Source organism: Corylus avellana, chromosome 2, assembly GCF_965113065.1.
Source record: "Corylus avellana chromosome 2, dhCorAvel1.hap1.2, whole genome shotgun sequence".
Classification (NCBI taxonomy): Eukaryota; Viridiplantae; Streptophyta; class Magnoliopsida; order Fagales; family Betulaceae; genus Corylus; species Corylus avellana.
The window spans coordinates 36,307,944-36,378,754 of record NC_142491.1 but is presented as its reverse complement, the minus strand read 5'-3'; the positions used below and the strand labels follow the sequence as shown (position 1 = coordinate 36,378,754).

The window sequence follows — 70,811 nt, the reverse complement described above, 5'->3', positions numbered from 1 at the left end:
TTGACTCTTCTTCTCCGAAAAAAATGAAAGAAATTATATTTTTCTTTCTCTTGAATGCTCAAATCCCAAAAGTGTTCTTCATCAAACAACACATCTCTACTAATTACAACTTTGCCAGAATTTAGATTGTAAAGCTTGTAGCCTTTAGAACTTGAGTCATAGCCAATGAAAATGTATCTTTTGCTTTTATCATTAAGCTTGGACCTCTCTTAATCCGGTACATGTGCATAGCCAATGCTTCCAAAAACTCGCAAATGAGAACACTTGGCTTTCTTCCGCTCCATGCTTCTTGTGGTGTTTTGTTCCATAGGCTTCTTGTAGGACAACGATTTGATAAATATACGGCACAATCAACAGCTTTCGCCCAAAACTCTTTAGGCATTCTTTTTGTCTTCAACATGCTTTGAGCCATATTGAGAATTGTCCTATTCTTTCTTTCAACAACACCATTTTGTTGTGGCGATCTCGGAACCGTTAAAGGGCAACGAATTCCATTTTCTTCACAAAATTCTTTAAATTCATTAGATGTGAATTCACCTCCTCTATCGGATCTCAAGGATTTAATACAATAGCTACTTTGTTTTTCCACAAAGGCTTTGAATTTTTTGAAAACCTCAAACACTTGAGATTTTTCCTTTAAAAAATAGACTCAAGTCTTTCGACTAAAATCATCAATGAAAAGAATTAAGGAAGTAACGATTTTTACCGAATGAAGATGGCTTAATTGAACCGCAAACATCCGCATGAACAAGTTGAAGTGGCTCATTTCCTCTTGTAGTAGATTCTTTTGGAAAGCTTTTCCAAAATTGTTTACCGACAAGACATCCTTCGCAAAGTTCGTTCGGTTGATTGATAGAAGGCAAGCCATTCACCATTCTCTTTTGTGCCAACAATTTTAATCCGCCAAAATTTTCATGCCCAAATCTCAAATGCCAAAGCCAAGATGAATCTTTCAAGCAAGTCTTGAGACATTTAGCCACATCCATTTGAATATTTAATAAAAACATTCTATTGCTTGTCATGGGAACTTTGGCTATCAAATTCTTCTTGTCATCTCTTAGTAAAAGACTACGATTTTTTATATGAATTTCATAGTCTTTTTCCAAGAGTTGACTCAAAATATTACTTTCATACGTGGAACAAAATAAACATTTGTAATAAATTGCAGTCCTCCATTTTTCAAGTGAATTGAGATTGTACATTTTCCTTTTATTGGAACTTTTGACAAGTCTCCAAAAGTAACATTCCCGCTCACCGATTTATCAAGCTCGACAAACTTGTTTTTGTATCCACATATATGGTTGCTTGCCGCGTTGTCAAGATACCATGAGTTCTTCTCTCCTCTTTCTTCTCCTTTATAAGCAAGCAACAAAGTAGACCCCACTTCCTTGTTTTCAACATAATTGGCTTCCTCTTCAACATTGTTAGCATCACTTCTACATTCCCAAGCATAATGACCATATTTTTGGCAATTATAACATTTAACTTGAGATTTATCATACCTTCTTCCATATTGCTTCCAATTATTTTCTCGTCCTCGTCCTCTTGATGCTTGACATCTTTCTTCATAATTGTTCCAATTACGTGGGCCTCTTCCTCTTCTTCTGCCACGGCCACGACCGTGTCCTTGTCGTTGTCCTCTTTGACTCCTTTCTTGCTCTTCTTCCTTCTCTTTGACAAAGAGTTTTGTAGCTAGAACTTGCTTCATTGGCTCTTGCTTCTTCTTGTTGAGCCTTTCTTCATGGGCTTGAAGAGATCCCATAAGTTGATCAATACTCATGGTTCCTAAATCTTTTGACTCTTTAATAGCTACAACAATATAGTCTTTTGTTGCAAGGAACGGAGGATCTTCTCAATGACTCGAACATCTTCCAATTTTTCTCCATATCTCTTCATTTGATTTACTATGGCCAACACCCTTGAAAAATAATCCGCAATTGACTCGGATTCTTTCATTCGCAAAACTTCAAATTCGCCTCTTAATGTTTGAAGGCAAACTTTCTTCACTTTATCAACTCCTTGATAGGAGTTTAGGAGAATCTCCCATGCTTGCTTGGAGGTGGTTGCATTCGCCACCTTCTCGAACATATATAGCTTCATCCAAACATTGATGAATAAGAGTGAGAGCTTGTTGATCCTTCTTTCGAAGTCTTTGAACAGACTCTCTTTGATTAGGACTCAAAGAAGCTTCATCACTAGGCTCATCGTAGCCTTTTTCTACAATCTCCCAAGCATCTTGCGATCCAAGCAACGCCTTCATGCGAATGCACCAATTATCAAAATTGTCTTTGGAAATGTGAGGGAATTGAAATGGGAAGGTTGAATTGAAATGCACCAATTATCATTACGACTTTAAAATGCGTTGTTGTCAAGAATAGTACGAGTATACATATAAGCGCATCTTCATCACCGTTCCTATACCCCGGCGATGTGGGACGCCACAAGCACACTCTCTTGGGACCCTCATGGAATTGTGCACGCTAGCTCCCCTAATCTCAGGTTGGGCAATACTCTGATACCATTTGTAACGACCCAAGGAAAAGTGCTAGTCACATATGCGCTATCACAATGACAGCGCAGATGTGGCTAGCCTTTTTTCCTAAGTCGTTACAGTTATAATGATCATGAAATAAATCGCCATTCAAAAATGGGTCTAATTCTTCAAAAACCAACCTAGCAAGGTTGTCCAACGACCTCTTCCTTTTTTGGTCCCCAATTTTCATCGTTGTGCGGAAAGTTCACTCTAAAACAAGAATATCTCATAAGTAAAAAAGATAAAGCATAAGTCCACGACTTAATAAGTTAATTAGCACACATCAAGAAACATGTCATCAGATAGTGAACTCAACATATTATAATTGTACACAATTTTAGAATAACGTTTGTTTGTAAACGACATTAATAAAGCCATTAATTGAAGCTTTTTTTTTTTTTTTTTTGAAATTCTACCTAAACCAAAATAAAGCTCATGACAATTCATGTGAATTGTAGGCCACGACCTTCGGCCTTCTCTTTGCCAAGCGTAACACAAACCCAACACATTCATAAATGGTGTTACGCGCGAACCCCATGCATTCTTTAAAAGCGTAACCCTCACCAAGAAAAAAATTATAGTGTGAAGCGAGATGGATGATTTTTTGAAGCGCAATTAACTAATTACTTCAAAATTTCTTCATACTTAAAAAAATAAATGAGATTTTTTTTTTTTTTTTTCTTTCAAACTATTGGAACTGAAGGCATGTATAGCCCCACCGGTCTAGATGTGGCTCGGCCCCTGATCAGACATCCATGCTTTTTTGTCCTTGTCCTAATCAGCTCTACATATATAGCATTCAAGTCTAGAGAGAGAAAGAGAGAGAGAGAGAGAGAGACGATGTAATTATTAATTAAGCTAATAAAGGAGATTAACTTATATATAACCAGGTTACAAAGTACTACACCCAATCTTCTACTCAGATGCTTAAATACTTAAGCATCTTAAATACAACAAGAAGACACACAGTGACACAAAGTGCTATTAAAAAGGTAAAAACACACACACATATATATATAACGGCCACCTCACATACAGTTGGGTTGGGGTGGCTCGTTGCGATAGTAATAGCCCTCTTCTTCATTCGTAGTACTTGGCTTCTCTGCCGATCATCCCATGGAAATTTTGGCCACTTGACCATTCCTCTTGAACCGCGCAACGTGTTTGTCTATAAGAGCAAACCCTTCCGCTGCAATCTTGGCAAGCTCCGCCTGGCTCTCCCAAAAAACCCTACCATGACCGTTCCTCATGGGCCGAGGAAAGCGTTGGTCTATAAGAGCAAACCCTTCCCTCCCAATCTTGGCAAGCTCCGCCTGGTTATACGCCATGCTCTCTTGAATTAATGAATAGCAGAAGACAACAATTGATCTCTTGCTTTCCTTCCTAGCTAGTACAATTAAACTTACGGGCCAATCCCGAATATATATATATATAACACATGCAGCAGGGATCGCATGCAAAAGGATCTTTAATGCTTGCCACGGCTTAGCTTACGTAACACTCCTGCCGTCATGCTTGCTTAGCTCATCATATGCTTCTGATGCTGAGCTTAATTACGAAGAAAATATATTCCAGTGTAGGGGTAGGCAGAGCTTTGATGCCTATTGAGGTGAAGAAACAAAAAGATGTTTATAATTGCGCTGGTCCAAGGCAAAATGGAAGCATATTGACCCCAATTATCGAAGGTGTACCCCACATGGTAATCAAATCTATGTTCAATAAAGGTTGTTAGATAACAATATTCCTCCTTTCATTTGCTTTTCTTAACACGTCGGCTAAATATTGTCCGATCCTGATCATCTATATATCCAATATAATAGAATATATATATTTTTTTTCTTCTAGAAAGTCTTAAATCCTTGTACTCTTAAATGATTTTTTATATAAAGATCGATCGATCGGAAAGTTTAAATCCTTGTACTCTTAAATGATATTATAATCAAGATCGGAAAGTTTTGTGCACAAAATTAATCGTATTTAATTAGAATATAGTTTTTGTGCATGCATGTAGCTCTTTTTCCTTTTTGTTTCTTTAGTTACTTTTCATTTTCTTTCTCAAACTTAAAATTTGTCTCAAATCTCAAATCTTCTGTATAAGGCAAAAAGGTCATGGGGGTCACACCAACAACATAGAATTTTTTATTAGAACAATTTTATGAAAGTCCTTATTTTTTTTCTAATTAAAAAGGACTTATATATTATTTATACAATTGTGTTTCTCAAAGTTCTTTTTTTTTTTCTTTGTTAATATGAATGTTCCACGCTTGCTTTTGTTTTTCTAATTTTGTTGCTAACTTAGCCAATTAATAGTTAAACATTTAAAAAAAAAAAAAAAAAAAAGTAATATTACTCTTCACACTCATTTTATATATGTCAATATGGTGTGTTTTAATTAGTTTTTCTTTTTGGTTTTTTAAGTTGATAACATAAAGAATTACTTAAAACATGTCAAGTCAGTCAATATAAAACGAGTGTGATAAATTAGTGTAAAGAATAGCATTGCTCTTTAAAATAAAATTCTCACACATATATAGTAGCTTATGAACAGTACATACTTCCAAGCTTTTGTCAGTAGCAAATATTCTGATGGAAATTAACATTATGATCCATATAATATTGTCCTTTATCTTTTAAATTTAAACATCCCTTCTAGTCACTCTCGAAAAAAAAAAAAAAAGCTTGCGTTATATAGTCATTTACGCCTCCAAGTTCATGTGAGAGGCGACTCTGAGTTGTTATGGCGACCTACCGGCCTAATAATTGCAGTTCAAGAGCCTTCTACCAATTTGAAAGTTGTCACATGTAATGAGTCTCATTCTCCATAGTGTGGGTTGTATAAGAGCTTCCAACCAAGCTTTGAAACAAGGGCTAAATTGACCTCTCTCATCTTCCTGATTCCTAACCCTCCTAAGTCTTTAGGGAGAGATAAGGAATCCCAAGCTTTAAGAGAGAGATTTCTAGACTTGATAGAAGGGAAACCCCACCAAAAATTTTTGAAGCTTCTATCCAGCTGAGAGCAGAAAAATGAGGGAAGCAAAAAGGTACTCATGACATAGGAGTGAATGGTAGCAGCAACTGATTTTATAAGAACCAATATGCCTGCTTGGGAAAGAGTTTTGGCTCTCCAGCCCTCCATCCTACTATACACCCTATCAAGGACAAAATTGAAAGCACCTCTCTTAGAATTACCCATCAGAATAGGGAGGCTAAGATAAAGATATTTAGTGGGATTGGAAGTATATGGAAGGATGGCTGAGATGGATGAGATGGTTGAGGGGTTTGTGTTTTTGCTAAACCGGATGGAGGATTTGGTGGTGTTAATGGATTGACCAGACGATTTACAATACTTCTCAAGGCAAGAGTTTATGCAGTTGGCTTCAGAAAGATTAGCTCTACCAAAAATAAGCAGGTCATCAGCAAAAAGCAAATGGTGAATAGCAACATTGTTCCTGGAAATCTTTAAGCCTCTAATAGAACCAACTCTTTCCTCTCTGAACATTAGTCTTAAAAAAACCTCATAGCCAAGGATAAAGAGGAAAGGAGAAAGGGGATCTTCTTGTCTCAACCCTCTCTCAGGGGAGAAGAAACCAAATGGGCTGCCATTCAAAAGAATGGAGAAGGAAGCATAGGAGATGCAAGCTCTTATCCAAGTAATCCAAGTAAAGTAGAAACCAAGTTTTTCCATGATAGCAAGAAGAAACATTCATTCCATTCTATCAAAGGCCTTCTCCATGTCCATTTTAAGAAACAAATAACCCCATCTTCCTTTCTTGTTCTTAAAGGTATGAAGGAGTTCATGAGCCAGAATTGTGTTATCCTGAATATTCCTATTAGGGATAAAAGCAGACTGAGTTGGAGAGATAATTTTATGGAGAAAAGGTTTCAATCTGTTGGCCAGGATCTTAAATATAATTTTGTAGACAATGTTACAAAGACTAATGGGTATAAATTGATGAGAAAAATGAGACCCACTAACCTTTGGAATGAGGGCTATGAAAGTGTGATTTTGCTCCCTTGGAAGATGATTATTCTTGAAGAAGTTCCAAATAAAATTCAGCATATCTTCCTTGACATAGCCCACATAGCCCCAGTATTTTTTGTAGAAGAGAGCAGTGAATTCATCAGGACCCGAAGCTTTGGAGGATCCAAGGCTGGCCAGAGCTTGAATAACTTCCAATTCAGAAGGAATGGAGCAGAGGGAAGAATTGTCCTTGTCAATGACAACATGAGAAAAGAGGTCCAGCATTTCTACCTCAATGTTGGGACTAGAGGTGGAAAACAGAATGGTGAAATGATTAGTGAAATTCTTCCTAATATCTGCCCTTGAGGACACCCAGGCACTAGAATCTAACTTGAGAAAGTTAACAACATTAGATCTCCTTCTGATGAGAGTAGAAGTGTAGAAGTATTTGGTGTTAAGATCCTTACAAGTCAACCAAGATGCCCTGGATTTTGAACGCCATAGAGTGTCTTCATGCTTGAGAAGCTGCTCTAACTCAAGCTTCATTTGAGTTTCCTATCATAAGCAAAATTACAAGGAGGAGATTGCTGAATTAGATCCAGCTGAAGAAGAGTGGCCTTGATGTTTTTCTGAATGTTACCAAAATGAGTAGCATTCCATTTCAGTAGAGCAATTTTGGTTTGTTTGAGCTTTTTAGGAAGATAGATGGCAGGATTACCATAAACAGGAGATTTTCAAGCAGTGTCAATCACTTTTCCACAAGAGGGGTCTTTGGACCAAAAATCCTCAAACCTAAAAGGTCTAAGGAAGAAAAATGAGTGGTTATTTGTGTTCAGGGAAATGGGGTTGTGGTCAGAGTTGAAGGCAAGGATATAAAGGAGGGAGTATACGGGGTGTAAGTGAATCCAATTTGGAGAGGCCAAGCCTCTGTCAAGTCTTTCTTTAACGATAGCAGGACCTTGTCTATGGTTACACCAGGTGTAGGGGTTACCAGCAAACCCAAGATCAATCAAACCAAACTGATCAATAAAACTTCTAAGATAGCAATTACCAGAATTGACAACAGGTCTACCACCAAGTTTTTCTGACTAAGACAAAATAGAGTTGAAGTCTCCTATACACAGCCAGGGGGCCTCAAAATTTTCACCAACAAAGGCGAACGAATCCTAAAAGGCCTATTTGTCATTTCTGTTTGGGGGGCCGTAAACATAAGAAAGAATCCATGGAGACTGTGGAGGATCTGAGTAACACCAAGCCGAGATGTTATTCTTGTTTGTGATGAAGCAATCAAGATCCACACTTGGCCGCTAGGTAACAACTAGACCACCACTAGCACCACAAGCAGCAACTTGAGACATAAGAAAGAAGCTGAGGCTATTCAAAGTAGCAAAGACTTGGGGAGGAGAAGATTTGGTTTCAGAAAGAAAGAGAACATCAGGGGAGTGATCACGGATCAGCACCCTCAAGCTACGAACTGCAACAGGCCTAGAGAGCCCTCTGCAGTTCCAAGATAAGATCTTCATTGGTGCTGGGGAGGCTTGACACAGCCTCCCTTCAACTTGGAATCAACTTCAGCAGCCACCACTGTTGAAACCATTTTATTTTTACCTTTCCAAGCAGCCTTGAACATTGCTCTAGCTGGGGACTTTCCAGAAAGACCTGGAGCAAAGGGCAAAGAGTAGTCTTTTGTTTAAGGTGTGAGAGTTTCTTGCTCAGAGGGAAGCCCAGGACCTTTTTTTGAGGGGGTGAGCAGGTCAAAGGTTCTAGGTCTTTTCTTGTTCTTTGGAGAGGAAGACGGAGAGCTTGAGGAGGAAGGGGGAGAGCTGGGGGTAAAGGGATGAGTTTCATCAGCGAGGGATAGAGAGGATTTTTTAGGGGGATGGGGAGATTTTTTGGAGGAAGAAAGGAGTTTTTTGGCGGGAGAGACCAAAGGAGCTGCAGCAGTTACAACCGTTGGGATAGAAGAGGAGTTTTGAGCAGGCTTGGGCTAAAGATTTTGGGCTGAGAAATCTAAGTGGGCTATGATGGGCCTAATAGGAGTTAGATCCATTGTGGAGAGGTCAAGTGGTTGGTTGGATTCCAACGAGCTATTGGCAAAGAGGGGTATGGGTTTTTGAAAAAATGAAAAAGCATTTAATGGATGTGAAGGGGGGTGTCATTTTTTTCGGCGGTAGGGGAGATGGGATTATTGACATGTTGGGTAGAATAAGCAGTTTGTGAGAGGTGGTGAGCTGACTTTGGAGTGTTAGGGGAGGGCTTGGGGTATTGGGATGTCAGGTTAATGATAGGTTTGAGGGAATGTTCGAGTTGGCTAGCATTGGGAGGGGAGGTAGATATTTGGAGCTGAGTTGACTCGAGGCCTCATTCAAACTCATGAGATGAACAAGGTTAGGGTGAGTTTATTGTATGATGATCAATGGATTGAGTTGGAAGAAGATTAGAGAATATATTGTCTTTGAGGGAAGATTTGTACCTGGCGGGAAATCTATCAGCTTGAGGTGTTTGGCAAAAAAACTGTTTGTGCCCAATCAAACCACAATCAGTGCGATAAACATCTAGCCTTTTATACTTAAGGCTCACCCATGTAACTTCACTATCTAGTCTTGCAAAAGGGAAGCCAAATTTCAGGGGCTTCGAAGAATCAATCTCCACCAAGATTCTGAGGTAGCTACGAAAGGTGGAGGAAGCACCATTGACATCATCTACTTTCAAGAGATGACCCAAGCCTTTCCCAATGGCTATAGCATTTCTGGTAGTCATGTTGCACAGAGGAAGACCAAGCACTTGTATTCAGAAGGGAACATCTTTCAGGGAAAGTTCTCCTATAGTAGCAGTAAGAGACCATTTTTGAAGAGCAAGAAGAGAGCCATTGACATTCCAGGTTGTCTGGTTGAGAATCCTGGTGATATGCTCCTGTTTTGAAAATTTGAAAAGGAATAGGTTTGGTCCTAGCACAGCAAAGGAGAAGGGAATGGCAAAGGGCCAAGCTTTGATGAGAGAAGCATAAACTGATTGATTATTGTGAGTTTTCTGAGAAATGAGATGCCCTACAAAAGGGAGATATTCATCGGTAACTTGCTCAAGGGGAAGAGTTTCTAACTGGTAAGGAGGGTCCTCCCAGGATAAAGCTTTTGTTTGGGCAATGAGAGAGTCCATATCTATTTGTGAAGGATCCATGAAGGAGAAAGCAGGACTGGAAGCAAGCTGAAAAGATTAAGGCAATCGTATTTGGGATAAAGTGTGCTAAAGTTTAGAAGACAATTGGAGAGGCAACTATTGATTTTATTTTATTTTTTTTTTTTTTTGAAAAATAGTTTTTGTATCATTTCATTCAAAATCTAGAGCAAAAACTCTAAACAATAAGAGCCAAAAGCTCTAAGGAGACAATGTCAGCAATACAATTGGGAACCTCCTCTATCCAAATCTGCTCTGAAGTGGTCATAAGTACATGCTTTGCTAGGTGATGGGTAGCTGAATTCTCTTCTCTTGACATGAGAGGCCATCCAACTTCGTAGCTTGTTCAGAATCCCCCTAGCAATATCCACCAGCTGCCCATATATGGGCTCTAGTTTGGACCCGCATCCCTTAAAGCTTGGACAAGCTGCAATGAATCCCCTTCAAGAATGATGTCTAGCAATCCCAGGTCTCTATTGAATTTTGCAGCCATCAAAGCACCCATGGCTTCTGAGATCACTGGTTCTTGAAAGACGTTAACTCTCTTACTTTGGGCAGCTGTTACCAAACCTTTGTGATCTTTGACGATAATTCCAAAGCCCAAACATTTGTGTTGATTGTCCAGAGTCACGTCCTAGTTCACTTTGTAGCGCCCAAAGGGAGGAGTTGCCCATTTTACAGGAGTTTTCCTTGCCTGTTGCACGTCACTGTCCCTTCCGAAGCTAACAAGGAATTGCGTATACATTTCCCCCCGCCTCGTGAGCAATCCGGTTTGGGTGAATAAATTCAGCCCCGTGCACACTTGAATTGTGATGTGCCTATATCTTTTTTTTCTATGAGCCCATATCTTTTTTTTCTATGAGGGCAAAAAGATTCAAGTCTTTTCTGCTACATCGTGCTATCATGCCCTCAACAACATCCAGAAAAGTCCCATAATGTCCCTTGCTTTTGTGGATTCTTCTACCACAGGCTCCTCATACAACCATTGAAGATGGACATTCCCATAAGATGTGTAGCATTGTTTCTTTTTCCCTGGTGCAGAAAATACAGAGGTCCCCCTTGACTATTCCCCGCTTCAATAAGTTATCTTTTGTTGTAAGAATATTGATGCAAGCTCTCCACATAAAGAACTTAGCCGAGTTAGGAACCTTTAAATTCCATACCACTTTTCACATAGAAGTATACCCTGACCGGAGGGATCCTTCCCCGGTATGCCGAGCTTTCATCTCTTTTTCCAAGTGATAAGCACTCCTCACAGTAAAAAAAACCAGAGGTGGTTGCTCTCCATATCAACTTATCTAGTTGTTGGTACCGACTAAAGGAAGGTTGCATATGAGATAAGATTCTTCTTCCATGAAGATCTCTCAGATCAAGGACGTGTTCCAACCCCTTGTGCCTATTTCGATGAGTTCGCCTACCTTAGCATCCACGGCCAGATGTGTTCAAGGTGACTGGACATCATAAGATGTAGGCCTCGGCAACCATTTATCACCCCAACTTTGAGCAATACTATCATCCTCAATATGCCAGATTAAGCCCTTTCTAAGTAGTCCCCTCACCAACAATAAACTTCGCCAAGCAAAGAAGGGTCTACTTCCGAGGTTTGCCCCCCAACAGGGATAATACTTTGCTTTGATGATTCTCCCAGCCAAGCTCTCCGGATTTTGCAGTAATCACCAACATTGCTTAGCTAAAAGTGCTTTTTTAAAACAAATGAGGTCGCGAAACCCCATTCCACCTTGAGATTTTGCATACACCATTTTCTCCCAATAAATCTTCTTACTATTTTCTTTGTGACCCCACCAAAGTTTCTGCATAATGCAATTTAGGTCACTACATAGTGCTTTGGGAAATAAGAAGAGACTCATACTGTAAGTCGGGATTGCTTGGACCACCGCTTTTATCAATATTTCCTTGCATGCCTGAGACAAGAATTTTGTCTTCCAATCAGTCCCACTCCTCCTGACCTTGTCAGTTATATTCTGGAATTCGCTTATGCGAGACTTACCCACTAACTAGTGCGGGTAATCCTAGGTATGTATCAAACTGTTGCGAAACGGGAACTCCTATCACTCGAAGAAGACAATCTCAAGCCTCCTGACTAGTATTTCTGTTAAAGAAAATCGAGGTCTTATCCTTGTTGAGCCGTTGCCCCAAGGCGCTCTCATAGACTTCAAGGATATCCAACAAATACTTCTATTCTAACTACCAGGTTAGCCTTGCAAAAAAACAAACTATCATCAACAAAGAATAAATGATTTAACCTAGGTCCACCAACAGAGGTGGACACTCCCTTTACCTATCCAATTCATTCAACTTGTTGGAGTTGGGAGCTCAGGGCCTCAGCACAAAGAAGAAAAAGATAGGGGGATAGATGATCCCCTTGTTGTATCCCTCTAGTTGGATATATATGGCCCACAGGTTGCCTGTTAACAATAACTGCATATTGGACAACAGTAATACACTTCATAATAAAGTCAATCCATTTGGAAGCGAACCCCAGCTGTTTCATGACTTCGGCCAAAAAGACCCACTCGACATGGTCATAAGCCTTGCTCATATTGATGTTTTAAGCCATATAAGTGATATAACCCTCCTTTTCACTACAAAAAATAATAATAATAAATAAATAAATAAATAGTGACGTTTTGAATAGTGATGTTTCTTTGGAAAATGTCATTAAACTGCAGTGTTTTACTATTCAAATGCACTATTCATAAAATAGTGACGTTTGAATAATGTTAGTACTATTCACGCGTGAACAGTATGTTACTATTCAAACGTCTCAAATTTTGAAAAATATTGGCCCAAAAACTTCAAAATTTCTCATCTTTCACCTATACACATAAAACTATTTTTTTAAAAAAAAAAAAAGATGAGGGCCACCCCCCAACCCCAACAAGAACCAGCAGTCACCCCTCTAATTTTTTTTTTAAAAAAAAATATTTGAATTTGTTTAATTTTTAAAAAGAAAATTAATTTGAATTTTTTTGTTTTATATATATATAAAGAGTACCGACATTTGAATATTGCAAAGTGTCACCTTTCACAAAGGTGACGCGTACTGTTCACACGTCGCCTTCTAAAATGTGATGTGCGGTGGATACAAGTAGAGGCGGGTCTGAAAACAAAATTTTACCGGCAATTTTCTAGGTTTTTAAGCCATAGCCCCTGCTCTTCATCCTTTCTTCTTTATTTGCTTGAAGAAAATAAAATGAGAAGAAGAAGAAAGGTTTCAGAGAGAAGAAGAATGGGGCTGGACAATGTGCGAAGAAGAAAGGTTGCTGGTTGTAGAAGAATTTTGCGAGAGCATTCCTATCAGCCTCACCAAATTTTATTCACCAACATAACCAAAAGTACGCTTTTAGTTATTTTAACATAACTCACATTTTTAGAGCACTCACAACAGTCTCACTATTTTAACAATCAACTTTCACTATTTTATTTAAATATTATTTTTCAAATATTTGTTTATTCTTTCTCAAACTTTTATATTTTTTTGAATGTTTGTTAATGGTCTATTTTAAGAATATTTGTCTTATTCTAACGGTACTATTTTAAAAATTTTGTCATATTTTCTTCATTTTCTTAGTTTTAATTTCTATTGGAAGCTAGAAGATAATGTTTTTCATGATTAATTTTGGATTGTTAGTAACGTCGGCTTATTTCCACTCCCATATCAATTTTGGAAAGTTTATATATATATATTAAAAAAAAAAAAAAGGATTTTTTGTCTTTACTATCATTCAGCAGTAATAATATTTAATGTAATTATATGGCATAATATATACGTTGATTTCATTGAAGAGGGAGAGAGAAGAAAAGAGAAGGGAGAGAGGCTACAGAGAAAAGGGAAAGAACAAGAAAAAAATGAGAGAAAAATGAGAAGTAAAAAGGATGAGAGAAAAAATATATTTGTTAAATGAATAGATAAGTGAATAGTAAATTTTAAGTTTGGTGAGTATTGTTCACCTCAATAATTTTTTTTTTTTTTTTTTTTTTTTTTTTGTTAAAGTGGTGAAACTGAAAAAGTGTATATTTAAGCAATTTTAGTTGAATTGTCTTACCAATATAACCAAAAAATAATAATTTTGGTAAAGGTGTAAGGAGTGCTACGAGTAAAAGTGTAAATGGGAAAGCTATGCGTGAATCTGAAAGGAGACTGCTGCATCTGACGAGTGCACATGACGAGGAAGACGTGGCAGCAGCTGATCGGAATTGGGAAAAAAATAAAGTTGACTCGCGTATTTAGCTAGACCACAGTAGAGGGTTCCAAATTTCCCCTTTCAAGTTTTATGCGTTTGTTTTAAATATTTTGCACTTGCGTTTTGCTTAGATGCGATTTATAATGCATGTCATTTGGCCTTTCAGCTTAGGGGAGTAATAAATAACCGAATGGGGCTAGAGTTGTTAGTTGGACTGTTGGAGTAGGCCGTTTAAAAGGGGTTCAGATTGTAATAAAGATCTCAAGAAAAGAGTTAAAAACTTTTGTAATTCATTAGATTCAAGTTCCTCCAATTACTTAATTCAATATCAATACATATTTCGTTCATAAACTACCATTCTATACATCTCAATCATCCACATATACAACCATCATATACAGAGCTATCAATAAATACACATACTTATTTCACTGCACAACCACATATCAAATATGCATTCAAATACATTCTAGAAATATAAAAAAAAAAACTTTACAAAATGTTGGATATGGGTCTGAACTATAGAAATTCTTCCCATGTCGTGTCTTTTGTTATTAGATACTATTATAAAGAAAAATATATCCCAAAATATAATTGCATTCATTGATAGATAATTAAATATTAAACCGTGTTTAGGATAAAGAAAGTATTTATGTTGACTTTAAGGTATTTTATTAAAATATAATATTATTTTATATTAATTTATTATTAATACCGCCACTACAAGAAGAACATCCTAGATTCGCCACTAGATTGCCAACATCACATTCTGGAAGGTGATGTGCATTATTCACACGTCGTCTTTCAAAAGGTGACATTTGGGCTTAAAATGTTACTGTTCAAACATCTTCAATTTTGAATTTAGTCACTATGTTTAAGGGCATTTAGAAAATGTCGTTATGCAAATGTCACTACATCAATAGTGACATTTTTTGGGCTAAAAAGTCAACTTACACGTGTCACTATTTTAGCCTTTTTTTTTTTTTTTTTTTTTTTTGTAGTGTTCCCCACATGCGAGAACGTATTATATGTAAAATTTCATAGGCTGCTAAAATGTTATCCGGAGTCAAGCGACCCGAAATGAAAGCACTTTAATTGCTAAATATAATGTGGGGGTAAAATAACTTTCCATCTATTAGCAAGTACCTTGGACAAAATTTTGTATAAGATGTTGTAAAGGCTCATAGGGTGAAAATATGTGACCTTTTTGGGATTGCTTGTTTTTAGGAAGCATAGCAATGTGTGTCAGGTTGACTGCCTCATCAAAATTTCTAGACCCAAAAAATGTTTGGATTGGGTCACATACCTTTGGACCCACCTCCTCCCATTGGTCTTGTTAGAAACAGGCCAGGAAACCATCCGGACCCACCTCCAAGCCATTGATGTTAGCTTGGAGTTTTTAGCACAAAAGTCCGCTCAACTCCAATTCCAAAACCAAATCAATAATGTGTCCCGATTGCAAGTCACATCAATAACATCCTCCAAGGAACATATTTATTTTCCAAATCATTGGGTGTCAAAAATATGAAATAGTTAAAGATGTATCATCTTCTCCGGTTAGAAAACCTTTTTCTTTTTCTTGTAATCTTTCGCGTTTTAACAATTTTTTATTGATTTTTTTTTTCCTTAGTAACTTTTCATTAAAGTGAGGGCTTAAGGTCGGTCGTTGCGTATTAGGTAAAATAAGTATTTCGAGTAATATTAGGAGTTATTTTTTTATTATTTTAAAATTGATATAACTTTTAAAATTACCATTAGATTAACTTTAATAAAAAAAACTCTCTAAATATCAACTATCAAAAACGTAAAAATTATTTAGTCTTTTAAGTTTTTATATTATTATTTTTGCTCTCTCATTACCAAGAACAAATAAAAAATAGAAAAATAATATTTAAGTAAAGAAAAAAAAATGGAGTGTTTGATGTTTTGTTCTTTTTAATAATAGTATTCCTAAATTAAATTAAAAAAGTAATTTTTTAATTTAAATTTTTTTTTTCTGAGCAAATAAAAAAAAATAAATAAATAAAAAAGGGAAGCGTAAAAATTAACTTTTTTTTGAATAGAGAAAAGTAGGCATATCCGATCGGACTCCTACTCGTCATCCAAAGTACGCATATATATAATCCAAACCATCTCACTCTTCTGGAACATGTATCTACCCGCCAATTCCAAACCATCTCACTCGCGCGGCTTGCCGAAGCAGACGCGTAGACTTCACTTTCCACTGTTCGCATTGAATTTGTAACTATTTCTTCAACGCAAATCCTTTCCATTGTGCCAGGGTTTCAGACCTTGTAATCATCCAAAATCGAATAATGTCGAGCCGTACGTCCGATCTGGTAGGGAAAGTGGACGTAGCCAACGCGCTCGACCTTGGCGCGTTGTTGAGCTACTCCTCCGCCAACGTCCCTGGCTTCCCTCTCCCTCCGTCCGATTTCACCGTCTCTCGGGTCCGTTTCTCCCTTTAACTTTGTGCTTCTTTGTTTTCTTTAATCTATCTTTGTTTTAGGTTTTGACGAGAGTTTGTGTGTGTGTGTGTGTGTAGTTCGGGCACGGGCAATCGAACCCGACGTATCTCATGAAAGTGGGCTCGGGTAGTTCAGTGAAACGGTACGTTTTGAGGAAGAAACCCCCTGGGAAGCTGCTCGAGTCTGCTCATGCTGTGGAGAGAGAGTTTCAGGTAAACAAGTTTTATGCTCTGTTTGGTTGCTCAGAAAATAAAAAGGCATTAGAGTTTTTGGAATTTTGAACTTAGGCTGTTGTTACTGTTTTGTCTCGCTGTGGCAAAAACAATGAATTTTGAAAGAAAAGTAATTGGTTTGGTAGTCAAATTATGCGGAAGGGTAACAAATGTTAAAATGTTGTTTGAGTGGTTAAATCCACCAAATTCAAACAGTTTAGACTTCTTGGGACTAAGTTTTACCTCCCATTTAAAGTTGAAATTCACCCGCTTTTGAGGAACTATCTTTGAATTCGAAATCTCGATTTTTGATGGGACAGGTTCTCCGGGCATTGGGTGCTCGTACCCAAGTTCCGGTTCCGAAGGTTTTCTGCTTGTGTACCGACCCAAATGTAATTGGAACTGCGTTTTACATCATGGAGTATTTGGATGGACGCATATTCATAGACCCCAAGCTGCCGGTATGGTATTTCCGCTACAACGCCGTGATTAATCTGGACTTATTGAGTGTAATTTTTGGATTCTTAGTGTAAAATGTATCCACTTGATGGATTGAATTGTGTAAATGCTTTCTGGTCAATTAGGATGTACCACCTGGCACGAGGAGAGCGATATATCGAGCAACTGCAAAAACTTTAGCTTCTCTACATTCCACTGATGTGGATGCCATTGGTCTAGGAAAATATGGGCGTCGGGAAAACTATTGTCAGCGGCAGGTAATTGTCTGAATTTTTTTTTCTAGTTTGTTTATTTATAAGATGATAATGTACCTTGAAAGACATCATGTCATATGAAATTTTCACAAATTGAGTTGAAAGTGTGTTAAGAATGAGTTTCTGCTGCACTAGGTCTATAATGAACTTCACATGCCACAAAGCATGAATGTGTTGAGCACTGGCTACTTTGTGTCAGCCACATCCTTGACAATAATTGGAAGCTCCTGACTTGTAACTACAGAGCAAACTAAGAAAGAAAAACTCATATTCTGATATTCCTTTGTATGAATTTTATGCTTACTTTAGGTAGAGAGGTGGGCTAAACAATATATAGCGTCAACTGGTGATGGTAAACCTGACAGAAATCTGAAGATGCTCCAACTGGTTGATTGGCTACGGCAACATATTCCTCTTGAAGATTCTTCAGGAGCATCAGCAGGAATAGTTCATGGAGACTTTCGCATTGATAATCTTGTATTTCATCCCCATGAGGTCTGGTACTTCATAAACCTTTGATTGATCTAAATGCTTATATTATCTAAATATAGTCACAGTGTGTTCTCTTCTCATAAATCGTAAATTTCAAAAGTTATATTATGAAACAGAAATACTAACATTACTGTTTGTACTTCACTTGACTCATTTTGTCCACAATGATCAACACATGCACTAACATCATAGATATTCTGGGTTGCACATCTAACGGATACTCTTAATGGTGCAGGATCGAGTTGTTGGCATTCTTGATTGGGAACTTTCTACTCTTGGAAACCAAATGTGTGATGTTGCATACAGCTGTTTGGTACAAACAATTTTCAGACTTCACTTAATTGGCATGGAAAGAGATATTTTCTATACTATATTACTTATTGAGGGTTAAGTTGTTCTCTTTTAGCCTCTGGTTTTAATGATTGGGTTTTTTTTTTTGGGGGGGGGGGGGGTTGGCCATTTTATTTATGTGTCTCCAGTAAACTAGTCTGATAACATAATGACTAAGGGTTAGGTGTTCATTGAACGTCATTTTCAAAGTTATTGTAACTTTCTTTCCATGGCAGCATTACTTTGTGGACTGGGGGCTTCTTGGAAAGGCACAACTGGGTGAAGGTATGGAACTTGCTGGAATGCCAGAAGGGATTCCTTCCCAGGCAGAATATTTGGCAGAATACTGCTCTGCTGCTGTAAGTTGCATATTGATAGTATTGATTTGATTGAGTTCTGTATGCTCATTTCTCCAAACCAATTTCCTCTCTGAGCAAATTTAGGCAATCTTCAAGAAAATGATTTGATTGAGTTCTGTATGCTCATTTGTCCAAACTAACTTCCTCTGTGAGGAAATTTAGCCAGTCATCAAGAAAAATTTTCTTGAAATATACAAAAGATAGCATGTAGTAAGACATTAGGTAAGACAACAAGAATACTTGGTGCCAACGGAACTAACATGGATACATCATTTTATAAGATTTTATAGAGTAAACTGTGATGCGTAATTTATTATGTGATTGAATAGAAGTGAATCTATGATGTATTGCAGTTCCATACCATGCTAGTCATCCAATTGGTTCCACTCCCCTGTATTTGCTATGCTACTGTTTGCCTTTTATAGCAATCCTTTGTGGTCTAGTAAATGGTTGTAGTTGGTAATTCATATTCCTTTTTCCAGTAAGCTTGTTTGAAGGACTCACATTGGGCATATTCACAATGCAGAGAAAACCATGGCCTGCTGCCGAATGGAAGTTCTACATTGCCTTTTCCTTGTTCCGTGGGGCATCAATTCATGCAGGAATATACAGTAGATGGATTATGGTATCTTCTCAAATGTTAAATAAGTAAAAAAGGTTTTGGCATGGGAAGTGAACACAGCAATATAATTTCTACTTTACCATGACAATGCAGGGTAATGCTTCAGGAGGTAAGCGTGCCCAACATTCAGGAAGATTAGCTAATGATCTTATTGACTATGCATGGGAATTTATTCAACGGCAGTCTGTGCTTCCCTTGCATCCTCCATCTGGTAGCCAATTAATATATTTTGTGGGCCTTGAACTTTCACAAATTTTAGCATGCAGATAAATTGGTTTTCTCGGATTAAATGATAGTATCCTAGCGTATTTATAAACCCAAGGCTACTGCCTAATTTTATTTTATTCCTTTTAATGAATTAGATCCAATTGCACAAGACTATCTTAAACTATCTGGAAATGAGAATAAAGATCAAGGCCTTTCAAATGGAGAGGGGAGGTTTGTTCCCTGTAAAAGGGTGCTGGAATTGAGAAACAGATTGATCAAGTTCATGGAAGATCGCATATACCCCATGGAAAATGAATTTTACAAACTTGCTCAGTCTACCTCACGTTGGACTCCTCATCCAGAAGAGGAGAAATTAAAGGAGCTAGCAAAGAAGGAAGGCTTATGGAACTTATGGATACCTGTATGGATCTTAATTTTTCTTTCCTTCTATCATTCTATATTTATTTTTTCTTTTGGAAGTGTAGGCATCCTACCTCATAAATTAGTTATTTTGTTTTTAGAAGATAACTTCTTTTGATTGAACATACTTTGCTTATATCCTTTTGCTTATGTGCAGTTTGATAGTGCTGTTAGGGCAAGAGAACTGGTTTTTGATGGGAGCAATACTCTCTCTAATTGTGCATATGATCAGTTACTGGGTGCGGGCCTCTCAAACCTTGAATATGGATATCTTTGTGAGATTATGGGCCGTTCCACTTGGGCTCCACAGGTGTTTAATTGTGGGGCACCTGACACTGGAAATATGGAGGTAAAATGAAAGTTTCGGATTCTTTAAGGTTCACAAATGATAATCAGTCCTGTTGTCACATGGTTTCCCCTTTTGTGTATAGAGTGATCTTGAGATACTATCAGAACTTGGAAAGTAAAGAGAGTGATTGTTGCTTTGCAACCTTTTAGGAATAACTCTTTGTAGTTGTAGCTCAAGATACCTAGTGCTACTTATTTTCTTGAATGGTCAGTTTATCAGGTTGGTGATATTTGGAGACTTCCCTGTTATATAATTTTGGATTCTGTGAAATTAATAATATGATTTAGCTTTCTTACAAAACGCCTTTAGTATCTATTTGTGTGTTTTGCTGGGTTGTCGTAATTCATTTTTCATGTTAGGTATTGCTGCCATCTGGTTGTCATAATTCATTTTTCATGTTAGGTATTGCTGCGTTATGGAAATAAAGAGCAACTAAATGAATGGCTTATTCCCTTGCTTGAGGGTAAGATCCGGTCTGGATTTGCGATGACAGAACCACAAGTCGCATCTTCTGATGCTACCAATATCGAATCATCTATTAAAAGGTATATGCATCATCTTTCAATAAACTAGGTCAATAATAAAATACCTCATTGAAGTATAGGGAAGGTATCTTGATGTTTTCATCCAAAATATTCCATGAAATGTGGGATATTACTATATCTAACCCATGCCATTTTGTCGGAGCTTTTGCTTGATATATGTATGACCGCTGTTGGCTCCATCTGCAGAGAAGGAGATACTTATGTCATTAATGGGACGAAGTGGTGGACAAGTGGGGCAATGGATCCAAGGTGCAGACTTCTCATAGTCATGGTTAGTTCTTGGTTGGCACAGCTGTAGAAGTCCAAATTGTTCTTCATGTGGTTAAGGGAGTTTGATCTGAACAATATGCAGGGAAAAACTGACTTCACTGCTGCAAAGCATAAGCAGCAATCTATGATCTTAGTGGATATCCGGACTCCCGGTATACGCATAAAGAGACCACTAATGGTGTTTGGCTTTGATGATGCGCCTCATGGGCATGCAGAAGTATCATTTGAGAATGTACGTGTGCCAGCAAAGAATATTCTATTGGGAGAAGGACGTGGATTTGAGATTGCCCAGGTAAAGTTGTTAAATACCTTCTAGAGTAACCTAGTGCATTATGACAAAAAGGGGAGAGCCTTCCCTGCCCAAATCACTCTTCCAGTAGGTCGAACCCAAGGTGTCCTCGTTTGAGGTATTACTTGGCTATAGGGAACAGTGGTTTTCCAATCCATGAATGTCACAATAAATGAAATTCCTAGGCGACCAAATTGTACAACTACTTGGAATTTTGAACTGCTTTACATTTCCTAAACATCAACAAATTGACTTTTCTTCACATGATTTAAGATTTTGACGAGCTTTAATGTCCTGTTACTGGTTTTATATGCATGTCAACATATTTGCAGCAATGATGTTGGTCTTAAACCAAGAAGCAAAAGGTTATGAGTCTGATATTCATCTGCTGAAAGTAGAAAATAGAAATGATTGTTAATGTTGACAGCTTAGATGTGATTTCAGAAATATGATTCCTGGCTGTGTTTTGTGAATGGAAATTTGTAGAGTTTTAACATGTGGTTACTGAGCTGCTTGTTGATGGACCAACCTGATATATTACTTGCAGGGTAGGCTAGGCCCAGGAAGGCTGCACCACTGCATGAGACTGATTGGTGCTGCCGAGCGTGGCATGGAGATGATGGCACGAAGGGCTCTTAGTAGAAGAGTGTTTGGAAAGTTGATAGCAGAGCAAGGTTCATTCCTTTCTGATATTGCCAAGGTATCTTGATTTAAGTCTCTATTATAGAATAATCGAAACATTTTATGTTGTTATACATCACAAGAGAAACGGATCTGACAGCGCAACCTAAATCAGTGAGAGGACCAATTATTCCAATGGATTAATGATCCAAAAACCGGTTGTGAGATTTTTATGTTGAACTTGTACCAGCCCACCGTGATGTTATCAGATATTATTAAACTCACCTCCTAGGGCAGTATTTGCTGCAGTCTTCTTAAATTGGCTCTTTGATTCAGTGTCGGATAGAGCTAGAGAAAACTAGATTGTTGGTTCTGGAAGCAGCTGACCAGCTTGATAGGCTTGGAAATAAAAAAGCCCGTGGGATCCTAGCAATGGCCAAGGTAATGGTTGTTTCTAATATGAATTGCCAGAACCAGAATCATTTGGTTCATTTTATATTGATAATGGTCAGGTATTATGTTATAATGTTAATGAATTTTTCTTTTAAAATGCCCTGGCGGTATGTGGAGCAGGTGGCTGCTCCGAACATGGCATTGAAGGTGCTTGACATGGCAATTCAAGTGCATGGTGGAGCTGGTGTATCTTCTGACACCGTTCTGGCACATCTCTGGGCAACAGCAAGGACACTGCGAATTGCAGACGGCCCAGATGAAGTTCACTTGGGTACTATTGCCAAGTTGGAACTGCAGAGAGCTAAGCTTTAAAAGATTTGAAGTGAAATTCTCTGAGCAGGATCCTTTGTCTTTAGTAATTTAAAAGAAGAAAGGAGAGACTAATCCGGGGAACTAAAGGGCACTGTAGTTGACCCCCTCAACGGCAGTATAAGAGCCAAAAGGTGATTAATGGATGGTAGAATGTACCTGTAATATAGTGACTAATTTGGTTATATACTGAAATGGTCTATTTAATTATGCTGTTTGAATAACAAATAAAGAAAAAAAGAAGCAATTAATCTGTTGTGCGAAACAAAGCGGTTGATATCATTATTTCTTTTTCGGATTTCTGGTTATGAATACATTGTTCTTAGCAACTGTTTAATCTGAAAATGAAGGAATTTCAAAAAAGTGGCGGTTCAAGTAGGCTCAACCCACCAGGGAATGAGGCTCTGTGAAGCCAGCTAAACTAACCGTGGCCCCTCAACCTTCGGTCACACGACCCAAGCATTCATGTGTTCTAGCATTCGCCACATGACCCCAACCAAAGTGAAGGGCCAATCTTACACCCTCTCTCAATTTGGGACAACCGAATGAGTTGAACCACTTTTCCAACCCCTTGGTGCCCTCGCTCGATTTATAAGCTAGCGCAACCTAGCTAGGTGAGCAATATGCTACATGCCTTATAAATGCATGTGTTGCATTTAATCTTAGCAATGTGGGATGGTATCTAAAGAATAGTGGCCAATTGGCGCACACGCTACTCATCGGGCTCGTAAGATTTCCCTGATTTCTTCAATTTCGTGTTGTTTACTACAACTTGTGCAATACTTAAAGGGTAAAAAGACAGATTATTGCGCATGAGATTGCCATCGGATTGCGCAAGAGCAGTTGAAATCGAGCTCTTTTTTCATGGAAGATGACACCTGAAGTTGTAAAAGATTTCATACAGTAAGAGAAGAATAAGTTAGGTGGTCTACATGTAAACAAGTGAAGATTTGAAGTGTTCGGTGGCCGTTAATTGTTGCTTCTCTAACTATTGAAACTCTATGGTTATATTTAGTACACGAAAATAATTATTCTATTATAAAAACTAGCTTAGAGCCCGCGCTACGCGCCGGATTTTTTTTATATATATATAATTAAGTCAAAAGTCTTTAAAAGATTATCAACAACAAATTTTATTTTCTTCTCTTAATTAACAAATTGGCTACCAAAAATCAAAAATCTTCATAAGATCATTTTAAACTATAATTTTACTTAATAGCATAAACCCACATATCCAATAAATTTAAAAATTCATAAATTTTAGTTCTTATAAATTGAAACGTGTTAAATATTTGTTCCCATATATGTAGTTTAAAATGAAATATAAAGGGAAAAAATTCAAAATAAAAACCTAGATTAATCAATTATAGAAAATGATTGATTAATCATTATATTCCAACAATGATACCACTTCTCAAAAAAATTGTTTGTGAGGAGAAAGTTCAACTCCTGAAAATTTATTATATTCCAACAATTATACCACTGAAAAAATAAAGAAGTGTTCTTAAATAAATGAGCATGTTAATATATAATTACAATTATGTTTACTAATTTTGTAAACAAAAGAATGTTGGTAGTTTAATTTTTCTTTTAGAAAAAGAAAGAGATAAAAAAAAGTGGCAAGAATATTGGAACACCCAAAAACAAAAATGAACAACAAAAGTCAGTTAAATTTACAAAAGAAAATTTGTAACTTGTATAAAATAAAATTAATAAAATTTGAATGAAAAATAATATAGAAATTAGAATAGAAATTAAGGGCAAAACAAAAATGTAAACAAATGAAAAATACTAATATAATAAAAAATAAAATAAATAAATAAACTCTTTTTTCTATATTTTTCTCAGTTCCAATGAAATCCACAAATATTAGAAAAGGTTTTGTCAAATAGATTTTTTTTTTTTTCAACCATCCTTCACATATATAAAAGTAAATGAAACTAATTTTAAGACATAGGAAAACAAAGACAAAAAAAAATTTACGATTGAAAAATTGAGAGTAAAATATATTGAAAAAATTGAGTTTGTATGAAAAGAAACTCTCACTATTATTTTCTGAATTCAATGTAAAATTTACAAAAGAAAAGTAATCATTTGAATAAAAAATAATATATAAATTAGAAGAAAAAAAAAAGGGTAAAAAAAAAGAAAGAAGAAAATAAGCACCGGAAATAAAGATAAAAAAAAGGAAAAAATGAAAAATATTAATATAATTGAAAATAACTATTCTAGCGAAAAAAAAAAAAAAAAAAAAAAAACTGTAGTATAATTTTTCATTAAGAAACAACGATTGGAAAATTGAAAATAACTGTTATAGGAAAAAAAATATATAGAAAGAAAATAACAGTAGTATAATTTTTCATTAAGAAACAATGAATAGAAACTCTCATAGAATCTCTCTCTCTCTCTCTCTCTCTCTCTTGTCTTTTTCCGGAATTGATTAATATAAATAGAAAGTAAAAGAAGAAAAAATAGAATATATATATATATAAGGGACAAAAACAAAAATAAAAGAACATAAGCATCGGAAATAAAGATAAAAAAATATATAAAAAATAAGGAAAATATGAAAATATAAAAATATTAATATAATTGAAAATAACTATTCTAGCAAAACAAAAAAAAAAACGAAGAAAAAAAAACTGTAGTATAATTTTTAATTGAGAAACAATGATTGAAAAATTGAAAAGAACTATTATAGGAGAAAAAAAAATAAAGAAAGAAAATAACTGTAGTATAATTTTTCATTGAGAAAAAAAGAATAAAATTTCTCACACTCTCTCTCTTGTCTTTTTACGGAATTGATTGATATAAATAGAAAGTAACAGCAGAAAAAATAAAAATAGAAAAAAATATGGGGGACAAAAACAAAAATGGAAGAACATAAGCACCGAAAATAAATATATAAAATGACAATACTAATATAATGAAAAATAAATGTTCTAGCAAAAAAAAAAAAAAAGAAAAGAAAAGAAATAAAAGAGATGTAGTATAATTTTTCATTGAGAAACAACTATTGGAAACGCTCACTCTTCCTCCCTATCATCTTTTTCCTAAATTGAGTGTGAAATTTACAAATGAACATTGAGATATAAATAGAAAACAAGAGAAGAAAAGAGAAAAATAAACAGAAAGAAAGAGAGAATTTGAGAACCTTCTGTTTCCTCCATTAAGATATCAATTAAATGCATTCCAAATAAAACTCCTACGTTTTAATTGTCTCACATAGAGATATAAAGAGAAAGCAAGAGAAGATAAAAAGAAAAATAAAGAAAGAGAGAGAGAATTTGTAAACCTTTTGTTTTCTTCATTAAGACAATTAAATATATTACAAATAAAACCTAAGCAAGAGAAGAAAAGAGAAAAATAAACAAAGAGAAAGAGAGAATTTGGGAACCTTTTGTTTTTTCCATTAAGATATCAATTAAATGCATTCCAAATAAAACCCCTACGTTTTAATTGTCTCACATTGAGATATAAAGAGAAAGCAAGAGAAGATAAAAAGAAAAATAAAGAAAGAGAGGGAGAGGGAGAGAGAATTTGTAACATTTTGTTTTCTTCATTATGACAATTAAATATATTATAAATAAAACATATACTTTTTAATTGTCTCATATTGAGATATAAAGAGAAAGCAAGAGAATATAAAAAGAAAAAGAGAGAAAGAGAGAATTTGTAAACCTTTTGTTTTCTTCATTAAGACAATTAAATATATTATAAATAAAACCTATATGTTTTAATTGTCTCACATTGAGATATAAAAATAATGCAAGAGAAGATGAAAAGAGAGAAATTTTTTTTTTTTTTTTTTTAGACAAGCTTTTGTTTTCTTCATTTAGGCAATTCAATGCATTACAAATAAAACCCTTATATTTTAATTGTCTCACTAAAAGACTAACATCTAAAACGCCACATGTCGCAATTCTAGGCAAGAGAATTTGTGAACTTTTTTTTTTTCTTCATTAAGATAATTAAATATATTACAAATAAAACCTAAGTGAGAGAAGAAAAGAGAAAAATAAACAGAGAGAAAGAGAGAATTTGGGAACCTTTTGTTTTTTCCATTAAGATATCAATTAAATGTATTCCAAATAATACTCCTATGTTTTAATTGTCTCACATTGAGATATAAAGATAAAGTAAGAGAAGATAAAAAGAAAAATAAAGAAAGAGAGAGAGGGAGAGAGAATTTGTAAACCTTTTGTTTTCTTTATTAAGACAATTAAATATATTACAAATAAAACCTATACGTTAATTGTCTCACATTGAGATATAAACATAATGCAAGAGAAGATGAAAAGAGAGATTTTTTTTTTTTGACAAGCTTTTGTTTTCTTTATTTAGACAATTCAATGCATTACAAATAAAACCCTTATGTTTTAATTGTCTCACTAAAAGGCTAACATCTAAAACGCCACATGTAGCAATTCTAGGCAATAAAATTTATGAACCTTTTTGTTTTCTTCATTAAGACAATTAAATATATTACAAATAAAACATATACGTTTTAATTGTCTCATATTAAGATATAAACATAAAGCAAGAGAAGATGAAAATAAAATTAGATAAAGAGAGAGAAAGAGAAAATTTAAAAACCTTTTGTTTTCTTCATTTAAACAATTCAATACATTATAAATAAAACCTCTATGTTTTAATTGTCTCTCTAAAAGACTAACATCTAAAATTAATGCTACGTGTCGCAATTCTAGGTACTTTCTAATAGGACCGGTTGAGGACACGTGTCACAATTCTACGTACTCTCTAAGCCAAAACTTGGCTTTTATAATTTATAAATTAGAAAAAAAAAAAAAATAAGGGTCAAAAACAAAAAATGGAAGAACATAAGCACCGGAAATAAAGATAAAAAAAATAAAAAAAAAATAAAATGAAAATATGAAAATATTAATATAATTGAAAATAACTATTCTAGGAAAACAAAACAAAAAAAACAAAGAAAAAAAAAACTGTAGTATAATTTTTCATTGGAAAATAACGATTGGAAAAGTGAAAAGAACTGTTATAGAAGAAAAAAATAAAGAAAGAAAATAACTGTAGTATAATTTTTTTATTGAGAAAAAAAAGAATAGAAATTCTCTCTCTCTCTCTCGTCTTTTTTCGGAATTGATTGATATAAATAGAAAGTAAAAGCAGAAAAAATAGAAAAAAAATATTGTGGACAAAAAACAAAAATGGAAGAACATAAACACCGAAAATAAATATATAAAATGACAATACTAATATAATAGAAAATAAATGTTCTAGCAAAAAGAAAAAAAGAAAAGAAAAGAAATAAAAGAACTGTAGTATAATTTTTCATTGAGAAACAACTATTGGAAACTCTCACTCTCCCTCCCTCTTGTCTTTTTCCTGAATTGAGTGTGAAATTTACAAAGGAACATTGAGATATAAATAGAAAGCAAGAGAAGAAATGAGAAAAATAAACAGAAAGAAAGAGAGAATTTGAAAACCTTTTATTTTTTCCATTAAGATATCAATTAAATACATTCAAAATAAAACCCCTACGTTTTAATTGTCTGACATTGAGATATACAGAGAAAGCAAGATAAGATAGAAAGAAAAATAAAGAGAGAGAGAGGAAGAGAGAGGGAATTTGTAAACATTTTGTTTTCTTCATTAAGACAATTAAGTATATTACAAATAAAACTTATACGTTTTAATTGTCTCACATTGAGATATAAACATAATGTAAAAGAAGATGAAAAGAGAGATTTTTTTTTTTTCTTCATTTAGACAATTCAATGCATTATAAATAAAATCCTTATGTTTTAATTGTCTCACTAAAATGCTAATATTTAAAACGCCATGCGTCTCAATTCTAGGTAAAAGAATTTGTGAACCTTTTGTTTTCTTTATTAAGACAATTAAATATATTACAAATAAAACATATACGTTTTAATTGTCTCATATTGAGATATAAACATAAAGTAAAAGAAGATGAAAATAAAATTAGATAAAGAGAGAGAAAGAGAAAATTTAAAAACATTTTGTTTTCTTCATTTAAATAATTCAATACATTACAAATAAAACTCTTATGTTTTAATTATCTCACTAAAAGGCTAACTTCTTTTCTTTCTTTTTTTTTCGAAAAACTAAAAGGCTAACATCTAAAACATCACATGTCGCAATTCTAGGTACTTTCTAATAAGACCAGTTGAGGACACATGTCACAATTCTACGTACTCTTTAAGTCAAAACTCGGCTTTTATACATATATGATGATTAATAGTTTTTATAATTAGTAATAGGAAAACCTGAAATGAAACACCTATATTAGTTATCAGGTATAAAATTAAAGGCCATGCTTTAAGGGAGCCACAGCCACTCTTCTCTCACCAGTCGTTTGCACCAATAATGGACCAAACTAAACAAGGGTTGGTTATATGTGACATCATTCATAATTCTATTTTTGGCGGGGATCTCCCACCTCACATTTGTTAACAGAAATAACTGCATTTCAAATTGTTCTTCCTTATATATCTCTCTCCATTCACAAGTTCTGTCATACCAGAGCATAAGGGGCATAAAAAACTCTGCCCAGAAAAGACAGCCCCAACTGCTAGCTCTGCTGCTTTCATTTGAGGGCACCAAAAACAACGAAACCAAAAAGAAAGAGGAAAAAAATCAGTGCATTTGTTATTAGATTAAGCTCTAATTTATCAAACATGGGATTTGGGGGATACAGCGATGTCTCCAACCATGGGCACCAGAAGAAGAAGAAGAAGTACGCGATTATCGGCGTTTCTTCGGTTCTTTTGGTTGCCATGGTGGCGGCTGTGGCCGTCGGTGTGAGCCGCAGCGGCCACGGGGATTCCTCGAAAAATAATCAAAGTGGGCAGACGTCTACGTCGATGAAGGCAATCGAGGCAATTTGCCAGCCCACTGATTATAAAGAAACCTGCGAGAAGAGCCTGGGCTCCGCCGCCGGAAACACCACCGACCCCAAAGAGCTCATAAAGACCGCTTTCCAAGTGACAATGAAGGAAATTAGCGGCGTAATCGGGAACTCCACCACGTTGAAAGCTCTGGCGAAGGACTCCAGAACCAACCAGGCCTTGGAGAACTGCAAGGAGCTCCTCGAGTACTCCATAGACGATCTCAACGAGTCTTTTGAAAAGCTCGGCGCCTACGACGTCAGCAAGATCGATGACTACACGGCGGACCTCAAGGTCTGGCTCAGCGGCGCAATCACCTACGAGCAAACTTGCTTGGATGGGTTCGAGAACACGACCGGTGAAGCAGGGGAGAAGATGACGGCTCTGCTGAAGACTTCGCAGGAACTCACAAAGAACGCCCTTGCCATGGTGACTGATATCACGAAATTCTTATCGGAGCTTCAAATTTCCGGGCTCAACCGGAGGCTTCTTTCAGAGGAATCCGAGGATGAGATTCCGTCGTGGGTCAACGACGGGAAGCGCAGGCTCCTGGCGGCCACCGCCGGGAGCATTAAGGCCGATGTTGTGGTTGCCAAGGACGGGAGTGGAAAGTACAAGACTATAAATGAAGCTCTCATTGATATTCCCAAGAAAAACAACAAGACTTTTGTAATTCACATCAAGGCCGGGATATATCAAGAGTACGTGATCTTTGATAAGCACATGACCAATGTCATGATGATCGGAGATGGCCCTACAAAGACCAAGGTCACCGGAAACAAGAACTTCGTCGATGGAACCGCCACTTTCAAGACTGCCACAGTTAGTAAGTACTCTATATATATCTCATTTCTCTAAGAAGTAATTAGTGTCGGTAATTTGTTCGTGTTTCTTCGGTATTATCTTATTAAATTTTAATAGATTAACAGTTAGATTGGTAAAGTTTTCAATTAAATTTGTAAATTTAATGATTAATTTATAAGATGAGATTAAAAAAAATATTAACACAAATAATTTTTATACTCTTAAATATTTATTTTTCTAACCATGACTAATCACATGATTAATTTAGACATTGTCGGACAACACTTTGGTTTAGCATATGCCTAGGGGTGGATCTACAGCCTAGGTTGGGGAGACGAATGTCCCTCCAAAATTTTTACAAATTTGTTTAAAATATACACATTTTATAAATTTGTCATTCCAAAATAATATTTGTCTCATTTTTATTTATTTATTTATTTTTTATTATTATTTTTTTTTTAAGTTTTGCCCCCCCAAAATAATATCCGTGTCTTCTTTTAAATTTATTTTATTTTATTTTTAGTTTACCCCCTCTTTCAACATAAAAAACCTAAAATATCCCATTTATTTTGTTTCCCTTCATATTCTTGTTTGCTTTTTTAACCAAAAGCTCAATTTGGTTTGAGACTCCAATTAAATATATATATAAAAAAAAAAAAAGTTAAATGGTTTGGGTTTTTTGAGTGACTTTTAACCAGCAATCAATTATCATTGTTTGGCTCAACTCTAAGCATTGTCATTATTCGGAACTTCAAGAAATTGTTTGAAAAAAAGAGTATACACTCAAATGTACCGTTTTTCTTAAACTCTATAAATTGTGTTTAGTTTATTTTGCTATTTATTTATACTATTTTCTATTTGTAATACCATGAGATTAAATATAAAACTTTTATGCATTTATTTTATATAAATATGCACAAACACATAAAGAGGTTATATATATATATATATATATATATATATATATATGTGTGTGTGTTTTTTTTTTTTTTTTTAATTTATATAAGTTTTTTCATCTCCACAAAAAATAAAAAATAAATTAAAAAAAATCCGTCCGCCCCTGCATATGCCGGTACTAATTGTTGTAATTCTTTGGTTGTTGCAGCGGTGATGGGAAGCAACTTCATCGCTAAGGACATCGGATTTGAGAACTCTGCCGGAGCTGCGAAGCACCAGGCGGTGGCGCTGCGAGTCCAATCAGACTTGTCCATCTTCTACAACTGCCAAATGGACGGGTACCAAGACACCCTCTACACCCACACCCACAGACAATTCTACCGCGACTGCACCATCAGCGGCACCATCGACTTCATCTTCGGCAACGCCGCCGTGGTGTTCCAAAACTGCAAGATGATCGTTAGGAAGCCGATGGAGAACCAGCAGTGCATCGTCACGGCGCAAGGCAGGACTGACAGGCGCGAGCCCAGCGGGATCATCCTCCAGGGCTGCACCATCGCCGCCGACCCATTGTACTACCCGCTGAGGGCCCAAAACAAGGCTTTCCTCGGCAGGCCATGGAAGGCGTTCTCTAGAACCATCATCATGCAGAGCAATATCGGCGACTTCATCCAGGGCGAGGGGTGGATGCCGTGGATGGGTGACTTCGCTCTCAACACTTGCTTCTACGCCGAGATCGCCAACAAGGGTATCGGCGCCGGCCAGACCCAGAGAGTGAAATGGCGCGGCATCAAGAAGCTCACTATGGAGCACGCCCAGAAATTCACCCCCGGAACATTCATCGCTGGCGATAGATGGATCAAGCCCACTGGGATTCCCTACGTTTCTGGCCTGCTGTAATTAAATTACGCAACAATTTCAAACACCTTATACTTAAGGATGATCAGATTTGATCTTCTTCATACTATGAACTATATATGTTATCTATTTTGTTTTTGTTTTTGTTTTTTTTCTCTTTTTTACTTTTCGTTGCCTTTTGATGACTCTGGCGTGAGTTCGTCAAGACTCAAGAGCCAAACAAAAGAGAGAGAAATTTGTAACTTTAGGAATCTCAAGTTGAGATCTGATGGGAAATCATCCGTACGTTCTTCATCTAAATTACTTGAGCCCACCTTATTTTTAATATGTATTAATTATGAATTTAAGCTACAATATTATATATATATATACACACACATATGTGGCACACAAGTTTTGTTTTTAACTTGTTATCAACTTATGAGATTTTATTGTCCCCAAGATGTAGTTCAATCGGTTAGGGATCTCGTCTCTTGAAGCAAAGGTCATTAGTTCAAAAGAAAAAAAAAAAAAAACTTATGTGATTTTATTTTTAACTTGTTATCAACTTAAGGGATTGCGTCGAATCTCCCTTTCTTTTTTGTGTGGACATATTAAAAAAAAAAAAAAAAAACAACTTATGAGATTGCGACATGTCATATGAAATTCAATTTTTTTTTAAAAAAAATCAAAAATTAAAAATACAGCATTTCTCATCTCATAATACATGTCACTTTTTTAAGAAAGACGAAGAACTACACATAAAAACAAAATCTCTCATTGAAATAGGGTTTTTGGAATAAATAATAAACAAATCAAAGTGATTCTATTTAAAAATTAATCAAGTTAAACTTTTCATATGCATGCATATCGGATCAAGAGACCAAATTTGATTAGTCAATTTATTAAAGAACAAGGAAAAATATTATTTAGAGGATGAATACAACGATTAATTAATTATTTTTTTATATATATTTTTTATTTTTTATAATCAAACAAAGGAAACGGGGAGAGGGTTATAAGGGAGGGACCTTGCCACTCCTAAAACGAACATAACAAAGAAAAGAAGAAGAAGTGAGAATGCTTCTAAACACAAGGTGGGAAGCGGCCCATCAAGCTACATTATGTGCACAAACATTTGCACTACGAAAAATCTTCAAAGCTGACCAAATAGGAATGGAGAGCAGAAGATCAAGAGTATCAAAGGTCACCGAAACCCAACCAGGGAAAAGGTGGGCAAGCATGCATATACTTGACCTTTTGCTCTCATAAAATAAGTTTATTTTAGTAGAATTACTTTAATTTTAATTTTTTTCATTTAAGTTTTGGGCCCATTTAGGCCCGATACATGAAGAACTCCTGAGAGCCCAATTCTATCCCCAAGCGAGCGGGAAAATGGTCATCGAAAGTTTTTGAACCACCTATCTCTCTTACTTTTAAATTTCTCGCACTTTCTCTCCCATTTTCTAGGGAAACTATCAAAAACCCTAACCATCCGTTCCAGAATTTTTTATATCCGAACCCAAATCAGAAAACCCTAGGGTTTACCTAATGAAATTCACCGCCACCATAATGCGCAAAAGCCCTATACTCTCCGCAGAAGATGAGTAACGCTCGAGAAGAACCAGGCGCGTTCCACACGGTGCATCCGGAGCGTGACCTAGAGTCCAATTGGGAAGTGGATGTCGCCAAGAAACTCGAAGAGTACCTCTTGAAGATTTGCTCCGGCGACATCCCCGACGACGGTCACATCCCCGTCAACTTCGCTGAAGGTTAATCTTTTTTTAATTTGTGCATTTTGAACTTCAAAATTAATAATTTTTTTTATGGGGTTTTCTGAATTTGGCGTTATTATGTGGGAAATGTAGCTGCTTTGCTGCTTCAGGGTTCGGTTCAGGTGTATAGTAGGAAGGTTGAGTATCTATACTCGTTGGTTTTGCGTGCTTTGGAGTTCCTATCTCAGAAGAGGTTTGCATTTTATAGTTGCAAAATTTATTTTGGCTCTTTCAGATTTTTGACATTATTGACTTTTGTAACTTTCGGGTAATTACGGACTAGATGTTAAATAGTTGATGTTGATTTACGGGCTAATGGATAATGAAGAGGGGATTCTTTTGGTAAATTTCTTTAACAATAAATTTTTTTTTTTTTTTAAAAAAAAAAGCCTGAATATAAATTGTTTATGAGAACCACATTTCTTGTCTGCTCGAAATTTGCTTGCTTATTGTACTGGTATATGTGTTTAGTCCTTGAATTAGTCACCATAGTTTTGCGAGTATGATGTTGTAATTGCAAACAATTATGCTAACGCGGATGAGGATCACTTCCATTTGGATGGCTAAGGGCATTCAATCAAATCCTTTGGCATAAAGTGGCAATTTTACCTTGATTTAGGCATATAACTGTTGGAGAAGTTGGAGATTTAGATTAAAAAAAACTGACAGATGTGTGCAATATGTTTGAATAACAAGTAATGTTGTTGCATTAAATCCAACTTAGCTGGTAGACCATTTGACAGTTAAAAAATAATAACGGTTGGTTGGTATTTGCACTGCAAATTTTTTAAAATTCATTAGTTTGCTGATTGTTCTCATGGGAATATGAGAATTCATACTTCTTGAGTTGTTAGTCCTTCTCTCTCTCTCTCTCTCTCTCTCTCTCTCTCTCTCTCTTAGGGGTATACATGAGTTGATTGCTTTTGTAATCGGCTTGAACATAGTTGGAAAGTTTTAAGGCATTCATTCCTCTTGAAAATAACTAGTTTTGAACCTTTCTTGAGTAATTCAGTTTTAGTGAGCTTTGGACAAGGACTGGGATAAGTTTTCCATCCCAACAGTGTTAAATATATGGCAGAAAATCAGCTTGTTGCGTAGGATATGTAAGTAATGGCTTGACTATGACAGGTTAGAAACATCAACCATCACCAAAGCTAGAAACTGTGGGATATTGAAGAAAATGCTGTAATAAGATTTTGTTCTATGGTTTGGTGGACAGTTCCCTTGTTGAAAAATTGGTTCATCAGATGCTTGAGAACACGAATATGTGCTGACCATCGTCCACTTGCTTGCAGATTGATTAAAAAAAATTAAAAGGATAGATAATAAATATGTAATGACATACAATGTCTTTGGAAGTGGGCTCTGCTGCCCATAACTCAACTTACCGCAACTGTGCATTGAAACATGCTAATAGCTGTGATATTAATTTCAGTTGTACTTTATTTATGAAACAGGCAGCAGGATCAGTTAGAGGGCACACCAATCCAGCGTGAAGAAAGTGATTCCTGTGAAGTTGCTGATGATGAAAATGATCTGTTTTGGGGATTAGATGATGTCCCAGGTAATGTGTTACTTTGTACTTTTATTATATGAAGCTATATGGAAAACATCAACTAAAGAATTCTTTCACATGCAGTGGAAGCAAAGAATTGCTTAGATGGTCCAACAAGCAAAGATGCTCCCTTGAATCACTTAGTGAAGCCCCCTGCAAACCTAGTTGTTCTTGAAGGTGATTGCTTAGATACTACTGCTGATGGCGGAGAATTAGAGTCATATCTGGTACCATAATTGCTTCCATTTATTGATATATCAATGCATCTGCTGGATATGTAGTCTAACCCCTTAATCATATCACATATGATTGCAGTTGGCAACCAGCAATCTTTACCAGGATTTTATTCTATTAGACCCATGTGATGCTGTAGCAGTTCATGAGTTTCTGAAGGGGGATAAAGCTGGTAAAGGCCAGAATGGTACCCACAGACGCAGCTCTGCACGCAAGAGCTTTCAATCTCCCTCAAGACGTTCTGGGGGAAGTGCACGTTGGTCATCTCTTGGAAAGAGACAGGATGCTAACCTTATTCAATCTCCTTGGGCTGATGGCAACCTTAATGTTAATAATAATAATGTTGGGGCAGATCCTCCTGCCTGTGATAATTTCGATGACAACTGTGGATTTGATATGGATGATAGATATTCAGAACCTAGGGATTTGGATGATTCAGATGATGATGATAACAACCCATGGAAGCCTTTGAATCCCCATGAACCTGGGAACTTGAAAGTGAAGCCTTTTCGAAAAGGTTGTTAGAACTATTTATTTCTTTGGTTTGCTTTATTTGCGCCTGGAAGTTCATATGTGCATAATATTATGCTTTTTGATCTTTTCTTTATTCCTAGCAGTAAAAGCTTTTAAAAAGAATGGGCTTAATTCTACAAAGAAGGTCTCCATAACTACACTTTTTCCAATCGCAACATTGCATGGTACTATTAGTCCAGAGCTCTCGAAAATCTGGGAGATGCAACGTCATACTTTAGAAAGACGAGGGGAGTCCCAATCTCCTCCATTATATGAGAAGGTATTGTTCTTATAAATATTTTATTTATCTAAATTGTTCCTTATGGTTGATAGTACCTGATGTTCTACATGCAGTTGCGGCAATCACTTATTGATGGAGAGCTCAAAACTTTCAATGCCTTTTGTAATCCTGAGGATGATAATGAGGAATGCGCATATGATAATGGGATCCCTGATTTTGGGGAACCTGATTTCGACTTGCCAGAGAATATGTATATGGATGAAGATGTACCTCTCCACAATGATAAGGTTTGGCAGACTAGCAATATGATTGTGTTTCATATATCCGCAATAAAATAGAGGGATTTTGTTTGATTGCTTATTCCTTGATCTCTGCCCAGCATGATGATGTTGCTGCTCACTGTGATACTAATGAAGCATTCGGACATGAAGATCCAAATACTCACGCAAGCCTGGAAGATCTCTGTCGCTCTCACCTAGTAAGCATAGAGTTCTTGGACTTTGCATCTAAGATATACAGTAAATTGTTAAGCTGCATTTTGTAAAAGATATGATATTTTTGAGGATCATCTCTCTCTCTCTATTTCTCTCTCAAGAATTCTGTTAAGGCATGTGGTCATCATGTCTTATTTGCATCAATATTTAAAACCAATTATACCATTCACAACTAGCCTGCTTTTCTGGTTTGCTAAATATATTCAAAAGCTAAGTTCTGGTAGTATGATGTGAAAGTGTCTCATTTGCATTGATAATTAGAACATATACAATTATAAAACTACAGTCTAAAACAAGGGACTTACTGTCAACTGCAGCTTTTTATCAACTTTATCATATGTATCTATGAACTTGTGAATTTTCTATTTCAGTCCTATAAGATGCAAGCATGAATAAGTTCTGGTCTCTCTCTCTCTCTCTCCCTCTCTCTCTCTATTCAAATGGGGGAAAAGGAAATTGCAAAGGCTGATCTTCCCTGCTATTGATCCGAACAGAGGATAGAAAAGGGCATGCAGGGGAATGTTTCCAAAAATCCGATTGGAAGCGACCCATTTTGCAAGCTTGTGTGCTCAAGAAAAGCATTTCGGGAGATCTTCAAAGTGGTCCAAGTGTTGAAACTTTGGAACAGCAAGTGAATATCCCCAATGATTGGAGCGAAGTTCCAATCTGTGAGAAGAGAGGCCTTGTTGACAGCAAGAATAACAATGAGGAAGTCACCTTCAAGGCAAAGAGATGTGCAGCCAAAGGGAGAAGCAAGCTGGAATGCCGATAAGGCAGCAAAAGCGTCACCTGCATTGACTTCAACTAGAGGAAGTTTTTTTGAAGCTGCTGCAATAGGAACACCAGATGAATCACTCAGCACTGCAGCTGCTACAGCCACATCAAAGTTGGCTTTCAAAGCCCTTACCAGAGGGAGAAGTGTGGGGGGGGGGGGGGGGGGGGGGGGGGTGGGGGGGGTATCTAAACAGGATTTGCAGTGTAAGAATTATGCCAAGCCAGCATATGTGCCATGGAAGTGGAAGTAATAAGCTTCAAAAGAAAAGAGGGATTAGGGATGGTGTTTTTGTGGATGAGGGAGTTTCTAGCAAACCAAATAAGGTCCATAGAGGTGACTGCCATGAGCTGGAATTCATGGACATCAACCTTTGGCATAGAGAGCAAGGAATGAGGGTGCATGATGGCTTTTATTCAGGAGCTTATAGGTAAAGAGTTGAATATTGAGCTGTAGAGAGGCCATTTTAAACTTCTCCAGATAATCTGAGAGAAGGGGCAATCCAGCAATATATGCTGAATGGTTTCAGTTGGCCCTTTGCAAATACGGCAGCACCAGTTATCAATGGATGCAGAGTTAACATACCGAGAGTTGGCATAGCATTTCAAGCTATCTTCCACAACAAATATTTTAGTCTATGTTGGAGTTTTAAGCTCTATAGACTATCCCAATCAGCTGGGATCAAAGGGGCAGGTCTCAAGGCAGAATTGAGGATAAGACTCTCTTGGCCAGATTTAACAATGAATTGACCTGGAGAAATGCTATGCACCAATTTTCCATCCGGATGGAAAGGATTCTCCTTTATAAAAAGTGGAGTAATGCTATGAGAGTGGTCCCCCATCCACTTTTTGTAAAGGAAAAAACTTTCCATCCTGATGAAATCTGGATGGAAAGTTGGTAAATAGCATTACTCATTGACTTGTAGGGGAGGGAGCACAAATCCACTTGTTTGGAGCATGCGTTTGTGGGAGATGAATATTGAGAATTTGGTGCACAAAAATGCTATCAAATAAATGGTGCAGTTAGGTAAGATTCTAGCTTTGGTCAGTGTGATCAAATCAGCAATGATCATGTTAGGAGGAAAATTGAGGGAGGGATTGGGGGTAGGTTTGAAAGAAGAAAGGGTACGGATCCACAGCATAAACCAGATTTTAAGGCTATAACCAGTGGAGATGGCCCAACATGCCCCATTTTTCACCTCATATTTGTGCTTAAGAATTCTATCCTGTTAAATCGCCACTTGTTTTAAAAGTTTAAGCTCATAGGAATAAGTAAAATTAATCATTTAATCAAACTTTAATACTCCCCCTCGTGTATGTTCAAGCTCCAGTTTAAATTTTAATAAGTAAGATTCAACATGTAGAATATTTAACTGAAATTTGGTGAATTATGAAGTCGGAATTCAAACTCATGATCTCTGGCTTTGATACCATGTTGAAGTACAATGAAACTCTGATACTATGTTAAATTGCTACTAGTCTTAAAAGCTTGAGCTTATAAGAAGAGGTAAATTTAATCATTTAATCAAACTCTAATACTTCCATAAACAAAAATTATCAGCTTTGATTGGGACATCAAGAAGGGAATAGATCTTAAGTATTTTGCTTTCAGAGAGTATCAACCCGAAGCACTGAGTTACTGGTCAAAATCTTTGAGCCCAATTTAGCTAGAAGAGAATAGTTCATATCTTCCATAGTTCTTAAGCCAAGGCCTCCTGAAGATTTAGGGGAGCAGTTCTGGTCTCTCTTTGTCGTAGGTTTATATGTGTGCAGTCCCATGCAATACATTTTCCAGCAATTTTTAGAATTTCATTTTTGATATCTATGAATGTATCTTTTATTTTTTAAATTCAGAAAACTGCGCATGACTAAGAACATTTGCTAAAAACAATGATGTCAGAGTTTTCAGGGATTTAGACCATGGATGAAGTCTGGTCTTTATAATTTTTAAATCAATTGCACAGTTTTACTCCATTACTTTTGCTTGTTTAACTACATTTCTCATGTAGGACGCTCTCCTTGCTAGCATAGCTGAAACCGAGAAGCATACTGAATTGGCTTCCCGGGTTTTGACGTGGAAACAGAAAATTGAGCACAATTTGGAGGAACAAGTAAATTCTCTCGCTTTTGCTTCCCTTATGTGTCTCACATACAACTTGTTTTTGATCAATTGCAACCAATGGTCATATTACAGTACTTCTGCTCATTTAAGTTTCTTCTTAGTCATTTTAACTAAGAAGCTTTTATTTCTGATAGGAATCACACCCTCCATTTGATATTCATGACTACGGTGAAAGAATTATAGACAAACTATCCCTTGATGCACACAATGGGAATAGAGTTTGTTTTGCTGATGTGGTAAAGGGACAAGAGAAGTACGACGTGGCTCGAAGCTTTTCTGCACTTCTTCAATTGGTAATTTCCTATCTAACTACAGAAAGAAGAAAATCATGATTCCCTTGATTACAGAAAAATCTTCCTGGCGTGATCAGTATAACTTTCAAGGAATTGCTACTAGATAAAATGTGAATAATTAAGTTCTAGTATGAATCTTTAATATGGTGTTGTATCATGTTCCAAATCTCTGGTATTCTCCTATGATGATGAAATGATCCCAAAAGAATCATACTGCTTGCACTCTGTCATACTCCTATGATGATATTCATGCCATTTTCAGGTGAACAATGGAGATGTTGATTTAGATAGAAGTGGACTTGATGGAAAGTCAATCTGTTACACTGCTGTGAATCCTTTCCATGTTCGTCTCCTCCACCATGACAGGAATCATGGGGAAATAAAACTTCGAGTATCAAAAAAGAGAGTTAAATCTCCATCAGGAAAAGAATGCAGCAAGAGTGACAGGGACAAGTCTGGGAAGGAGAAATCTCCCATTGTTCGTTCTTATTGCAGCAAGAGTGACAGGGACAAGTCTGGGAAGGAGAACTCTCCCATTGTTCGTTCTTCTTCTAGGGAAGATAGATCAAGAAATATGTTACCACAACCGAATTGTAAATTTTCCGTGAAGCTAGGAACGATTGGTGGTGTACGGTGCACTCCTGAAGGCAAGAGGAGAAGAAGATCGAGATTTATTGAACCGGTCGACCTACATTCCCCGGGTTGAAACCGACATTATTCATTTGTCGAATGGCGATTCAACAGCTCTTGTTGGATCACTCAAAGGCAGCCTTTGAAAGTTCCTCGTCATTCTAGTTCTAGATTACTAACAATGATAGACTGTTACCTGTATTGTTTTTCCTTTAACCTTATTGGATGTAGTTGTAAGTGTATAGATCATGTAACACCATGTAGTTTTTTTATCAATGTGGAATGATCTTATTTTTATGCTATATAAAATGATCAAATTGCTTCAAGTCAAATGGTAAGCCTTGGATGTTCACAAACCAAAACCTCCTTTCTCTCTTTCAATCCCACTGTGGTTGAGATCTGTTGGTCCTTGATGGGTTTCATTCATTCCTCTATTTAATTACATTACTTAGAAAAAGAAAGATTTGTTTGTCACATCAGCCTGTTCGATTTATACCTAAACCAAGCATGTGCACATATGTGTGTTCTCTATGTGTGCTGTCTTACATGTATATAATAGGCAAATTATTATGCTAAACATGCTTGACAATAATGTATAAATTTCTCAAATGTGGAGTTGGTTGGGTCACCCTGGATAGGCCAAGCAAATCACATTTAGTATGCCTTGTGAGGTGGTTGTTAATATTAGTCTGACAGTTTTAAAGCAGGTGGTTATGGATGGTGATTGTTACTAACTTAATACTGCCTTGATTCATACAGAAAAAAATAAAAAAAAATAATAAAAATAAGCCTTGATAATGTTAAAGGTGATGGTCATGGTTGTTGGGGGATTCGTCCTATTAATACCATAGAGAGCTAATTGCAAATAGGATAAATTAAGATTTGATTTTGCATTTTTTTTTTCCTTGATATTTTGGAGTCAATAATGACAGTAATAAGTTTTAAAAAATAATTGTGCGTCAAATAGATTTTTAATCAAAGCGTCTAAGGTTTAGGCTTTAGCGAGGCTTTTGTTGATTCACATGACAACTATTTACTTTATTATTATTATTATATATCAAAAGTTTAGCGGATTTCAATACTTGTCTTAAATATTTGAAAAAGGTCAAGATTGAACAAGATCATTTTCAAAAGGGTATGATAATAAATAAATGATTTGTTCCATTTTAAATATATAATCTATGAGAGCCGACCTCATATTATTTGGTTAAGAATGGCATTGCGTGGTAGCATGATCCAAAAATATCACAAGCTTAATGTGCATTTTATAAAATGGACAAAAGATATTAGACTTTTCAAACACCAACATCTTTTTTTGACGTTGAATATACAAAATAATAATAATAATAATAATTAAAAAAAATAAAAAGGTGGGAAGTCATAAAATAGTAGAAAAGTCCAACCCAACTGCCATCACTGATTAGCTTTTTGATGACTGAAACGAATCCTAGTCTGTTTACAACTACGCGTTCCAAACTGGCCCACTTCTATATGAACAAGTCTATGCCAACGCTCTAAATTAAAAATTAAAATTAAAAACTAAAATAACACGTGGAAATATAAAAATTATAAATTAATAAATTTGAGCTCAATAATGTTAGATAATTAAGGTCTCGTTGTCCGACGTGTCACCACATCCGCGGGGGCTTTAAGTCAAATCCGTAATTTCAGTTTGACCTCCTTTAGTCCTTTTCACACACATTGCAACATCGTAATGTCGTATGCTTAAGAAATAAGATGAAGATTCTCGCGGAAGAGAAGAAAATAAAGAGTAAGGTTCCACGTAGCGTCCTCGTCGGCCTACCCGTGACCGTGATTGTGACCGTGAGCGCGAGGATTGGAAATTTGGAATCCCTAAAATTAGCGTAAAACAAAAGAAAATAAAAAGACGTGTGGGGATCAAGTTTGGCGTGCCGTTGGGTTCGGGCAATGGGACCCCCATTGAGTTTCCCGCGGGACAAACATTATCGTGACCAGTACGAGAAACAAAACGTGTGCCTGCCCACGGTTAAAAAAAGTTAAAACACCAGGGAATTACAGTTGATATGCATTGCGGTGAAAATTTTTGTTTTTCCACACGACCACGGGACTGAGACTGTGAGAGGAATCGGATACTACCAATTGTTGGTTTGGTTGCATTGTTCCTCGGATACTACCAATTGTTGGTTTGGTTGCTTTTACAATGCAACCTAACCAACAATTAAGTCACCTAATCTCCTTCGTAGGTTTAGTTACCCAGGGTCAGTTGAAGATAAGGTAAAAAAATTAAAAAAGTACAAAAAAAAAAAAAAAAAAAAAAACTTATCAGCAGCATGAGTTGAGCAGGTTGGGAAATTTGGTCATTTTTTGGATTCTCATGGGTTTGGCATTAATTAACTGTCCATACCCCTCTCAAGTCAAGTCTCATTCGGTGCGCGATTGGATTCGTTGATGTGACGGTGGATGGGTCATGTGTAATTTGTAAAACAGAAAGAATAGTTATTAGAAAAACACCCTCCAAAAGTGACAGGGGCAGAACTAAATATTGAGTTTGAGAGTAAAAATTTTTTAAAAAAGAATTTATAAGAGGGTCAAAATCTAATTTTTAATTTTTTTAGGGGACCACCCCTTGGCTTGGGGGGCTGGGGACCCTCCAAGGCCAAGGGTGGCTCCGCCTCTGAAAAGAGGGTTCTTGTAAAAAAACTTTTAATATTTAAGTCGATATCCTTATCTAGGGTGTACTCATTTACGGGAGTAGCTAACACCGATAGTAATAATGCCTAATGTTTTCATAGGGCGTGGCATACTATGTTAATTGTATTAATATCCGTATAATTAATGTATCGCCAGGATTAATTGGAGTAAACCCGATAGGAATTGATTGAATTGTACAAGTGTTATTCCAAATGACCTTCCCTCTCTAAAACTTGGTATCTGCTTTCTTCAAATTTCTCTCTGAGAACCAATCAATCTTTTAGTCTCAGACAAAACAATCGTATCCGATGGTTGGAGATCAATTGGTGCTGACACGTTTTCTTAGTTTTAACACATGATGCGTTGCTTGCTTGTTAGCTAAGAAATTAAGTGGCTGTCACGTCCTCTTCCCCATTAATGTCAAATAATTGAAAAACTCAAAGTTTCTTGCTGCTATTGATTACATTGTATATAATGTATATATATATATTATAGTGGAACAGATGTTGTATTTTGGCTACCATGAATGAAGCACATAGGAGCAAGAGATCCCCCACCAAAACATACCATTAACTGCCAAATCTCTTCAATCAAGGATTCTAACAGCTGGCGAGCCCAACAAAATTGTACAACCTCAATTATCTATTCAAGCATGTTTCCATGGAAAATTGCTTATTTGGTTGGTTTTCACTTGTACCAAACTCATATTTTGGCCTCAAAAAGATTAATGAGATAAGCTATCTGATCTTTAAATGGTCCCAATTGTTAGCTATTTGATAGAAATTTCATATGTGACATAGTTGATGACTTGGTCTATTGTAAAGTTACAATTTTATCCTTAAAATTAAAACAAAAAAAAATAAACATTTTTCTAAGAAGAAAAGAATACAATGAGGACAGCCACCTAAAAGAAGGGTCAATCGACCATCCTACATTTGTTCCCTCTATTGAGGGGAAGCTGCCCCCTCCCAAGTAAGGAACAGTTAAATCTCTTTTTAAAGTGGAAGAGTCGTTTGTTTATAGTATGGTGAGGAGAATCCACCCATTAAGAAGGAAGGCTAACTGCCCCCCACCGATGAAGGGCACCTTTTTTTTCTTTTTTCTTTTTTCATTTTAAGGGTAGCATTATAATTAAATTTATATAGGCTAGGTTACCAAACTATTCCAATTGTCAATCAATAATTATTTGTTATGGAAATCTATAGAGTAATTCCAAAATTCATCTCACGTCGCTCCAAAAGTGAAGTTACTTTTAAAATTATTATTTGATCAAAATTCATTCTGAGAAATAATTTGGCCATAAATCTTTAAATTATGGTTGTTCATCTCATCTAAGCGTTTAAAATAAGACAAGTTTCAAAATTTAATCTACTTTATTAAATTTCTGTCACTTAGTAATTTTGTCATTAAATTATGAAACATAACTTATTTTAAACGCTTAGATGAAATGGACAATTCAAATTTATAAATTTGAGAATTTCAAATTTAACTCAATCCAGATTCACACATTAAATATAGAATAGTGCCCGCGTCTCGTGAATGAAATAACTCATCGAGCCCAGCAATTGCTCCGACAACCATGCTTTTTTTTTTTTTTTAGTTCTAAACAATAACAATTAACTATACTTAATTTATTTCTAAATTTAAAACCGAGCAAGAAACAATCACACTTTTAGCGGGCGAAAATATTCTATTATTTTCCGAAAAATAACAAAGGAAAGAAAAATTTCAATCAAATGCAATTGTAATAACTAATACGAGGTAAAAACAAAAAAGTGGTAACTATATTCACATGGGTCAAACATTCCCGGTCAACCCAAGGCTGCGAGAGAAATCTAAAGTAAATAGAATACTGCCACCTGCACATCCAAATCCCCACCAATTGCATAGAGACAAGAGACGGACAGTCGCCGAATGTCTTTTCTTCCTCAAACCTCCAACAGATCAAACCGCCCGAGTCAACTCACTCTAACATACTGAGTCGCCCCGGGTCAAACCTGAGTTTGCCGAGTCTCGTCAATTCCTCGCTCAATATCCGAGGTTGGCGACGCGCTCGCTCTTCTGTCTCGGCTGAGAATCCTCGTAAACGACAACATGCGACTCATCGGCGACCTGAACCCGCCCTGAACTGACGGCGAGTCGCAAGCCGACTCGTCCCTGAAGTTCTCGTTTCGTCTCGGGACCTCTATGGACACGCCCGCGAGTTCCATGGGCTTCCTACGGGCCGCAATCGACGACGATGGCTGACCCGTTTGCTCCTCTTCGCATTGACAGTCGGAACACAGCCCGGAACTCGAACCCGGTTCGTTTCCCGCCGGGTCGACAACAGAAATAACAAACTCAGCCTGATTCTCGGTTACCGAGTCGGGTTCAATCGATGTCCGGCAGAGCGGGCAAGTGGAGTGGGAGTGGAACCACATGTCGATGCACTCGATGTGGAAGCTGTGGCGGCACTTGGGAAGGGTCCGACCCGTTTCGTTTTCTTCGAATTCGGAGAGGCAAACGGCGCAATCCGGAGTCATGTCCGGGTGGGTCTTGGAGGAGTAGACAAAAACCGGGATGGACTTGAGGACGGACGCTTCGAGGCCACGATTGGCAGCGGAAACGGTGGCAGCGGACTCGGGGTTTGCGGAGTCCATGTAAAAGACGAGGTTGGTGCGGCGGCGGTGGCGACGGCTATGTCGGCGGCGGGCGCGGACGAGGTACCAGCGCGCGTAGAGGTGAAGGCAGACCATGAGGATGACCACGAAGAATAGTATCACTATCGCCGTCAGCATTATCCTGCCGCTCAGCTCGTAGCCTCTCTGGGTACTTTCCCCGACCTGGTTTATCGGGTGCTCTTCTTCGCCCATTATGCTCTGCTTAGAGAGAGAGAGAGAGAGAGAGAGAATTTGGGTTTGAGAGAGGGGAGCGAGAGAGGGAGTGGGGTTATATTATTGGGTTGAGAGAGTGGGAAGGTTCTTGAGGGTTTCAGAGCAGCTCTTTACATAGGTTTTCCACTCGCTGCTGCTATTACAGTCTACAGACGCCTCTGTTGACGCGGTTTTGCTTTTCAATTGACTGAACTACCCTTTCTTTATTGGGGATCGACATATTTTCTTTTTTTGAGCAAATACAACTAGTGGTTTTTTGTTTCCGTGTTTTACTCGGTGACATAAAGTGGAGAAGACTTTTTTTTTTTTTCCCTTCGTTTTGGTCACTTGGAATTTCTATGTTTACTGTAGAATTAACTTGCATCCTATTTCACAAATGTTTATCATGCATAGTTTTTTTTTTAAAAAAAATATATATATATATATATATAAAAACCGCTCAACTATCCGCCTTTGTAATATAGTCCTCTAATGTTTTAAAGGTATTAAAGTAGCCCCCAATTATCAAATTATATCAAAAAAATAATTTATTTTTTATATTCCTATAATACCCTTATTCTTTTAACAAATAAAATAATAAAATAATTGTAAAAAAAAAAATCAATGGGTGAGTAAATAAAAAAAAAAAAAAAGTTATTTGAAATAAATAAATAATTAGTCACTGTAGTTGGCCTAAATTACAAATTGCTTCATGTCATATTAAAGTAAAATCAATTTGGTAGTTTGATGTGCTATTTTAATATCTTTTTTTTTTTTTGGAATATTTCAAGAACCGTACCTTTGATTTTACTTTAATATGACATGAAGCAATTTGTAATTTAGGCCAACTATAGTAACTAATTATTTATTATTTATTTCAAAAAAAAAAAATTGTTTTTATTCGCCCATTGTTTTTTTTATTTATTTTTTTAAAATTGTTTGTTTGTTTGTTTTTTTTACAATTATTTTATTTGTTAAAATAATATGGGTATTATAGGAATATAAAAAAATAAGTGGCATTTTTGATACATTATGATAGTTTGGGGTTACTTTAGTACCTTTGGAACATTGATGGGCTATATTAGAAACGAATGGTAGTTTGAGAAGCTTTTTTATATTTTTTCTCTCTTTTTTTTTTTTTTTTTAATTTCTTTCATTTTTGTAGATAAACAGTTAAAATCATATGATATCAGTATTTTCTCACATATAAAATATAGTAAAATATGATAAATTTTGATGTGGTAAATATTGGGTTAGTAAAATTACTAAATTATGGATTGTCCTATACGGGTGGGTGGGAGTCAGAGACACTTGACCATATTATTTGGAGTTGTTTGTCGTCTAAAGATGTTTTGGGTTGAATGAGCTCCAGTACTGTTGAGGATGATTTCCAAAGTATTCTAAAGAAGCTGTTGGAGAAATTAATGATTGACATTCGGAGCTAGTGGCAATGGTCGGAAGAAAGATTTTGCTCCGGCGAAATACAAGGCGGCGATTTTTTGCACCCTTCTACCTCAGTTAAAAGTTCAAGAGATTTAGTGGAGGAATTTCAAAAAGCTGAAAAACCAATATTAAAAACAACCAAGCACCTATATCCACAGATGAGAAACACCGCCAACAGAAAAGTTCAAGATAAAAACAAAAATAAAAAGAAGATGAGAGTGGGGATAATTGCCAAAGATGATGACAATGGGAAATGTTAGCATCAATGTGTGCCACAAAGCCAAATATTTTTTTTATCCTTATGTAGTAGAGGGCGGTCACGGCTTGGAAGGCGGTGAAATTGAGCATAGATCTAAAATTTCAAAATATTGTGATGGAGGGTGATGCGTTGGAAATTGTCCGGGTGTTAGGGAGAGACGAGACCTCTTGGAGTAGATATGAGTATTTGATGGATGATGCAAAAATTCTTATAAATTTTTTTTCGATTGTAGCCTGTGAGGACATATAATAAAGGAATGCAAATGAAATAGCACTAAGGTTAGCTAAGGCGGCTATATCTAAGTCTTTAGATCAAGTTTAGATGGGAGATTTTTATAAATGTTTTTATTTTTAGTGTTAAACGCATTTTTAGGCCATTTAAACACAATTTCAAATAGACTCTTAGAGTATTTGTAAGGGTTTATCTATATTTCTATCTAAAATAACTAATAAAAAACTACTTTATCTATTTTAGTTAAATGATTGTTTAAATGCATTTTACATTCGATTATTTCCATAATTTATTATTGAAATAGTTTATTTATTTATTTATTTTATAAAGTACATTTACCCCCTCTAAATGTGTTTTGTATTTCCTTTGCATAATCAAATATAGCTTATTTTTTTCGAGGTTTTGTAGACTTTTTTTTTTTTTTTTTGAAAGGGAAACATTCCATTCTCATTCATTCATAAAAATCACGAGCAAAAAAGCTCTTACAAACAGGCCAAAAAGTTATAAAGTAAATCATAGCCGAAGCTAAAATTACAACGTCACCAATCATATCAAATCAACCATAACAAAATCATCTGCTAACCCATGACTAATCATTAGGTTTCATATACCAATTCAAAGTATATTAAAACCCATTAAAGTTGTGAATTTATCTCAATTCTTACTGTAAGCCTATATAAGGAACCCTACATTCAATAATAAAAGGAATATTAGAAGCACAATTTTCTCAAATGTTTGTTATTTGTTTGGAAGGCCTAGAGTTCTTCGAATTACCCTACCACAAAGGCGTAGTGCTCCTCGAATTACCCTACTATATTAAAATCCCTCTTCTTCTTTTTTCCTTTCATTACCCATACCATGCCCATCAGGGCCATTACACCTGTAGTTATGGGAGCAAGTGAAGTTAAAGTAGTAAATATAAATGTGATAAAAATCTCAAATATTTAATTTGAAAATAATGATTAAGATTTAAGAAATTATACATTATAAAATAGTTTAAAAATTACAGAAATTATTGATATTATGTAGATTATTCTTCTCTGAGAAAAACAAAAGAAGAAAAGGCCCGTGATGGTATTTTTACCCCTTTTATAGTTTGCTTTGAGTTCTAAAGTTTGGGCTACCAATCACCTTGTTGGGCCTGCCGAAGTTTGGGCTTCAAAGTACTTCAAGGCTTCAAGCAAGTCTGTCCCTGCGGTATATCAGATCTGTAGCAGTAAAATTGGTGAAAATAGCCTTGGGCATCGTATCAGAAGCCCATTTGGGCCATGGAGACTTGCAATAAAGCCTAAACGAAATGTTTAGGCCCAATAAAGTAAGACGTCTAATACTTGTCCAACTTATCCTCCCTTCCGTCCGAATAAAGATTCACATGGTCTAAATTGTTAGTAATTTGGGTAAAATAATATCAGGGTTGATAATTTTTTACGCAACTTGAAAATCTGATATAAATTTCATACGAAATCAAAAACGCAACATATTGGCAGACAATTTTTTACATGACCCACAAACCTGATATGAATTCAATACAAAATTAAAGAGTTAGGCTTGATGGGTTTGATCCATTTAATTAAATAAGCCGATTTATGGTTAATTTATAAAGTCTTATACACATGTTTTCACACGCGAACATAAATTAATACTTCTAGATAATATGAAAGAGTTTATATAAGATCTACTGCTCAAATAAGTGAGTCTATAATTCAGATAATAATTGCAATAAATTCTCATCCCGTGCGTGTTCATACCAACGACCAATAAACGCAGTGGCGAAGCCACGTGGGACCCCCAAGGATTTTTAATTTTTTTTTTTTTAAACCCACAACACCCTCAAACTTAACACACATCACATGTTTGATGTAATATCTCAATGATGTGTAGTTGGTCAAATTTCCTTTGTTTTTCTTGGAATGATTATGGCCAGAGACTGTAAAGTTCAGTTCTAGACATTTTTATTTTGTATTTTTTTTTTTGATATAGTGTCGACATGTTACATTTCTAATATATCAATTTCAGCATATATTTATGAACTTTTATAAATATTTTGTGTGATGCATATATTGTGTGAATTACCAAATTTTTAGGGTGAAGAAAATTTTTAGAACATAAAAAAAATTTTAGCGGCACTCCCAAGATAAAATAGTTGGCTCCGCCACTGAATAAACGTGACATTAGAGATTGTATCCCATTGTCATTCAACCCATGCATGATGCATGTGAGATTTATGATTCTCTCTTTCCCAAAAATCATAACTTGTAGCATTAATATATATTAGAGATTGAATAACTTATTTTGGTTGTACTTGTTGTACCCCGTGAATGTGATGATTCGGTTTCCGTGTAATTAAAATTCATATATTTAACATGTGGAGTTCACGTGATGCTCATGCCCATTGCTCATCCATCGAGACAAGACAACATCTAATGATCGGCTTCGGCTCCTCAGTCGTCTCCAATCTCCATGAGACCCTTTTATTTATTTATTTATTTTTCTTTATAAGAGAAAAATTAAAAAAAAAAAAGAAAAAAGAAAAAAGAAAGATAGATAGAGAGCAAGGACAAATGAAGAGTTTCACTTCGGTAGTCTAGATGTATGGTGCTTCCACCTGCTGGGTTTGCCAAGGCATCTCTGCATGTCATATGTTGCACGTTTTGATGATTTTATGATCTTGTGGAAAAACTTAAAAAAAGAAAAAAAGAAAAAAATTTGCTATTTTTAACTTTAAAGGTCTATTTTCTAACACAATCTTCGATAGGGTTTTAATAAAATATTGGTACCTTGTATTATGATTGAGATCCTTAGGGCATTGCATGTGATGTAAATATACATTTTGTAGGCTTTATATATAAAAGGTATGCTCTAAATCATGACAACAAAACCAAAACAAAAGGCGGTGATTGTTGAGATAATTTTGGGGTTTTTATTTGGTTTAGAAAAGCTTGTTTAAGGTGATTGAACTACTTCCTTCACTATAATTAGGGGTGAGAGAGTCGAGTGATTGAATATGAGAAATTGTCTAATCAATCACTTACAAGCTGATTGCTTTAAGTGACCAAATCACCCAAGTGAGTGATTCGGCCATCAAACACTCATTCGAAAAATATAAATTTTTTTTTTTTTAAAAAAAAAAATGTATATAAATATTCTGACTTTGATGTCACAATTTGGACCATAGTTTAAATAAACAGCCCACAAAAAGGTGTATTGAATCCCTCAATCCATATTCTATGTTTTTACAGCATCCATTAACAGTTTCTTGCTAGATTCCATATCCGACAAGGCTTGTGGCTCGAAAACAACCTGAGAATGACAGAACATAAATAAATACATTGGTTGAACAGGAACAGAATGTTGCCCCCCACCCCCCCCCCCCTCCCCCCCCCCCCAAAAAAAAAAAAGAAAAAGAAAAAGAAGAAGCAATATTAAACAAATTATAGGTATTGAATAAGCTATTTAGTTGGGCCACTGCAGTGCATTTGGTTCAACTCATTAAACAGTTGCATTCACTTGTCACGAATCATGATTAATAATTGATTATTTTTAGATGTTTTCTTAAAGGCTACTTCAACCAATTCATTACTATGTTATCTGCAAAATCTTCCTAATATTTTAGGATAAAGTTGAAAGATCAGCATCATGGATAAACTTTGTTTTCCCAAAAAAAAAAAAAAAAAAAAAAAAAGAGAAAAAAAATTTGATGGTGGTTCATTAGAGTCATAACGTTAATTGTTATTCATTTGATTCCAAGCTTGAGATTATAAGACTCGCTTGGGTCGCTAACAAAGCTTCCATGGACCATGGCAACATGCTTGAACATGACCCATCAACATCCTAATTTGCAAGAGTTCTTATCAACCATGAGTTGGCCCATAAAAGAAAAACGTTTCATGCAATACTTTTAAATTATACCATTTATTTAAAGTGAACGGCTCAAAATTTGCTATCATCAAAGGGTTAAAAATTGAAACTTTTTTTTTTTTTTTTTTTTTCCTTTTGTGTAAGAATAAGATATTTTTTATTTTAAATGAAATTAATATTATTTATTTTATGGTTAAAATTTAAAATTAATGTATAAAAGCTTTTGATATTGTGGTTGTACAATAATAATGGAATGGCGGTGGTGTTACTTAGTTTTTTTTTTTTTTTTTTTTTTTACATGTGTAAGAAAACGAGAGATAAATTTATCTAATAATCTCCAATTCCAACCAATAGAAGGACTTTGTTATGGGGTAGTTATAGACTTATAGTGAAGTGAAGCTAAGGGTCTATTGGTTAGAAACAGAGAAAGTTTCGATTTTTTAATGTCTTGGATCACCTATCAGATTTTGGGCCGTTAATTAAAACAAACGGCTCAGATGAAATGGGATCTCAATAGACCATAAAAATCTCCAAAGTCCAAATGCGTTGAAGATATAATAAATGGAGCACCATTGAAAGATGCGAGAGAGCATTTACGGCCATTTGGTTCTCTTGAGCCCCCAAAGTCTCTTTTCCACTTCCCCCACTTACTTTCCCTCCTTCCTCTGCAACTCACACCTCCTTCTTTTACAGAAACTGACCACTGCCTCAATGGCGACACAGGATTGAAAGCACCTCGAACGACAAGAAAAGAAAGACCCAAAATGTCGAACAAGTCCCCAATTTTTCCGATGCCAGAGCCCCATCATTTCAGCGACTATGGATTTGACCCTCAAATTAACTATTTTCAGGTCTTTCTCTTTTCCTTTTTTTTTTTTTTCTTTTTTTGGTTCTCTCTCGTGTTTGTTAGACTCTGAACCATTTTGTTTCGTCGTCAAAAACAAGGTGTTAGAAGAGGCAAGGAAGCACAAGCGCGAGTCAACAAGGTCCATAGACTCCATCCACTTCAAGCTCCAAAAACCCATTTCCAAAGACGAGTCAAAGAAAACCCACAAGGCCAAGAAGAAGCGCTGGTGGAGAAGCGCCCTCCTTTTCTTCAAGTGGAAGTGGGTCCACCACGACGGTCATGGCGGCGACAATCACGAGGACGTCCATCTCGCCAGGGCTCGAGCCTTCAGGGCCTCCATATCAGGGCCCGTCTACTTCACCGAGAGCAGAAGTGGTTCTGCCACGCCGTACCGCTCTACTAGCCGGCCTTCCTCGGGTCCTCTCGCCGGAACATTCACTCCGCCGAGCAAGGATGAGGTGGACATACCTTATTTGAGCCTCAGAGAGCTTAACACGGAGCAGCAGCAGAGGGTCTCCACCTCCGCCATGCCCTTATATTTGGTCACTTGAAAAGAAAAATTAAAAATCAGTCCTTTAATCTCTTGCAAAATGGGTGTTTATGGTGGGGCTGGTTTAGTTTGGATTAGATTATTGGGGATCATTTGTATCTTTTCGGGTTTGCCCCCATTTGTTTTTGCAAACCGCAAAAGGTGTTTGATTCATTGGAGGAAGAGCTGGATCCTCCTTTTTCGTGTTTGTTGCTCACTCCACTTTTTTTTTGATATCTGCAGACTGATCAACACGTCCTTTGACTAATGCCCACCTCCCTCTCTTTCCTTTCTCTTCTCCTCTGTTTATATATAAATAAATATATATGTATATATATAACGACGGTGGATAACGTGTACGTTACTAAGGATTTGATTTTGCTGTGTGTACTGTTGGGCGAAATCTTTAAAAGATCCGTTTAGAGATCTTATATATGTACTCGGTTCATTGTATTATGTTATTAATTAATATCTCAGTTTCTTTAGTAGTGGGTTGTTGGGTTCATGGGCCAATAGAATGTAAGGAGGTGGGCCCGACCCGGCTTCATCGATACTCGCCACGTGTGTTGGTCCAAAGTGTGCAGTGAAGAATAGTTGACTCTCAGTTGGACAGAGTCACGATCGTGTCGATGAATGATGAAGGGGAGCATTTAATAAATGATCTCTGGGGTTGGCGAAGCACATGTTGAAGCCTGAGTGAGGGAGAGGGAGAGGGAGAGGGAGAGGGAGAGGAGCGTGAAGGGTCGGTTTCAGAGGGAAAGGGTCCAAAAGAAGGAGCGGCTGCGTCATGTGCCGTTGGTTTGGTGCTACTATTCGCTCTGCAACCGCTTTTATTTTGTTTTTACCTGCTCACCACGTTCTTTCCTTCGCCGCTTTAATGTGACTGTCAGTTTGGATTTGGGACTTTTTTGTTTTTTTAAAAATACACTTTACCTTCCGATTATTTACCTATTTATACTTTTAATCTTAATATTTAAAAAGTGACATTTTACTCAACTAAAATATCTAATATTAACTCTTAACTCCAATAAAATACACTTTACCTTATAAAGTGTCTTGTTAACATTTTACCCCCCAAACACTTCACCCCCAAAACAACTTAGGGGGTAAAATGTAAATTCAAAATATTTCAATGAAGTAAAATGTACTTTATGGAGATTAAATGTTAATGTCAGATACTTTGGGGGATAACGTGTCACTTTTTAAAACATTAAAATTAAAAGTGTAAATAAATAGATATATATATATATTTTTTTTAATATTAGACATAAAATTTCATTTAACTGAAAAGAAGAGAAATACAGGCAGGGAAGGATCCCATCAAATTTTCCAATATAGTGTTAAGAAGAAGTAATAAAATATAAAAAATAAAAAAAGGAAAAAAGCTTAAAAAATGACTTGGACCAATGGCTCCTTTACCCACGTGCAAAGAAAAAGACAGTTGAAGAGAAGAGGATTTTTGAAGCAAGCCTGGGATTGGTCGCTATCGCTTGAAGGGACACTTGTGGCAATAGCAAAAGATTTTGGTTGTTATTGCGTTGAAATCAACTAGCTAGAGTTGTAAATCAACTTTACTCCAATGTTCGGTGCAATAAGTGCTCGGTTCATAAAGGACCGAATAAAACACATAACACCAGTTTCAATTGTTTTTTTTTTTTGGGTGTTAATTACATTTTTTTTTTTTTGGTTAATCACGTAAAATCAAGTAGATCTGGCAGTTTAAAAAAAGGGAAACTTCATAAAGTCCTCCTAACTTTCAGCCGTTTTGAAAAATTCTCCCTGAATTTTTAAAACTGTTACTTAGGCCCTTTGAACTTTGATTTTCTCTCACTTTGGACCCTTTTAACGTTAAAGTCAAACAATTTGACTTTTTATACCCATTTTACCCTTCCCTAAAACTACTTCGTTTTGTGTCTTAAAACTACAATACCTACCCAGCCCAAAACGACGTCGTTTTAAGCATTAATTTTTTTTTTATTAATTTTTTTTTAAAAAAAAAAGGCCAAAAAAAAAAAGGGAAATCGGGGGTGGCTTCAGCCACCCCCTTGGCCAAAATGGGGTGGTCGTACCACCCCATTTTTGGCCAAGGGGGTGGATGGAGCCACCCCTTGGCCGATTTGGGGGTGGTCAAACCACCCCCATGGCCAAGGGGGTGGTCCGGCCACCCCCTTGGCCAAAAAAAAAAAGGGGATGGGGTGCATTTGGGGGTGGTCCGGCCACCCCAAATGCACCCCATCCCCCCCCCCCACCCCCTCGGTTTTTTTTTTTTTTTTTTGGCCTTTTGGGGGTGGCCGGACCACCCCCAGACCGGTAGGGGGGTGGCTTCAGCCACCCCGATTTCCTTTTTTCTTTTTTTCTTTTTTTCCTTTTCTTTTTTCTTTTTAATATTATGCTAAAAAATGATGTCTTTTTGAGTTGGGTGGTGAAGTAGTTTTGAAGCCCAAAACGGTGTAGTTTTGGAGTCCAAAATGACGTAGTTTTGGTTGAGGGTAAAACGGGTATAAAACGTCCAAAACGACGTAGTTTAATGTTAAAAGGGTCCAAAGTGAGAGAAAATCAAAGTTCAGGGGGCCTAAATGAGAGTTTTGAAAATTCAGGGGGGGGGGAGGTTTTTTCAAATCGGCTTGAAGTTTAGGAGGGTTTTATGAAGTTTCCCCTTAAAAAAACTATCGCAGTTGGTATCTTCCTTTCATGTTCCGTCCAATATTTTCACGGCATGCTATGTCAATGCAATCAACAACTACCATGTCTCACGTGCCTCGTTAATAGTTCTTTTTTTAAAAAAAAAAAAAAAAAAAAAATTAGGTGAATCAAGCAAAACCTATAATGCCCAACTCCTTTGGCAAAATGGGGTAGAACAAGTTGCATAATTCATCCAGAGACATTAGCATTCGAATGAGGTCTAAAGTTCGTCCAAATGATTCAATTGGATGAGCTTAGGGGTATCAAGGTGGTTACGGCTAGTAGTTATTGACAATAACCGCTAACCGTAACCGCCTTAGCGGTTAGTAAATTTCACTAACCGCAACCGCTAACCGCCTAACGGTTAGCGATTAGCGGTTAACCGCCAGTTAGCGGTTAATGAAATAGATAACTGCCCGCTAACTGCTTTTTCAAAATTGGGCTTTTTTTTACCCTCTTTTTTTTTTTTGGTATTTTTAGTGTCTTCTTGAGCCCAATTTCTATAAAAAGAGCCCATATTGAAAAATAAAAAATATTTGACCCAAAATTTACATTTACTTGTACTTTAAAAAAATTTCGTTAAATATTAAATCATAACCAGTTAACCTTTTTTTTTTTAAAAAAAAAAAAAAAAAAAAAAATCTAACACAACATATAAAAAAAAAATTCAAAATTCAGACAACTGTCACAATATATAAAAAAAGCATATAAAAAAAGTTCAACACTAAGCATATAAAATAAGTTCAAATAAAACATTAAATGATACAAATAAAACATTAAAACTTCATCAATCCTCTCATTTGGTCCTCTAGCAAATCCTGTAGACATCAAAAGAAGAAAAATTATAAACTTAAACATAATAATATTAAGGCACAAGCATGTACACATAATTTGATATTATATAATCATATAATCTCATTAAATTATATCATATGATTAATCATTTAAATTATTATCATATTTACTTATAATCTTTTTTCTTTGAATTGAACTTAATATCTAATGGTAAATGGTAATGTTCAAACTCCTAAATCCTAAATTCTTAAAGTATCTAATAATACTTTAATTAAATTGTAGTTGTAAGTAATATATTGTTTAATTCAATTGAATCAATTGTGATTATCATTGTACATGAATCATATGATTAACTTGTAGAATTATGACTTATGAGTTATGTCATATTATATATGTATTATTTATTATTATATAATCATATGATTTAATGATCAAGTCATCATGTGATATAATCATATCAATTATAGTGATAATATATAAATTACTAAAATTATAATGATAATACATTAATACTTAAATTTTGTTTATAAGTAACACCTTAGTCATTGTTTAATCCAATGTCAATTACTTAATTTGATATTATACGAATCATATCATCATTTTACATCAATAATATGATTCACTTAAAGTCTTGAATAAAGTATTTGAATTGTCATTGAATCATATGATTAAGTATTGATATTATACATTTATATTATTCATATGCATATGTAGACTTATATAGACTTATAACATATATAGACTTATAAGTTTATAACATACATTGGAAATAAGTCTCTAGATATTTAATTGTTGTATTAGTATGAATTGGTATACTTATGAGTTATGTCATATTATATATGTATAATTTATTATTATATAATCAAATGATTTAATGATCAATTAATCATGTGATATAATCATATAAATTATAGTGATAATATATTAATACTCAAATTATGATTTAATTATTATTTTTTTTAAAATGTGATTTAATGATCAAGTGATTATATGATATAATCATATAAATTATAGTGATAATATATTAATACTCAAATTGTGACTTAATTATTTTAAAAAAAAATTGTGATTTAATGATCAAATGATTATGTTATATGTATAAATATTTTTATAATTATAATTATAAAAATATATTATATAAAAAGGCGGTTAGCGGTTACGGTTAGTAGACCCAATAACCGCTAACTGCCTAGCGGTTAGCGGTTAATGCGGTTAGACAGTTAGCGGTCATAGCGGTTAGCGGACGATTTTTAACTGCCCGCATTGACACCCCTAGATGAGCTTCGAGGAAATATCTTGAAAGCCTCAGTCGGAATGACAGTCAATGGTCGAATAAAGGTTTAGAATTGTGATCAATAATGAGACCTAAGGGATCCGGTCGATATCACAGTCAAACCTCGTTCAACCGAGTACTAAGTTCTGAGGCATCTTGTCGGAACTCGTCCGACCGACATCGTATTTCTTGTCTATGTGACCAACTTTACATTACATCAGTTAGGTTATGTGCTAAAATGAAGTGAAGGTTACTGATATTTGTATTTCATACATAGTGAACATAAAATTCTATACTTATACAAAATACTATGAAATAGATGAATATGTGACTTGTGTTGGCGTGTTGCTTTACCTCATTTCGTTATAAGTAGTCCGAACAAGCTACTAAAAACAAAGCATTTGATTAGGTAGATTAATGGTTGTAATGAATTTATAATTAGTTGGATATTATTAAAAATGATCCAATAATCAAGGAAGTACAAAACAATAATAGATGTATCATAAAGGCATAGAATTATCTTGCCTTTGGTTACACGCAATGGATTAGGTGCGTGAATGCAATTAATGTCAATTGGGACGGAAAATTAATTCATCATTCTATGCCTTGGCCAGCAATAGTAGCATAGCACACTCACCCAAAGGCCAAAAACACTAGCACTAGCAGTAATAGCAAATCCTACGACGATTCATGTGATCTGATTTTTATTTTTATTTTTTAAATTATAGAGGTAGAAGAGAGTGATGAGAGTGACTACTTTATTCGGAAGTAATCATGGTATCACATATTTGTTAAAAAAACACAAAAAAAAAGCTTAGACGGTGAAAACTACATGTGCTCACTCGAGTTTGATTGAAGTATTATCTGGCCCAGCTCCATCAAGACATTGGTGAGACTTTTGATAGTTTATATTAATCAAGCATAAGCATGAAGATTTTCATTACAAGATTCAAATGCATATCTTAGTATGTACTCAACTACTTTTAAATTTTTTTGACACCACTAAACTAGGACCCTAATGATCATTTTGATCTGATTTGGATATCGTTGCTCATGGTTTTTGCAATGTGGGTTTTTAAGGAGGGAAGATTTGAGGGGTATGTTGCAAGATATAGGTACTGATGTTTGATGCTGTAATAATAATGATAATAATAAATCTGGTTTCCAATTTCCATGATAATGCTGATGAAAAGAACAAGCAATGTGATTTACCATCCTGTGCCCAACAAAAAAAAAACAAGAAAAAACAGAAAAGAAACTCTATACTTTAGCCAAATCACATTTACAGCAAACAAACAACTAGAAATCTCATATTTGACAGTATTTTTGTCTAGTAATCCCAGTTGCATCGTATCTCTAAGTTCTCATTTGTCTTTTTAAATTCTCCATTTTGCTATAATCCGAGTTCTAGCTTCCCCCAAGTAATGTTCTGATGCATTCCCTCCTCTGTTCTTAGCTGATTCCCATGTTTGATGTCATTCCTCTGCCTCCAAACATGATACATTGTCTCACTCGATCCAGACCAATTTGCATATTGTTGCACTCATGTTCTCGCTTTCTAAGCCTTTAAACCCCACATCATAACTTCCTCCCATTCTGTAAATGGATCATTTACTAAGCACCTTTTCAAAGCTTCCCTCCATATCCTTTTACTTGATCCACACTGAAAGAACAGACGATCTCTTTCTTCTATACTGCTACTGCAAAAACCACACATAACATCTTCCTTAGAGCCCCCACTTCAATAGCCTCAATTTGTTGAATACGGGTATGGGCTCAAACCCCATACATTTTCTAATCAACTCACCTCCAATTATATTTGTTCAAACGAATTAAAGAATCTTAGCACAGAAACTTTAAAGAAGTAGAGAAGTATCTTCTAACCTATCCCGCTAATGCCTTATTGATGCCTATAAAACTGTATTGATTACCGAACGCTTTTAGTCTGTGTCTAATTAAACTGTATGTGGCATGTAGTCCACATTTTAATAATAAGAAATTTCTAACATTCTCCAACTTGAGCCTCATGACACATGAATTTCTTTGTGATGTAATGAACTTCCATATTGACTATAACTTTATTTATTCCAATGGCTTGACAACCACCTCATCCAGGGTTGAACCACCTTATTCAGGGTGAAACCACCTTTATGGCTTGAGGGGCTAAGGTGGTTCCCAAAAAAATTATTATTATTTTTTTAAAAAAAACACACACATATATAAAATAAACATTTAAAAATTAATTTTTGCCCCTCAAATTTTTTTTTTAAAGTTTCGCATCCTCCCCCCAAACTAAAAGTTATAGTTCCACCCCGGACCCCATCTCCAAAAACATCTAGAGATGTGCCAGCTCTAGCATGCGACATTTCCTCTAAAACCACACTACTCCTTGACTTGTATTCTTCCTCGTGAAACTTGGTTTGTGCTCACAAAAACTTTCATGTCCAGGGGTGTTAAACGAGCAAGTCATTCGCGAACGAGCTCGGGATCGACTCATATAAGCTTGGCTCGTGCTCGGTTTGATTATTAAATGAGGCGTTTCGTAAACACAAATATTAGCTCAAATATTAAACGAAGCAAGCTTGGCTCGACTCGGTTAGGCTCGTGAGCAGCTCGTATAAGGCTTAAATTGGTAGCTAGTTGTTCACATAGTTGCTCATGTTAATATTAAAAATTGATGATTTTTTTTTTCTTCCTAATAGCATCATTTTATTATAAAATGATGCATATCCTCTCTCTTCGAAATCAAGTGTCTTGTTGTCTTGACTTAGACTCCATACTTGGCTAGTTAGGTTAAGCAAATGCTCATATGCAAGCTGGTTTCTTGAGCCGTTTAAGAGTCCTTAAAGTTTAAATTTATAATAAAAAAAATAAATTAAACATAAGAGCAAGCTCGGCTCGGCTCGACTTATTATGAGCTCGAGTTTGGGCTTGATTGGTTGGTTCGTCCTTAAGCTCGACTCGAGCTCGAGTAAAATTTAAATGAGCCGAGCCCAAATAAGGGAAGCTCACTTAAGTTCGACTCGTTTACACCCCTCAGATGTCCTTAAGACTATACCCAATAAACAATCACACTTTAGTCTTAGGTTTCAACCTATCCGACTTTCAACTTAGCACAAGTGCTGGATAACCCAAATGTGAATATATCGTATACTAGGGTGTCCACAGTTCAAGAGGTTTTTTTTTTTTAAGGTTTGATGTAAAATTATCTAAGCAGGTATAAGTTTGCGGTGATTTACAAGGAGAATTTAATAGAAGTCTCTTAAGAACATTAAGTGAACATGTAAAGTAATTAAATAAGCATGTAGAGTAACCTAGTGTTTTTTTGAGGATTGGAGTTTAGTTAAAAAAGAAGAAGAAGAAGAAGAAAAAGAGGTGCCTGCAAGCTATTTTAGCATAACTGCAAGTCTGCAAGAGCAACTTTCTATTCCACCTGTGTAATTTATTTGCATGAGTGATTTTTCAAAAATTTATAATATATTTCAAGTGATTAAGGGCTATAATAATAGTAATAATAGTAACTAACTAAATAAAGAAAATGAGAGAGTAGGTGATCGGATAAGACAAGGAAGGGTAATTTTGTAAAATGCTTTTTAGGAAAGACATTAAAAACAGAAGGTCCACGTCAGATGTGTTAGCAACTTAAGGCCCAACACAGGAAGACGAAGCCCATCAACACTTGTAGACCTCTTGAATTACTGCATATGGACTTGATGGTTCCATCAAGAAGATGAAATATAATTAGAAAAAAAAAGAACATGAAATATGAAAGGAAAAAGATACATCATGGTGATTGTGGATGACTTCTCCAGATTTCACATCAGCCATGGAGCTTGAGAAGTCAAAAGCTTTTGAGCAAGTCAAGAAATAGTGCGAACCATGAGACATTGCAAGAATTTTGCTACATTTTTTTTTGGGGAGAAGCTGCAGCACTGCATGTCATCTTAGAGAGCTAAACAAATAAACTTAGAAAAGTTTTCAGACTAACGTAGCAAGTATTTTAAAAAAGCAATTCTCTCTCCCTTGTTTACTACTCATAGTCTACCACATTAATCTGAAAATTTTTCTTGGTTCATTTGTTTGGTTCCCTAGCACTTCTCTATTTAACAAGATCTATTTGAAATCTGGATCAGACAAGACTCGCTATGAGTGGTGGAAAGAAAAGAAGCCCACAGCTAAATACTTCTATGTCTTTGGAAGAAAATGTTTCATTCTAAGTGTTGGGCGGTCCTCCTTATGTGGGGATCACATGGGCTACAAAACAAAGCCCTTTGTTTTGTAGTATAAAATAACACACTATGATTGTGTTTTAGCGGACACAAAGAGGAGACAAAAATTAAGAAAGAAAGAAAAAGGGTTTTAGCTTAGCCATTTTCGTTAGAGATTGTAGGATCGTTTGTGGTAATGCAATTTTAACATTGTGTTCCTCACGATGAAAGCTATGTATTGACCAGTGTCCATTGTTGGATTTCCTCTCCAGTTGTTTGATTGCTAATATCCACTTGATGAAATCTTTCTTTATTCTTGTTGGAATCCACTTTTAGAGTGATGAATGTTAAAGTAATGATTAAGTGATTAAATTTACCCCTTTGCTTATCAGAGCCAAAAGATTTTGAGATCGAACCTTGACTCTGTCAATTCACCCAATTTAAATTAAATATTTTACCTGTTGGGCCCCACCTATTAAAAATAGAGATTGAGCCCACACATGAGGGGAGTGTTAAAGTAATGATTAAGTGATTAAATTTACCCATTCCTATCAGTTTAAGTTTTTAGGACAAGTGGTGATTTAATAATGAATTTATGTTTAATCCAAGAATGCATGTAATAAGTGACAACCTCTAGATATTTCTCTAGATAAGACATTATAAACTCATTATAATTGATAATTGAAGATTTAACTGGACTAGGTCCGTGGCTTTTCTCTTCACATTTGAGGGTTTTTCATGTAAAAATTTTGGTATCTTGCTTGTGGGTTACTTTATTATTTTTTTTGCATTGTGGGTGAGTTTATTTTGGTGCTAGTGTGACTAATTTGTATAAAGAATGATAGATTAATTTCGACGTGTTTGAAATTGGTGTTTACCCATAGCACTAAAAGATAGGACGAATTTGGGCAAATTTGACAGCAAGTGCGATGAAGAAAATTTTCTGGGATATTCCTCATCGAGTAGAGCTTACAGGGTGTATAAGATGATGGAAACGGTGATGGAAACCATCAATGTGGTGTAGATGATGACTCATCCCATGCACCATGTGGGAAGGAGGTGCACCAAAATTGCCAAACATAAAAATTCAAAAATAAAATGGTATCAAATCAACTAGTACAAGATTCATAGTTAACATTATTCCAAAACTAAAAAACAAATTATTTGAAGCAATAAACAATTGAGCACTGCTAGCAAGTCTCGTTCTCGCATATTCCCTAAGAAGACTCCATATGAATCTGTAACCATAATATATATATATATATATATATATATATATATATATATATGAGTGAATTGTAGAATAATAAACAAAGTGAGTAGTAAGAAGACGAAAATACATGATTCAAGTTAAGTAATTAGAAAGGTCAAATAGATAAAAATTATCTTTATGCATAAATGACAAACAAAAAAATATGAAAGCTTATTATGCTTGTGGTACCACTAGGCCTCGCTATGGAATAAACAAAGCCATCAAGTAACAATCATCTCACCCGTCCACCTCAATCTTTAGATCTCTAATTTCTTAATGTTTCATATCCTAATTTGGTGCTTTATAATCTAGCAGCATATTTTCAAGAAAAAGCATCTTTATACTGATGCCATAACTGTTTAAGGATGTTGCACTATATGATTGGCTTAACAAGATATATGACTTGTAGTTTTCCTTCTCAATTATTTTTAGCGAGAAAATTAAAATTTTAGTTTAATATGAAATGACAAGAAGGTCTGTTTTCGATTATTAAAAACAAAGAAACTAAATTTTAACTAGAGTATACAACAAAGAATAAATTAGGGAAAATTACACTTTATCCTTATAAAGTTTCACTCGATTGCAATTTAACCACAAATGTTTAAAAATTTGCAATGTACCCAACTAAGTATCAAAAATTTGCAGTGTAGCCACTCCGTTAACCATTTCCATCCAATTTGATGAAAAATTGCGCACATGCACTTTTTGGTCTAAAATTTCCAAAATTGCCCACATGTGTTTTAAGAAATTACAAAAAATGCCCTCAATTTAATAAACAAAAAAACAAAAAAAAGGGTTCGGCTACGGCCACCCCCAAAGGGTTTGTGGGTAGTTTCGGCCACCCCCAATTCGGCCAGATGGGGGTGGATTGGCCACTCGCATGGCCAAAGCCACCCCCAAATGGGCAAAGGGGGTGGTTACAACCACCCCCAATCTTATTTTTTATTTTTTTATTTTTTTTTTAAAAAAAATATACGGGCAATTAAATATTTTTCATCATTTCCATATGAGAAAACAGAAATTATTAACGGATGAGTCATATTGCAAATTTTTGGTACTTTGTTAGAGTACATTGCAAATTTTTAAATATTAGAGGTCAAATTGCAAATCGGGTGAAACTTTAAAGGGTAAAATGTAATTTTTCCAATAAATTATTTCACCTCAAGAACCATTGTTGATGTTGGTGAGAAGCATGCAGGTGAGAAGCAAGGAAAATCCAGACGAAGACAATCCATGGTGACAAACTAAAAGCAATTAAGTGAAATGATATTTTATTGATCAAGGACAACATGAAGTAGCCGTTGTTGAAAGAAATAGTGATAAAAGGAATTCTATAACATGACCTTTACAGAAAGTTCAGGTAAAAAACGAATTCTATAATATGTCATTTACAAAAAGTTCATGTAAAACAATGTTGGAAACAAAAATCATGATAATTACTATCCTACCATTTCATATTTCAAAATATTATATAAGATAATTCACAATATTCAAGACTTTTATCACGAGAAGTCATTAACTTGATATCTTTATTGCTCCAATTCTAATTAAATTACTTTGTTTGGTCATTAATTTGGAATTTATACATATTTATCTTAGAAAATAGATAAATACTTATAACAACCTTTTGTTGGAGAAAAAAAAAAAGAGTTATCATCGAGGGTTAAGATAATGAGATTTTTTTTTTTTTTGACATCACTTAAATGCTCTATAAGTTAGGAAATAGGTGTAGCTGTTAATCCATAGAGAAGAAGCACTGTTCAACGTTTTGTAGAGAATGAGAATAAATAATCCATATACTGTCCTAAGTATATATAAAGTTGAAAATTATTCTTTTGCAATATATAAGAAGTTTGATAAGCACTCTAAAAAACGAAGCTGCATCATGGTTTCCATCTTTGCTTTGTAAGAGAGAGAGAGAGAAATAGAGTAGAGTGTATAGTTAAGAAATCTTTACCTCGTTCTAGGTTGATGATTATGCATATAAAAGACATCTTAGTGCTTCATGAAATGCTTTTCATAACATTCTAAGAAACAAGCCCCATAGTTGCTTCGATGATCAAAGCAATTGAGAAAGGAGTGTGAACACACGATAGAAATGTATTTGTGATGTTTAGTCACACATTGTAAATGAGCTTTCTGTTAGGGGTGAACACCAATTTCAGATGCTCAGCGTGTTGGAAGTCCCACATTGCCTGGGTATTAAGGAGATTGGCCATTTATAAGGGTGAGGAGAAACCTCAACTCTTGAGCTAGCTTTTGGGTTGAGTTAGGCCCAAGACCCATTTCTAACATGGTATCAGAGCCTAGCCCAATTAATTGGCTGTGGCCCACCGTCATCCATTGTCGCACGTGTTGGGCTTGGATGTCCTCCCGCCACACGTGAGGGGGCGTGTTGGAAGTCCCACATTGCCTGGGTATTAAGGAGATTGGTCATTTATAAGGGTGAGGAGAAACCTCAACTCTTGAGTTAGCTTTTGGGTTGAGTTAGGCCCAAGACCCATTTCTAACACAGCGGAATTAATTTACCCCTCTTTGTGCAAATTAAATAGTAACACAATAGCAAAATAATAATCAAGCAAACCCACAAGTAAGACACCAAGATTTTTACGTGGAAAACCCTCCAATGCGAAGGTAAAAACCACGGGACCTAGTCCAGTTAAATCTTCCACTATCAACAATAATGAGTTTACAATTTGTCTTCCCTAGATAAATAACTAGAGGTTATCACCACATCAAGAATACATGCATTCTTGGATTAAGTATAAATTCATTACTCTAAAGTGGATTTCAACAAGAATAAAGAAAGATCTCACCAAGTAGGTATTAGCAACCAAGCGATTGGAGAGGAATTCTAACGATCGACACCAGTCAATACGTAGCACTCGTCGTCAGAAGCAACACTCTAAAATTGCATCAAGATCGAACGACAAACGACCTTCCAATCTCTGACGGATGTAAAAAGGCAAAACCTTTTTTTTTTTTTCTTTTTCTATTTCTCTCTCCCTGCGCGCTGCACTGTTTCACCGCTTCTTTCTTTCTACTCTCTCTCTCTCTCTTTTCTTTTTTTTTTTCTTTTGTCTCAAGTTATATATATATATCACACAAAGGGTTTAAAACCCTTTGTTGCTGCCACGTGGGCTATTCCCCACATAAAGAGGGACCACCCAACAAATCTCTCCCTCCCGATTATGTGGGGGGCTCCACCAAGCCCGCCGAGCTTATGCAAATTTCAAGCTTTTGCAAAGGCAACGGTTTTATCATCATATCTGACCCATTGTTATCAGTATGGATTTTCTCAATCTATAACAGCTTATCCTCCAGTGCATCACGAATCCAATGACACTTAACATCGATATGTTTCGATCTTGAATGGAAAATTGAATTCTTACTGAGATGGATGACACTCTGACTGTCACAGTAAAGTACATACCTCTCTTGCTGTAGACCCAGTTCTTGTAAGAACTTTTTCATCCATAACAATTCTTTGGCCGCTTCAGTGATAGCAATGTACTCTGCCTCTGTGGTAGACAAAGCAACACACTTCTGCAATCTGGACTGCTATGACACTGCTCCCCCTGAACAAGTAATCAGGTACCCTAAAGTAGATTTTCTAGAATCAATATCCCCAGCCATATCTGCATCTGTAAACCCATCAACCACCTGTTGACCACTGCCGAAGCACAAACATACTCTTGAAGTACCTCTGAGATACCTGAGAATCCATTTCACAGCTGCCCAATGTTCTTTGCCAGGATTAGAAAGGAACCGACTGACAACTCCAACTGCATGAGCGATATCAGGCCTCGTACACACCATGGCGTACATCAAGTTACCCACGGCTGATGCGTAAGGCACTTTCTTCATTTCATCTTTTTCTTTCTCACTTGTAGGACTTTGCTTTGAACTCAACTTCAAATGCCCTGCAAGTGTAGAGCTCACCGGTTTTGCCTTGCTCATGTTGAATTTGTCCAATACCTTCTCGATATAAGTCTCTTGTGATAGCCACAATTTTCCTTTCTTCCTATCACGAGAGATCTTCATACCAAGGATATGTTTTACGGGTCCCAAGTCCTTCATAGCAAAGGACTTACTCAATTCTTTCTTCAGTCTGTCAATTTTACTAGTGTCACGACAAACAATCAACATGTCATCCACATATAGCAAGAGAATAATAAATTCTCGATCAAGGAATTTCTTCACAAACACACAATGATCTACTGTAGTTCTCTCATACCCATGATCAACCATAAAGGAATCAAATTTCTTATACCACTGTCTCGATGCCTGCTTGAGTCCGTACAAGCTCTTTTTCAACCGACACACTAGGTGTTCTTTTCCTTTACCTGTGAACCCCTCTGGTTGCTTCATATAAATTTCCTCCTCTAAGTCACCATGAAGGAAAGCAGTCTTCACATCAAGCTGTTCGATCTCCAAATTTATTTTGGCAGCCAAACTCAAAATAACTCTGATAGAAGACATCTTTACCACGGGTGAGAAAATTTCATCAAAATCAATGCCCTTTTTTTGATCAAACCCCTTTACAACTAGTCGCGCCTTGTACCTTGGCTGTGATCTGTTTGGTTTAATCTTGCATCTGAACACCCATTTATTCTTGAGTGCTCTCTTGCCCTTAGGCAGTTCCACCAAATCATATGTGTGATTCTCATGCAAGGATTTCATCTTGTCTTGCATGGCTTCTAACCATTGATTTTTCTAGTCATGTAACATAACCTCTTGATAACTTTCTGGCTCTTCCCCATCATAAAGTAACACATACTCATTAACTGAATATTTTCTAGAAGGCTGTCGGTCTCTGGTAGATCTCCTTAACTGAATCTCAGCAGCTAGTTCTGCAAAAGCTTGCTCTAGATGCTCTTCTGACTCCACACTATCAATTGCAGGCTCAAAATTTTCACCATCTGTATCAACTTGTTCTTCTTGTACATCTCCCATGTGTTCATCATGCATCACACAAGGAGGAATGACTGGATCCAAATCAACACGGTATTCATTGAGAGACTCTGCCTTTTTCTGATCCAAGTCTTCAATGGTTTGATCTTCAAAGAATATGACATCTCTACTTCGTATGATTTTCTTATCAACTGGATTCCACAATCTGTAACCAAACTCCGCGTGCCCATAACCCATGAAGATACATTGCTTGACTTTGCTATCAAGCTTTAACCTCTCATCTCTAGGAATATGGACGAATGCCCTGCAGCCAAACACTCTCAAGTGCTCAAAAGAAACATCTTTCCCTGTCCAAACCCTTTAAGGAATGTCATCATCCAAAGGAACTGAAGGAGAAAGATTTATCAAGTCAACTGCTGTCCTCATTGCCTCACCCCAAAAATGTTTAGGCAATTTTGCATGAGAGAGCATCCACCTGATTCTCTCACAGATGGTTCTATTCATTCTCTCTGCTACGCCATTATGCTGCGGAGTCTTGGGCACAGTTTTCTCAAGTCTGATCCCATGGCTTTTGCAATACTCTTCAAACGGTCCTCTATATTCACCACCATTGTCTGCACGGACGCATTTTAACTGCCTTCTAGTTTCTCTTTCAACCTTCATATGAAAGACTTTGAACATACCCAATACCTGATCTTTGGTTTTCAAAGCAAACACCCATACTTTTCTAGAATGGTCATCAATAAAAGTTACATAATAAAGAGCACCACCTAGAGTTTTAGTGTTCATAGTGCAGACATCAGTGTGAACTAAATCAAGAATATTAGACTTTCTTGATGAAGAGGATTTTTGAAATGAAACTCTTCTTTGTTTTCCAACAAGACAATGAGTGCAGGGCATTAGTGACGTACCTTTATTATTAGGTAGGAGCTGTTCCTTGACGAGAATCTGAAGTCCCTTCTCACTCATGTGACCAAGCCTCTTGTGCCATAGCTCAATGGAGTTTTCATTCTCAACAACAATCGCATCTCCCTTGACTAGTCTTGCAGCTGTCTTGTAGAGAGTGTTGGTCTTCTTTCCCCTCGCTAAGATAAGAGAACCCTTGCTCAGTTTCCATTGTCCACCTCCAAGGTAATTGTGGTAGCCTTCATCATCAAGTTTCCCAATAGAAATCAAGTTGAAGTGCATTTCAGGAACATGCCTAACATCCTTGAGAATCAATTTGCACCCAATGCTGGTTTCTAGCTGTATATCTCTCATGCCCACAACTTTACACTTTGCTTCATTTCCCATCCTAACCCAACCAAAATTGCCACTGGTGTAGGAAGAGAAGAAATCTCTATGTGGAGTAATATGAAAAGATGTTGCTGTATCAACTACCCACATAGATTCATCATATGCGAGATTAGCATAAGTTTCATCAAAAGCAAATACCACATCACCATCAGATGCAACTGCTGCAGTGTCTTTTTCTTCTTGATGTTCTTCTTCTTTTCCTTTCAACTATTCCCTCTTAAACTTTTTGCAATCTCTTCTTATATGCACATGCTTGCCACAGTGAAAACATTTTATGCCTGTTTTTGAATAAGACTTTCCTCTTGACTTGTCACGACTGTCATACTTGTGAGATTTTCTGCTTTTACTTCTCCCCGCCTTTCTATAACAAGTGCCTCTGAATGAGAAGAAATACCTTGCTTTTTCCTTCTTGCCTCTTCATTGAACATGTTGTCTTTTACCATACCCATAGTTATCATACCATTGGGAGCCGAATTACTTAGTGACACCACCAAGGTTTCCCAACTGTCTGGCAAAGAACTCAACACAAGTAATGCTTGCACCTCATCATCTAGTGCAAGTTTCATGGTAAACAACTCGTTCAACATTCCCTGAAAATTACTCAGATGCTCCGTAACACTATGCTCATCTTTGTACTTCAAATTCACAAGCCTTCTTATCACAAAGGCTTTGTTTTGAGCAGTCTTTCGTTCATAAAAACTCTCTAACTTCTGCCAAAGACCATAAGCATCAACTTTTTTAGCTACGTGATGAATGATACTTTGATCAACCCACTGCCTAATATATCCAATGGCTTTCCTATTCAATTTCTTCCAATCATCGTTGGTTGCAGCAACTGGTTTGATACCTTTCAACTCAATGGGGTCAAACAATTCCTTGCAATACAAAATATCTTCCATCCTAGTCTTCCAAATTGAATAATTGGAAGCTGTGAGTTTAACCATGCTATTAGATGACTCTTCCATTTAATTCACACAAGAACTCCACACGAACAATGAACCAAAGGCTCTGATACCACTTTGTTAGGGGTGAACACCAATTTCAGATGCTCAGCGGAATTAATTTACCCCTCTTTGTGCAAATTAAATAGTAACACAATAGCAAAATA

At 35.9% G+C, this 70,811-nt stretch overlaps 7 protein-coding genes across 8 annotated transcripts in view; 4 read left to right on the top strand and 3 right to left on the bottom strand.

Annotated features, from left to right (window-relative positions):
* Nucleotides 1-1,780, bottom strand: part of LOC132186286 (uncharacterized) — a 1,986-nt gene extending 206 nt beyond the window's left edge. The window contains exon 1 of the mRNA XM_088512769.1: nt 1,201-1,780. Within this exon, the coding sequence (XP_088368895.1) occupies nt 1,201-1,780 (580 nt within the window). The remainder of the gene's footprint in view (nt 1-1,200) is intronic.
* A 4,456-nt stretch (nt 1,781-6,236) lies between these two features.
* Nucleotides 6,237-8,017, bottom strand: LOC148587700 (uncharacterized). Its single transcript, XM_088512768.1, has 4 exons — nt 7,814-8,017; nt 7,385-7,582; nt 6,510-7,049; nt 6,237-6,380 (listed from the first exon to the last, which is right to left on the bottom strand). Exons 1-4 carry the CDS (start codon nt 8,015-8,017, stop codon nt 6,237-6,239), a joined length of 1,086 nt encoding a protein of 361 aa, XP_088368894.1.
* An 8,004-nt stretch (nt 8,018-16,021) lies between these two features.
* On the top strand, nt 16,022-22,822 carry IBR3 (acyl-CoA dehydrogenase-like protein). The gene is made up of 17 exons (XM_088513716.1): nt 16,022-16,323; nt 16,419-16,553; nt 16,874-17,014; nt 17,138-17,269; nt 17,576-17,761; nt 17,994-18,071; nt 18,325-18,447; nt 18,974-19,072; nt 19,163-19,280; nt 19,432-19,697; nt 19,854-20,045; nt 20,448-20,590; nt 20,777-20,861; nt 20,943-21,152; nt 21,697-21,849; nt 22,107-22,211; nt 22,344-22,822. Exons 1-17 carry the CDS (start codon nt 16,189-16,191, stop codon nt 22,533-22,535), a joined length of 2,493 nt encoding a protein of 830 aa, XP_088369842.1. The 5' UTR covers nt 16,022-16,188; the 3' UTR covers nt 22,536-22,822.
* A 6,259-nt stretch (nt 22,823-29,081) lies between these two features.
* On the top strand, nt 29,082-32,247 carry LOC132167163 (Plant invertase/pectin methylesterase inhibitor superfamily). The gene is made up of 2 exons (XM_059578064.2): nt 29,082-30,251; nt 31,335-32,247. Exons 1-2 carry the CDS (start codon nt 29,216-29,218, stop codon nt 32,024-32,026), a joined length of 1,728 nt encoding a protein of 575 aa, XP_059434047.2. The 5' UTR covers nt 29,082-29,215; the 3' UTR covers nt 32,027-32,247.
* A 1,160-nt stretch (nt 32,248-33,407) lies between these two features.
* HEB2 (condensin-2 complex subunit H2-like protein) lies at nt 33,408-40,901 on the top strand. Of its 2 annotated transcripts, none has more exons than XM_088513622.1 (11): nt 33,408-33,735; nt 33,832-33,931; nt 35,196-35,302; nt 35,378-35,520; nt 35,609-36,044; nt 36,145-36,320; nt 36,395-36,568; nt 36,661-36,759; nt 39,556-39,657; nt 39,803-39,961; nt 40,224-40,901. In XM_088513622.1, the coding sequence occupies exons 1-11, from the start codon at nt 33,567-33,569 to the stop codon at nt 40,665-40,667; spliced, it is 2,109 nt and encodes a 702-aa protein (XP_088369748.1). In that variant the 5' UTR covers nt 33,408-33,566; the 3' UTR covers nt 40,668-40,901. The 2 variants fall into 2 exon arrangements, with proteins under 2 accessions (XP_088369748.1, XP_088369747.1); XM_088513621.1 differs by having other exon boundaries at nt 36,142-36,320.
* Nucleotides 40,902-45,026: 4,125 nt separating this feature from the next.
* On the bottom strand, nt 45,027-46,360 carry LOC132186362 (RING-H2 finger protein ATL2). The gene is given in 2 exon segments (XM_059600299.2): nt 45,027-45,257; nt 45,259-46,360. Coding segments are annotated over 2 exon segments (888 nt in total). The 5' UTR covers nt 46,117-46,360; the 3' UTR covers nt 45,027-45,227.
* Nucleotides 46,361-52,475: 6,115 nt separating this feature from the next.
* LOC132165992 (uncharacterized) lies at nt 52,476-53,468 on the top strand. The gene is made up of 2 exons (XM_059576728.2): nt 52,476-52,758; nt 52,853-53,468. Exons 1-2 carry the CDS (start codon nt 52,672-52,674, stop codon nt 53,303-53,305), a joined length of 540 nt encoding a protein of 179 aa, XP_059432711.1. The 5' UTR covers nt 52,476-52,671; the 3' UTR covers nt 53,306-53,468.
* Nucleotides 53,469-70,811: the final 17,343 nt, after the last annotated feature.

What these genes read in the sequence shown, in the direction of transcription:
- LOC148587700 (XM_088512768.1), bottom strand. Translation starts at nt 8,017, where the DNA reads ATGAAGATCTTATCTTGGAACTGCAGAGGGCTCTCTAGGCCTGTTGCA. An exon ending in GTGGTGCTAGTGGTGGTCTA is followed by an intron (nt 7,583 to 7,813) that starts GTTGTTACCTAG and finishes ATTTTGTCTTAG; the next exon opens with TCAGAAAAACTTGGTGGTAG. An exon ending in TCATAGCCCTCATTCCAAAG is followed by an intron (nt 6,381 to 6,509) that starts GTTAGTGGGTCT and finishes TCTCCAACTCAG; the next exon opens with TCTGCTTTTATCCCTAATAG.
- IBR3 (XM_088513716.1), top strand. Translation starts at nt 16,189, where the DNA reads ATGTCGAGCCGTACGTCCGATCTGGTAGGGAAAGTGGACGTAGCCAAC. An exon ending in ATGTTGCATACAGCTGTTTG is followed by an intron (nt 18,072 to 18,324) that starts GTACAAACAATT and finishes TTTCCATGGCAG; the next exon opens with CATTACTTTGTGGACTGGGG. An exon ending in TATACAGTAGATGGATTATG is followed by an intron (nt 19,073 to 19,162) that starts GTATCTTCTCAA and finishes ATGACAATGCAG; the next exon opens with GGTAATGCTTCAGGAGGTAA.
- LOC132167163 (XM_059578064.2), top strand. Translation starts at nt 29,216, where the DNA reads ATGGGATTTGGGGGATACAGCGATGTCTCCAACCATGGGCACCAGAAG. An exon ending in TTTCAAGACTGCCACAGTTA is followed by an intron (nt 30,252 to 31,334) that starts GTAAGTACTCTA and finishes TGGTTGTTGCAG; the next exon opens with CGGTGATGGGAAGCAACTTC.
- HEB2 (XM_088513621.1), top strand. Translation starts at nt 33,567, where the DNA reads ATGAGTAACGCTCGAGAAGAACCAGGCGCGTTCCACACGGTGCATCCG. An exon ending in GGGATTAGATGATGTCCCAG is followed by an intron (nt 35,303 to 35,377) that starts GTAATGTGTTAC and finishes TTTCACATGCAG; the next exon opens with TGGAAGCAAAGAATTGCTTA. An exon ending in ATCTCTGTCGCTCTCACCTA is followed by an intron (nt 36,760 to 39,555) that starts GTAAGCATAGAG and finishes TTTCTCATGTAG; the next exon opens with GACGCTCTCCTTGCTAGCAT.
- LOC132165992 (XM_059576728.2), top strand. Translation starts at nt 52,672, where the DNA reads ATGTCGAACAAGTCCCCAATTTTTCCGATGCCAGAGCCCCATCATTTC. An exon ending in CTCAAATTAACTATTTTCAG is followed by an intron (nt 52,759 to 52,852) that starts GTCTTTCTCTTT and finishes GTCAAAAACAAG; the next exon opens with GTGTTAGAAGAGGCAAGGAA.